The 72,089-nt window shown below is 26.1% G+C and overlaps 1 protein-coding gene and 1 pseudogene across 3 annotated transcripts; one reads left to right on the top strand and one right to left on the bottom strand.

Annotated features, from left to right (window-relative positions):
• Nucleotides 1–875: 875 nt before the first annotated feature.
• Nucleotides 876–3,858, top strand: LOC113559648 (annotated as a pseudogene).
• A 20,108-nt stretch (nt 3,859–23,966) lies between these two features.
• Nucleotides 23,967–56,864, bottom strand: LOC113559602 (histone deacetylase Rpd3-like). 3 transcript variants are annotated; one of them, XM_026965341.1, is made up of 11 exons: nt 56,647–56,864; nt 53,787–53,941; nt 30,520–30,789; nt 26,810–26,922; nt 26,619–26,736; nt 26,191–26,546; nt 25,627–25,828; nt 25,250–25,558; nt 24,973–25,147; nt 24,800–24,891; nt 23,967–24,095 (listed from the first exon to the last, which is right to left on the bottom strand). In XM_026965341.1, the coding sequence occupies exons 3-11, from the start codon at nt 30,611–30,613 to the stop codon at nt 24,040–24,042; spliced, it is 1,515 nt and encodes a 504-aa protein (XP_026821142.1). In that variant the 5' UTR covers nt 30,614–30,789; nt 53,787–53,941; nt 56,647–56,864; the 3' UTR covers nt 23,967–24,039. The 3 variants fall into 3 exon arrangements, with proteins under 3 accessions (XP_026821142.1, XP_026821143.1, XP_026821144.1); XM_026965342.1 differs by lacking the exons at nt 53,787–53,941; nt 56,647–56,864 and adding an exon at nt 38,619–39,166; XM_026965343.1 differs by lacking the exons at nt 30,520–30,789; nt 53,787–53,941; nt 56,647–56,864 and adding an exon at nt 27,874–28,873 and having other exon boundaries at nt 24,040–24,095.
• Nucleotides 56,865–72,089: the final 15,225 nt, after the last annotated feature.

The following is a 72,089-nucleotide window of genomic DNA, read 5'->3' as shown; positions in this document are numbered from 1 at the left end:
ACGCCTGCAGTCCTGGGTTTTTATTTTTTTTTTTCTATTCGTCCTTGTACTGCCTGTACTATCCAGATATTTTAGACTAAATTAAATTCAATAATAATATTATCAGACTGCAGTATAGTATATTCTTAGAAATTTGATGGTTTCATACTATGTCAGACATAAAGTTATTGATATCAGTTGTCACTAAACCAATTTAATTATTCCCCGTTTTGATGTGTTAACCTTGATCATTACATCTGTGAATTCCAATAATTACACATATTTATCCAGAGGTTGAGACATTTATTGAACATAGACTAAATTTTAGAAAAAGTCGATTTATATCACTGAACCATATACAGTGCCCTACTAATGATTATATTTTTAATACAATTAAAAATGGTGGTCAATATTTTGTATAGGTAATTTTGAAAAAAGTACAATAAGTGATTCCAAATAATACAATATTGTCAACAATTTTAATTCTTAACATGCAGAATTAAATTATACGATCATTGTAGTATATAAATTAAGTACATAGTTGTGTAGTTTATTTCTCGTATAACCTATTAACTTGATACTTAAATATAATACACAATACACCTCTATGAGATACCATGTCCGATAAAGATATCATTTTTTTATAAATGTACCTATATTTTAATTAAAAAAAAAAATATGTGAATTTTTACTATGAGTTGTTGATGTATAAAAATTCAACCTAATATTAATGTGTATCTCCCCTAAATATCACATTTTTAATTACTTACTGTTTGAAGGTAGTTGAGTAATTAAATTATTATAGAAGTCTATGTGTTGTCTTTTAATAGATAGGAAACTTTTTCTATCAATTTTCAAACGGCTATTTAATGTAATTAATTTACCGTTGTACATTTTTTACAGGTGACATAGGAAACTATTATTATGGACAAGGTCATCCTATGAAGCCACATAGGATTCAATGACTCATAATTTGATTTTTAAATTATGGTTTTATACCAAAAAATGGAAATATCTGTAAGTCAAAATAATATTTAGTCTTGATGATATTTTTAAATTACTTATAAAATCAATGTTTATAATACTTTAGAGACCTTATAAATTAATGCAAAAGAAATGACCAATTTCATAGTGATGAGTACATACAGTTTTTAAAAAGTATTTGTCCTGATAATATTAACGATTATAACATGCAAATGCAAGATGTAAGTATATTGTCACTTTTACTAAAATCAAATGTAATTGTTAAAATGGTTATTATTATTTTTTTTCCACAGTCAATGTTGATGAAGATTGTCCAGTTTTTGATGGTTTGTACAAATTTTGTCAGCTATCTGCGGGCGGTTCAGTAGCAGCAGCTGTAAAATTAAATAAACAATCTGCAGATATTTGTATCAATTGGGGAGGTGGTCTTCATCACGCAAAAAAATCTGAAGCCAGTGGCTTTTGCTATGTTAATGATATAGTACTTGGTATATTAGAATTGCTTAAATACCATCAACGAGTGTTGTACATTGATATTGATGTCCATCACGGTGATGGTGTCGAAGAAGCATTTTATACAACTGATAGAGTTATGACAGTTTCATTCCACAAACATGGCAAATATTTTCCTGGTACTGGAGATCTCGGAGTAAGTCAATGAATAGTGAAATTTAATTTTTAATATCTTAATTTGTTTAATCTCTGTTAATGGTTGCAATATTAGCGTTCAAATAAATTTGTTTTTATAAGGTCCCGTCAATACTTTTCTAATGATAATTATCATAGTTTTATAATTTGATAGATCATGTATCAAACTAATATATTGCTTAATTTTTTTTTTTCTATCATGCATTAAAAAATGTTAAGTTTATTTTACTTTTAAAGTCTCTTATCAGCTATCGCTTATTTCATTACACAGAGTACCTATAATATACTTGATTTTAAATTTTCTTATATTGTCTGTTAAATAAATTATTTGATAACAATATTAAATTTGTATTATTATTTTAGGATATTGGTGCTGGAGAAGGAAAGTACTATGCAGTTAACATTCCCTTAGAGATGGAATGGATGATGATAGTTATGAATCAATATTCGTACCAATAATTACTAAAGTAATGGAGACGTTCCAACCTAGTGCAGTTGTATTACAATGTGGAGCGGATTCACTTACAGGAGACAAGCTTGGATGCTTTAATCTAACTGTTAAAGGTATGAGAGTTGTGTACATTATTAATTTATAAACTTCAAACTTAAAAACTGTAAACGAACATTTTTAGGTCATGGCAAATGTGTTGAATTTGTAAAACGTTATGGGTTACCCTTTCTTATGGTCGGCGGAGGTGGTTACACTATTCGAAATGTATCTCGATGTTGGACATATGAAACAGCTGTGGCCTTAGGAGCTGAAATTGCTAATGAATTGCCGAATAATGACTATTATGAATATTTTGGGCCCGATTTTAAACTTCATATCAGCCCTTCGAATATGAAAAATAGAAATACTACAAAGTATTTGGAAAAAATTAAAAACCGTCTCTTTGAAAACTTACAAATGCTACCTCACGCCCCAGGAGTTCAAGTCCAAGGTAAATAGTATTATACTTATAATTGTAATTATATAGTTAATGTTTTGTGATATAAACTTTTAAATGAACTACTTACTATTTTATATTTATTTTTGTTATTAGCTATCCCCGAAGACGGAGTACACAATGAGTCAGACGATGAAGATAATGTTAACCCAGATGAAAGGAATCCTCAATCTATTACAGATAAAAAAATTTCACCTGATAATGAATTTAGCGACAGTGAAGATGAAAGCATGGCTCCTGGTGTAGGGGGTGGTGGCCGAAAAGATAATAGGTATTGCAACTGGTTTATATAATGTATAATATAAATAATATAGTATTTAATATGTATATAATATTATTACTTTTGTTTTAGATCTTATAAAACTGTCATACCTGCTAGAAAACAAGCATGTTTGGACTCGAATAGGATAGAAGTCAATGAACCAAAATTTAATATTATAACAGGTAATTATTTTTAATATGAATCTCTCAACATAAACAAAAACGTGCTATCATAATGCAGTGGCTAATTGCCAATTTTTAAATTCTCATTGCATACATCAGTTTTTGTCAACTAAAAAAAAAATTCATACTCTAGTTTTTAGCCAAAAATACATTTTCAAAGGTGTTTTTTACTATCTGGCGTTACAATTCGAGATCTCGTTTGGACGTTGAAAATGTAGGCGCTTCATAAGCGATTGCTAAATTTTTTCTTTTAAAAAATGATTTTATATAATATGTTTATTAATTATTTACAGTTCAGTATAATATACATGATGTATTGAATTTACAAAATGTTTTTTATATTACCAATGTATTGACATTTTATTTTATTATTCATGCAGATAATGATTAATTTATAATATAATGTCACTTACAGCGGTATGACAAATTATATTCTTCTAATTCTATCTTTTTTATATATATACATATATTTTAAGTAGATTCTGTGAGTTTCTAATAAAGTTATGTTCTCTTATAGTTTTATGAAACGGTCTTGCGTTTGTTTATATAACATGATGTATAGACAGTGTTGTATTCACATTTAAAACAAATTTTCCTAAAGTCATATAATTTATTCATAACATTATCGATAAAATTGTATTTTAAGTTTTTAATATCACTTAATATTGTCTTAATAAATGTTTTAATGTTTTTTTTTTTTTTAGATGATAAAGAAGACAAATCTGATGATTCTAATAAAATGGATGCTGTCATGTCGTGAATTTATGACTGAAATGTATAATACAATTGTAAATAATAAAAAAAAAAAAAGTAAAACAATGGTTTACTGTCATTCATTTATATACATAAGCTTCTATAATTAGGGCGGTTTAATGTAATTTAGTAATTACCTTATCGTATAAATCGAAAGTATAATATGACAAATGTCTTTTCTTAATCATTATCAGTGTGATTATATTGAATCCAAACTATTTAATTTGAAATATTTGTGTGATTCAAAACAAAAGATTCAATTTGTTTAAAAAAAAAAAACATGTAATAATTATGATAAGTTTAAAATATGAAATTTGGCCCCCCTAGAACCGGTTCTGGTTTTTAAACATCAAATTATACTAAAAAATATCTTGTATTTTAGGATGCCCTTGAATACATCATTATAAAGATACTTGGTATAGACAATCCTGTAGTTGAATATAAAATTCAGAAGCATTTTTCTATAAAAAAGCTCATGGATAATTATTGTAAAATGTATGTAAGTTTAAACTATTAAGAAGTAATTTATTGCAACTGTTAACATTAGTAAAAGTAACTAAATTTTAGACTTAATAAGCTTACATTTTTTTTTTAAATAGAATATATTCAAACAAGTATGTATTTAGCCATTGATTTTAATACAACCTAACTATGGTTGTACAGAAACTATATTTGCTAGCTTGAATTTTAGTAGCATATCAATTACATTAACTATAAGAGTAAAATTAGTGACAAGTTGTAGACAATTAAGGCGATTATCAACTTTATTTGTCTATGAGTATGTAAATATAAGTTAGGTGAATTTTTACCAATTAAATGTTTGATACTTCCACATAATTTTAAATCAATACCGGAGGTGCAAGTCAACACTAGCATTTATTTACTATCACATCGATAAGGCAAATTATAACCATATGATACCATTTAACCATACATAACTGGCCTAACTATTAATTTTATTCAAGATTATGTATATTAAATAATTCATAATCCTTGTTATGTGACTCATATAATTTAGATATTTAGCCGACCACTACTTTTTTGACTTTCTCTTATACCGTGGAGGTGAATAAATATTGTTTTTTTTTATTATAATTGTATTTTTTTGATTACATTCCATATTTCCATTCATTAGTCTTATTCTATAGATTGTTTTTGTATTTTAAACAAATAACCAAATTTATTTGCTGTATAACAATTAAATTCATCTTAGTGTCATGTTTTTTTTTTTTTTTATATCATACATCTATGTTTTATTAACTCAAAAATAATAAATTCTAATTACCATATTGTCTAAATTCTAGAAATATAAACCAAACTATTTTCATCACAACTGAAATAAGACACTATACTTTCATTTGAGATAGTATAGATTACTTATAATTTCAGAAAAATAAAAGTAATATTATTACAAAATTGTATGCCAAAAAAAAAACATTTGACTGTATAACATTATTTTAAATTCTTTAATAATACTAACTCAAACAGCAAAAATAATATTGCAACAATATTTAATTTTCTATTAAAATGTTACTGTAATATTATTATAATACTAATATATTTTAAAAATTAAGATTTGCATTATTAATTGCAAAAAAATTATTTTAAGTGGTTGAATAATTTTAATTAGAATATTGTAATAAAGTTTTTTTGAGTAATGTCCTTAAATGCAAATTAAAGTATTATACTTAAATCATTGTAATTGCAGTCTGCAATAAAAAGCCATGTAATGGCATAGCATGTGTTAAACCAAGTGCCTAATTCACAGTCAATTTCTTTTTCCAGGGTCATTCCATACTTAATATGAGTATTTCGTGTGTATCTGAAACAAAATATTAAAATATATACTTTTATTATTATTTATACTAATAAAAAATCAAATCCTTATATTATTAACCTATAACTTGTAGGTGTATTCTTAAGCACATTGAATATTTTAGTATTCTAAAGTATAAACCAAACTATTAAAATCTGATATAGGTAAATCACTTATTTTAATTAAAAAAAAACTTTACGTTACAATTGGGTATAATTATCGAGAAACCCAATTGTAGCTCAAATTGGAATAACCCTGTAGATATTTAAAGGGCCAATATATTATACTCTCATTATAGTTTTAATGAATGGTTTTTAATATTAAAACGATAGTCATACATTCATTAACATTTATTTTTAAGTATTTCCATAACTTATTTAAATTTTGATTAAAATTAATAATACTATTATAATTATTATTTTAATTAGTAATACTCCAATAAGTAAATCGAAACCGCATTTTCTTTTTTTCATTTTATAATATAGTAATTTATTATTAATTTTAATAGATGCGTAGATACATGTATTTTCAAATATTATGTAACATACAGTCACAGGATATTTTAGGAACAACAATATCAAAATGTATTTTTAATTAAATACATTTCAATAAACAATGAATTTTATTTTATTTTATGTATAAACACGTCAACTAAACTAAAACTAAAAACAAAAAAGAAGATATCGCTCTGCTGTATAGTAAAGACGGAGATGAGTATGCCACTATAATGGATACTGTGTTAAATTTGAATGTAATGTATGTATTCATTGTATACAAAAAACGATTCTGAACGGAGATGATTTGTCAGTCTCGGATACTTAGTAGCATATATTATAATATTATATTATTACCTATATTTAAATAATAAATTGTAATATATCGTTATTTTACTTGATTTCGTAAATAATAAATTTCATACGCTCATAATTTTTTTTTTCTATATTGAAGCTGGAATTTTTTTACAGTTACTCGAAGGAAAACTTATGGATAATCTTGTATTGCGTTTTTTAATCTCAGGTATAAATCACGAAAGTTTTATGAATTTTCAACTTCAAAATTCATTGCAAATTATCCCGATTTTGATATATTTTGTAAACATTTGAACTTTAAATGCTTATAAACAAAAATTGTGACCAATGGTTTTTAATTTTTTTTTTACTACGATAAGTACAACTTATAATAAACCTTGTATTACATTTTAAACATTTTTTAGATAGTCAATTTTGTTTATAGTCATTTAAAAAATAAAACTTAGAAAAATCGAATATTTCAATTGTCTATAAAAAGCTTAAAAATGCCAACATATTAAGAAAATTTAATCTTAAATAGATAACTCTAATATAAACATTTGATGAAAATTTCAAGTATTTACAATGATGTTTTTGAATTACAGCAAAATCAAAAAATCGATTTTGTCAAATAGCGGTTATGTGTAAAATTTCCTGTTTATCCGTAACTTTTTTAGGGTTTTTTTTCCGGCGCTTTTGAATACTTTGACCCCACGAAGTACCAACTAGATTCAATTTCCTTGCCAAAGAGGGGCTGAAGTCAAAAATCAAAGTATTATTTATACTCCTAACCGTGATTACAAACACAAAAAAAAAAACACACATCATTGTAAAATCAATACATCACTCCGTTCAGAATCTAAAATAATATAAATTTTCATTACTATAGGTACTATAGGTATAAGTATAGTGGATTTCCGTTATATTTTTGTTAGTTTGTTATCCAACTTTTATAAACGGATTTTTTGTCTATGCATTTTTTGTTCGCGATTCAGCACATATAGGTTTATATTACAATAATTATGGTGTACCGGTCTTTAAAATTAAAGTGTTAAGAGTTTCGACAGAATCACCCCCATTACCAAAAAATGACGACACTACAGGATAGTTTATGATAAAAAATTTAATTTAGTTAATTCCTAGCAATAAAGGTACATCACTGCAGTGACTTATACATAAGAAAGGGGTTCACTCGATATCTACTCTACAGCAGAGCGGTTATAATATACTTTGCTCCTTTAATTTTTTTCTAATTTAACGGCCGATCGTAAAAGAAAAATTTTTTTAACGATCAATTTCGTCTGTTCTTATTGAAATACTACACATAGTAATAATCATTTATTTTATTAGGCACCACGCTGGTCCAATGTGCGACCTACACATATATTTTCGGTCCAGTGTGCGACCTATACATATAGATATATGTAGGTATCGTCGTATTGATGTATATTGCATTTTTAATAGTTATTATAGTTCTTAATTCATTTATGTTTTATCAATTTTATAAATAGCCACTTCGCGACATAAATTAAACCAATCGACAACTGTATTCTTACTTTGGTCAGTAAATTGTACAACTTGATGAACTGGTACCAAATATGTCCAATGCCATACTAATTCCATTATCTCGGTTAATAATAAATTACTGTGACATGTATTATTCAAATCTAAGTAAGAAAAATTGATTTTGTTTTCGAATTGAACAATAAGTTTGGCAACCTCTTTTTGAACACTTAAAAGAAATGTATTTTTTAAAGGTACTATCTGAGTTTCGTTTTTTACTCGTTCTCTCACATTCCTTTAATATAATTCCACCACACTCTTCGTTATTTCTAACTTTGGTACAACGATTATTATTTTCATTTAGTGATGGTAATAATTCTCGGTCTTGCAAGAATTATACAGACATTTTTTTATCGTGTATAATATGTTATTATAGGTATCCTATTACAGCACTCATAATAAAATTCACAAATTTACTAAAACTCACAATAGCGGCGTATTTAAACTTACTAAACCTCGTAACTGAATGCAGAACGGGTTACAATCAGGTTTGTATATCTCTACACACAAATAAACATATTTCCCCATGTCATGTATCAAGATCTATATTTTTTCTATAGATCTTGGTCGTATAGCTATATAGGGAAATACAGACATTGGTAGTATGTCGCATATTGGCCCGGCAAAGATAAGGACAAGTCAATTATCAGTTTTAGGTCGCACATTGACCTTATCCCTGTGGTAGACAATTTAATTTTAGTCAATACCTTGTGGTGTAAAAATCAAAAATCCTTATAACTTCTAAAAACATTCAGGTTAAACATTTATTATTTATTTTTGAATTTAACTATATTTTTTTATGAAATAATTTTGTATTTAGGTATAAATTATGAGCTTATGTATTATGCTAGATAATATTCTGAAACACGTCTTATAAAGTTATACATCTACATCATTCGTTTCATAACATATTGTTTTCATTGATTAAAATAACGAAAAATGAATTTTGTATGTAATAAATATAATTATCTTGAACCCCAAGTGTAATTCTAATCGAAATGTTAGTCACACTTACTACTTACTGCATATATATTTTACATTCAAATAGCCATTATGATATATTTATTAGTGACTCATAATTTTATTGCTATGATTAATTTTATTATATTTATTTTATTAAATGAGTACATATTTGTAATGATATTATCACAGTACAGTTATAAATGTATTGGACACTGATTATTATCAAAATGCCAAAAAAAAAAAAAACATTTGACTGTATAACATTATTTTAAATTCTTTAATAATACTAACTCACACAGCAAAAATAATATTAACCTATAACTTGTAGGTGTATTCTTAAGCACCATGAATATTTTAGTACACGAAAATTCTTTTAGAATTATATGAATATTGTTATGAAACATTCTTGAAATGATACGCATAACTGAATCTCCTAAACTTTTAGTTGTAAGCAGTAAACATAATTTACTTATCTACAAATAAATAATATATTATACCAAAATTACAATTTACAATTTTTGATTCAAATTCTTCAAGAGTAACTTCTCTTTCAATAGGCAATGTCGTTTATATAAAAATTATTTAAGTCACTATAAAATGATGAACTGAATATTATATTAGCATTTCCTATCAATACTTCAATATATTTTGAAATTTTTTTTTGATATGCCAAATTGTTAATATCAAATATGATGTGAGTTAATGTAGATAATATGAGTTTTTGAAAAAATTTGTAGTTTAGATATTCAATGACTAATGATAGATTTTAAAATCAATTGTTACTTGATATTGAGAGGGACTTATCTAGTATTATTAATTTTTAATATATTTGCTTAAAACGTAGACTTTAAATTTGATACTATTGGTAATAAATTCCTATTTAAAATGTTTTTTTTTTTTATATTTAATTCAAAAATGATACATGGTATATTAGTTATTTATGTTAATCTTTAACATATGCTTCTTTAATCCTTTTTATATTTTGTTCCTTAAAATTGTTTCCAAAAAGAAAATTAATCATGCTACACCTATGCTCTTGTGCATAACCAAACAAATTTAGTACCAAGTACCAATATTGAACGTCGGAAACAACCAAAGAATTGGAATTTAAGGAAAATAAGTTCAAGATTTTCTTTGAAACTATAGATATTTATATTTTTTTTCCTAGATAACTATTGCATAACTAATAAAAAAAATATTGTTTTAGGTACTTATCTAGAAGCTAAAAAATTCCAAATCATCATCTCTTATCAATGTATATGGATACTCGAAAAAAATTTAAAAATTAAGGAATGATCAAATTTCTATCAGGTATGGAATAAATAATTAAGATTTACATGATAACATGACACCTGATGATATTGATGTAATAATTATCTAATTATTTTTTTTATATAATTTTTAATAGGAATTTAAAATTATTTTATTATTTTACTATTATTTTAAACTACTGTTCAGGCTAATTTATTGAGTTTTATTTTTATGCAATACATTATTTTAAAAGCATTTTATACATTTTTTTATATACTGTAAAAATGGCTATATATATATATATATATATATATATATGTATTTGTTGTTATTAAGTAGTTACTTTTGAGGCTATTTGCATAATATCTTGTATTTGTGTTCTTGTTATTAAAATTTTTATGAATTGTGATCACAGATGACAAGTAAAAATTATTATTATTTTATTACCATTATAAACTATTAACTAATTGAACAAAATAAATAAATAAAAATAATATTATTATATAGTAGTAAATAACAAAAGAATTCTTGTTGTATTTAATCTGAGATCTAAACAGTTAATTAATAGGTAAGTAGATATTTAATAATTCACAATTACTTAATAATTGTTATAAAAAAATTACCTTAATTGCAAAATCTATAAAACCAAAGTAACAAACTATAATTAATAATTATGTTATATAAATTTATAAAACCACCTTATATTTAGATAATATATAATTTTCTCGGCATTCACTACTTATTTGTGACACTTTATAGTTACAACAATTAATAAAATCAGTTACTGTTTTAGAAATAGTTAAATGGCAAAACAGTGGGCAGATGAAAATATAATTTTAATAATTATAAAAATTAAATTGCTCAAACTAATTGTTTTACTTTAAAATTAATTTTTATGATTTTATTTTTAAATCATATATTCATCACCTTATTATATAAAATTAACAAATTTATTAAGACCTATAGTGACATGGTTATTAGTTATTAATGTTTAACACATAAACATAATATATGGTTGTTATAAATGACTTACCAAAAACCTAACATTTGTTTTATTGATTAATATTAATATAGTGTGAAATTGGTTCTGTATTTTAGATTTGGTCAATAATTGTGTTATACTAATCTGTGTATTTAACATTTTACATAGGTAGTATATATAAGAAGGCATGTAAATCCACAGTATTTAGAATGTTACGCATTAGTTTTCATTGAAATATGCATGTATAATTACAAAAATAAATATAATACCTATCTATAAATATAATATTATTATATATGTTCGATGAAAATAAAACAAAATATTCTAAAAAACTTATTTAAGTTCATAAGTGTCATTAATATATTTATAAATATTTATAAGTATAATTAATAACAATAAATACCTTTATAAATTAGTTCATTGGTATCATAGATTCTAATATTCTATCCCAAAATCCTTGAATTACATGTATTTCCACGGTAAAACAATATATCTACTTTAACGTTACAGTTAAGAAAAATAATATTAGTATTGAGTAAAAATATTAAAAAAATATGTATAATAAAAATAGTGGTTTGCGTATGATTTAATAGCGTAATATTTATTACGATGATATTGAAAATATAATTTTAACTCATCTTAATTCTAATATAGACAATGTCGATTATTGAAATATGAAATATTAAGTACAACAAAAGCGCAACATATGTTGATCACACTATTTTCACCATTAACATAAGAAAATGTTCAGAATGCAAAAATTCAAAAACTTTGTTATAATGTTGCAAATAATGTAGCCAATGAAGGTATCAATGAATATTTATAAAAAAAAGTGTAATAAATTATAAATGATTTAATGCAATATAATTTTTTTTTTAAATTAACAATAAAGATTGATAATATTATTTTTAATTTTAAATCGATAACCGTTTGTTAAAACTTATTATTATACATTTTATAAATTCAATTACATACGTATTTTGGATTAACCTGTTTAGGTGAAATCATATTTTCTCACAAGAAATTGATATTATCTGAATGCCTAGATACAATAGAATTCTTATTAATTAAATAATTAGATTTTTTATTTACATTATTGAAAATACTTTGTTTAAGATACAAAGGCATTGCATTAAAATTTGATGGACCTAAATAATCCAAAATATGTTTACTAATATTTTTTTTTGTATAATCAACTTGTAGATCATACGCTCTACATTCAGGTTTATTGATATATTTAAGACTGATAATTTTAGAGATAATTAATATGGAAAATTGTTTATACAGAAACCTGATTAGCGAAACTTTTAATTCTTTATAGCTGGAAACTGAAGATCCTTTTAAATCATACTTATTTTGACAGATTCTCACTGCTTGATTCTGTTATGTTATTAAAGGCCTCATTGCATTGTCAGCACAATCTCTCATTACTATTAAACCATTTTGCAAAATTGAATAAGTATTCATTTGTAATATATATTACAATTATATTAATATGAATATATTTTCTACATTATACCTTTAGCCATTAAAAAGGAATATTCTCTTTGTCATGCCTATAGCCGCATATGTAGTGGTACCAAGCCATAAAAATTGACTTTGTGCTTGGTGTAGTACAAAATTTAAAAGTGTGTTATTTAAATCAGTGGCGTAATTTGGAATTGGTTCTAGAGTGGGATTGGGATATAAGTCTATACTATCGTTCTAGTGGGGCTGTGCCCCCCCCCCAAAAAAAAAAAAAAACACTATCAATGACCATTAAATCTCATAAATCACAATATTATATTAATTTAATGTTATAAATTAAATGAGGTACATGGTATAATAATGGTTTTCAAAGACAATAAAGTAAACAATAAAATAAAATATATTTTTTATAAATTAGGTATAATATAAAGTCAATTTTCCTTTTGTTTTTATCGCCAAAATATCCTTGTACGCCATTGGGGTTCATCTTAATATCCTGATGCACTGATCGTAAGTCTATTCAACCGTTTCTATTAAGTATTTACTATTTAGTTAGAAAAAGTTCATAATTATTATTTAATTTAATAAAAAAAATAATGATTATTACTCGTTTTATTATACTAGACATTGGTGTTACACTGTTTCTCAAGGTTTACAGCACGGACTAAGATATCTTACAATAATATAATATTCGAAAAATAGTTAATACCTTATATCACAGAATAAATAATATTGTGTTTTCATTTACTACGTTTATATGTAAGAGTTAATGCGCATTAACTCATTGCGCATTGAGTTAGTCCCAGAATTTGGTGTATATAAACGTATTAAACTGATGTGAATTTATTATTTAATTCGATTCGTCAAATCGTCAAATTTATTATAACTCATAACAAACCATAACAAATTATTTTTATATTCGATTTAATATGGTTACGGACAATAATTTCAATTCACAAACAGCTGTATTAATAATTTTAAATAAAAAAGATGGACGTATCAAAAAACATACTAAGGCCATACCACACAATAAGAATAATATGAAAGTATTTTTCCCGAAACTAAACGTCAAAGAAACCAAAATGTATCAGAAATTAATATTCGTATAAATGCACAGTATATTCACATTGCATATGGTATTTCTTAAATCTACTAAGTATTTTATGGATAACATTTATGAATGACTTGTACAATAGGTACAATAATAAATTATAACCAGGGTCAGACTGCTTTAAAAGGTCTACCGTGCATTTTAGTATAATTAATAATTTTTATCCTTGTACTAGTTATTGGCTTGCAACGAATGACTGTCACGATGGATTATTATTGCAACGAAATATGTTAGATATTGCGTGTGAATAAATTATTTACAATAGGTATTTTGGTTGTTTATTTATGGTGTTGTAAGTTCGAGTATTCGGTGTGTATGACAATATATATTTGGAAGTTTAATTAATTTAAATTAATTTAAATTTAATTAAAAAAGTTTTTTCGAAACTATTATTTTTTTTTTACTCTAGTTAATGCAATTATATACAAAAGAGTATTCGATCTCTGTTTGCTGAAACAAAATCACTGTATTATACTATTTTTTTTTAAATTTATTCTTAGTACTTACATCTAAATTGTGATACAAAGAGAAAACAAAAATGTTTAAGATTTTAGATATTATAATTTTTGCTGAACGTTAATAGACAATTTTTATATATTATAATATTTATAATATACGATAAATATAAGATATAAATATGATAACGACTGTTGTACATTAATATACATCCGTTTTTAAATTAATTATCACATTGAAAATTAACGTCATTCATAACTAATCAACATAAACTTTGTACGCATATGACGTGTACTGTAATTAGTAAACCAAATGACATGCAAATAACAATACAAAGATACGACCAAAATTATAAAAATTATTTATTTATTTATTATTTCTATATAAAACATAAAAAGGTACTACCAAACAAAACACACGTTAAAGTTTAGCTATCAGGAGTAACCTATTCATTCACTACTGAAATATCCATAATGCGTTATATAGCAACTATATAGTTCTAATATATTTTATATTTATTTATAAAATAAATGTTTTTTCTTGGTTTTATGAGGTTTTGAAATACCAGGTATTTATTATTTTATATTAAAATAAATCAATTAAATTAAAATGATACCTAATATATTTATATTTATTTTTTCTATATTATATTAGCCACACATTATACATGTTGTCATATGTAATGAAAATATGGAGAACTTATCTTAGTGTAATAAAATAAAAATTATTTACAACAATGTGATGTAAGTCTTAAATGCTAGTCTTGATGACAACCAGACGGTATGGGAAACATAGGTTTTATATCATTCAGCTTTTGAGGTGACACGAGCGCAGTCGGTTTAGCATATTGCACTTTATGCTTTGTAACTATAACCCATTCTATCTGATGTTGGTTCGTATTTTTTTGATGATCTTGATTTCGTGAAGAAGATGATTGATCGTTATTGGGGGTCTTAATGACATGCTAGTTTGACGTTTGCTCATATTATTTTGATGATCTTGATTTCGTGAAGAAGATGATTGATCCTTATTCGGCCTAGATGACATGCTGGTTATCTAATAAAAACTGATAAAATCGTAACAATATTTATTTTCAACTTGAGCATATTGTTTACAAGTAAATTATAGTTAATCAGAAATAACAGATCGTAACCGATTCTGTTGTACAAATGGACATTATGTTTAGTTTATTTTTCACTAATTAAATAGTTATTTTCTCATGATGGTTAGTATAGTTCCGCCTAAGATATTATAATATTTGGATATGTTTGGTTGTGACTTGTGATTCTCGAGGAGTTTGTAATAACATTAGGCACCAACCAAAATGTAAATATTTTCGGATGATTTTTGGGTAGCATAAAATTATGAATTATGATAAATACCAATTTATTTTCAAATTGCAATAATGAATAATTAAGATATTATATACAATAAATAAATAAATAAATAAATAAATATTATTTACGATTTGAAAGGGACCGTAAAACGTTTACGGGCAATATAAACTACAGTTTTAAAAATTTTTTTATTTACTGGTGTATTTTTTATGTATTATATTTTATATCTATATAAGATAAAGACAGTATTTACGAAAAAATATGATTATTTTATCTTTATCGCAATTTACCGTCGTTACAACGACATATGTATGATATATATATACATATATTTACTATTACTATCTTTGCCACACGAACATTTAATTGATTTGTATTTTATACCTATATCATTGCGCACTAGTGATACTATTATTATGATTATTATCGCTTGTATACCTCGAAAAGTACTATGAAGCTTAGATACATAGTATATATCTATTGGGCAATTATATCAATACAAACAAATTTTGTCAATATCAGCGACGACTCATCGAATTAGGTGTTCAATATGCTCACGCACAATGTACTCAACATAGTTACGTAACATAACTTATCGAATATTTATCCACAGTGTCCATTGTAACCTATGGATAATTTATGCGAGAAGTTGCATCCCGCATGCGCACATCGATCGTCGCTAATATAAAAACATCAACCTTACCTTTGCTCTCGGTGAGTTCCATAAAGAACATTGTTCAACTTGTCAAGCTGATGTAGATCTCAGAGCTGAGTCAAGGGCGAAAAGTGAGAGCACAGCCAAAAAGAAAATGGCGAGACTTTCAGATGCGAATTATGACCATTACTGCTGACTTTAATATATACCAAGAATTAGATTTTCTGAAGGCAATCGCGCATAAGGCATAATATTGTTTTGTGAAATTATTTTGTTTGTTTTTTTTTATTATTGGTCAATTTATATGTATCACTACAATATTATTTCAATTAATTAATTTTTATTTTTATGTGTATTATAATTTATATTCGAGTTTTCGGATTTTCGAGAAAAATACCATTCGGGCCAAATACCGGTAACAATTTGAACGTTAAATGCTTATAAACAAAAATTGTGACTAACGATTTTTAATTTTTTTTTACTCTGATATAGGTACAACTTATAATAATCCTTGTATTAAATTTTAATGATTTTTTGGATAGCCAATTTTGCTTATAGTCATTTCAAAAAAAAAAAAAGTCTTAGAAAAATCGAATATTTCAATTGTCTAGAAATAGGTTAAAAAATATTTAATCGTAAATAGATTACTCTAATATAAACATTTGGTGAAGATTTCAATGATTCGTTTTTGAGTTACAACAAAATCAAAAAATCGATTTTTTCAGAAACATACATAATTAAAACGACATAATTTTTTACGAACAATTATAGTTGCATATAATTTTGTTTTTGTGTTTATTTTTAATATTTTTAAAATAATTATCCAAAATCAGAACATTTAAAATTTTTGTTTGACAAAAAAAACCAAGTTTTATACTTTAATCAGCAGGGCGAGAATTAAACATGTAAAATTAAAATTACATTATAAATATTAATTACGAAATATACTATAAAACATGCATTTTTTGCAAAAATATTCATTTTATTCAATAAATGCAATAAAATGCATTTTATCCAAAATATGCAAAAACATGCAGAATAAAAAGTTGTGACTTGTGATTCTCGAGGAGTTTGTAATAACATTAGGCACCAACCAAAATGTAAATATTTTTGGATGCTTTTGGGTAGCATAAAATTATGAGTTATAATGAATACCAATTTATTTTCAAATTATAATAATGAATAATTAATATTATATACAATAAATAAATAAATTGATATTATTTACGATTTGAAAGGGACCGAGGAACGTACATGGGCAATATAAAAAAATTCGAAAATATAAATTAATTAACCGTTGTCTATAAATATATATCTCGTAATAGAAATATTTTCGTCGGACATTGTATTTTAATAACTTATTATAATATATTAACAGAGTGTAAACTTACAGATTGAATCGAGTGTTGACTGCAAAACTGACACGAACGTTGGTGATCGACACTCCAAAAATTAAATTTTGCTAAAACACCAAACAATAATAATAATAATAAATATAATCATATAGTGAGTAGAATATTTCATCTAAATATTTAGATGATATACCTAGAAAATGACGCGTCGCTGCTTTCGTCCAAAAAAACTGAATAATACTTAACACACTATTATTGTTTCAAACAAATGTTTTAAGCTGTCGGCTAACACACTATAAGATCAATCGTACGGTCATAATATCGAGGTTTATATATAACTTATTTAAATGTCAATAATAACCACGTGGTTGGGTATTGTCTAGTATTTGTAGATAACAATAACACATTTACGCATGTATTAGTCAATCATCATCGATATAATTTTTCTGATCACATAAAAATTAGATTTAGAAAATAATCAGTGTCCAATACATTTATAACTGTACTGTGATAATATCATTACAAATATGTACTCATTTAATAAAATAAATATAATAAAATTAATCATAGCAATAAAATTATGAGTCACTAATAAATATATCATAATGGCTATTTGAATGTAAAATATATATGCAGTAAGTAGTAAGTGTGACTAACATTTCGATTAGAATTACACTTGGGGTTCAAGATAATTATATTTATTACATACAAAATTCATTTTTCGTTATTTTAATCAATGAAAACAATATGTTATGAAACGAATGATGTAGATGTATAACTTTATAAGACGTGTTTCAGAATATTATCTAGCATAATACATAAGCTCATAATTTATACCTAAATACAAAATTATTTCATAAAAAAATATAGTTAAATTCAAAAATAAATAATAAATGTTTAACCTGAATGTTTTTAGAAGTTATAAGGATTTTTGATTTTTACACCACAAGGTATTGACTAAAATTAAATTGTCTACCACAGGGATAAAGTCAATGTGCGACCTAAAACTGATAATTGACTTGTCCTTATCTTTGCCGGGCCAATATGCGACATACTACCAATGTCTGTATTTCCCTATATAGCTACACGACCAAGATCTATAGAAAAAATATAGATCTTGATACATGACATGGGGAAATATGTTTATTTGTGTGTAGAGATATACAAACCTGATTGTAACCCGTTCTGCATTCAGTTACGAGGTTTAGTAAGTTTAAATACGCCGTTATTGTGAGTTTTAGTAAATTTGTGAATTTTATTATGAGTGCTGTAATAGGATACCTATAATAACATATTATACACGATAAAAAAATGTCTGTATAATTCTTGCAAGACCGAGAATTATTACCATCACTAAATGAAAATAATAATCGTTGTACCAAAGTTAGAAATAACGAAGAGTGTGGTGGAATTATATTAAAGGAATGTGAGAGAACGAGTAAAAAACGAAACTCAGATAGTACCTTTAAAAAATACATTTCTTTTAAGTGTTCAAAAAGAGGTTGCCAAACTTATTGTTCAATTCGAAAACAAAATCAATTTTTCTTACTTAGATTTGAATAATACATGTCACAGTAATTTATTATTAACCGAGATAATGGAATTAGTATGGCATTGGACATATTTGGTACCAGTTCATCAAGTTGTACAATTTACTGACCAAAGTAAGAATACAGTTGTCGATTGGTTTAATTTATGTCGCGAAGTGGCTATTTATAAAATTGATAAAACATAAATGAATTAAGAACTATAATAACTATTAAAAATGCAATATACATCAATACGACGATACCTACATATATCTATATGTATAGGTCGCACACTGGACCGAAAATATATGTGTAGGTCGCACATTGGACCAGCGTGGTGCCTAATAAAATAAATGATTATTACTATGTGTAGTATTTCAATAAGAACTGACGAAATTGATCGTTAAAAAAATTTTTCTTTTACGATCGGCCGTTAAATTAGAAAAAAATTAAAGGAGCAAAGTATATTATAACCGCTCTGCTGTAGAGTAGATATCGAGTGAACCCCTTTCTTATGTATAAGTCACTGCAGTGATGTACCTTTATTGCTAGGAATTAACTAAATTAAATTTTTTATCATAAACTATCCTGTAGTGTCGTCATTTTTTGGTAATGGGGGTGATTCTGTCGAAACTCTTAACACTTTAATTTTAAAGACCGGTACACCATAATTATTGTAATATAAACCTATATGTGCTGAATCGCGAACAAAAAATGCATAGACAAAAAATCCGTTTATAAAAGTTGGATAACAAACTAACAAAAATATAACGGAAATCCACTATACTTATACCTATAGTACCTATAGTAATGAAAATTTATATTATTTTAGATTCTGAACGGAGTGATGTATTGATTTTACAATGATGTGTGTTTTTAATCACGGTTAGGAGTATAAATAATACTTTGATTTTTGACTTCAGCCCCTCTTTGGCAAGGAAATTGAATCTAGTTGGTACTTCGTGGGGTCAAAGTATTCAAAAGCGCCGGAAAAAAAACCCTAAAAAAGTTACGGATAAACAGGAAATTTTACACATAACCGCTTTTTGACAAAATCGATTTTTTGATTTTGCTGTAATTCAAAAACATCATTGTAAATACTTGAAATTTTCATCAAATGTTTATATTAGCGTTATCTATTTAAGATTAAATTTTCTTAATATGTTGGCATTTTTAAGCTTTTTATAGACAATTGAAATATTCGATTTTTCAAAGTTTTATTTTTTAAATGACTATAAACAAAATTGACTATCTAAAAAATGTTTAAAATGTAATACAAGGTTTATTATAAGTTGTACTTATCGTAGTAAAAAAAAAATTAAAAACCATTGGTCACAATTTTTGTTTATAAGCATTTAAAGTTCAAATGTTTACAAAATATATCAAAATCGGGATAATTTGCAATGAATTTTGAAGTTGAAAATTCATAAAACTTTCGTGATTTATACCTGAGATTAAAAAACGCAATACAAGATTATCCATAAGTTTTCCTTCGAGTAACTGTAAAAAAAATTCCAGCTTCAATATAGAAAAAAAAAATTATGAGCGTATGAAATTTATTATTTACGAAATCAAGTAAAATAACGATATATTACAATTTATTATTTAAATATAGGTAATAATATAATATTATAATATATGCTACTAAGTATCCGAGACTGACAAATCATCTCCGTTCAGAATCGTTTTTTGTATACAATGAATACATACATTACATTCAAATTTAACACAGTATCCATTATAGTGGCATACTCATCTCCGTCTTTACTATACAGCAGAGCGATATCTTCTTTTTTTGTTTTTAGTTTTAGTTTAGTTGACGTGTTTATACATAAAATAAAATAAAATTCATTGTTTATTGAAATGTATTTAATTAAAAATACATTTTGATATTGTTGTTCCTAAAATATCCTGTGACTGTATGTTACATAATATTTGAAAATACATGTATCTACGCATCTATTAAAATTAATAATAAATTACTATATTATAAAATGAAAAAAAGAAAATGCGGTTTCGATTTACTTATTGGAGTATTACTAATTAAAATAATAATTATAATAGTATTATTAATTTTAATCAAAATTTAAATAAGTTATGGAAATACTTAAAAATAAATGTTAATGAATGTATGACTATCGTTTTAATATTAAAAACCATTCATTAAAACTATAATGAGAGTATAATATATTGGCCCTTTAAATATCTACAGGGTTATTCCAATTTGAGCTACAATTGGGTTTCTCGATAATTATACCCAATTGTAACGTAAAGTTTTTTTTTAATTAAAATAAGTGATTTACCTATATCAGATTTTAATAGTTTGGTTTATACTTTAGAATACTAAAATATTCAATGTGCTTAAGAATACACCTACAAGTTATAGGTTAATAATATAAGGATTTGATTTTTTATTAGTATAAATAATAATAAAAGTATATATTTTAATATTTTGTTTCAGATACACACGAAATACTCATATTAAGTATGGAATGACCCTGGAAAAAGAAATTGACTGTGAATTAGGCACTTGGTTTAACACATGCTATGCCATTACATGGCTTTTTATTGCAGACTGCAATTACAATGATTTAAGTATAATACTTTAATTTGCATTTAAGGACATTACTCAAAAAAACTTTATTACAATATTCTAATTAAAATTATTCAACCACTTAAAATAATTTTTTTGCAATTAATAATGCAAATCTTAATTTTTAAAATATATTAGTATTATAATAATATTACAGTAACATTTTAATAGAAAATTAAATATTGTTGCAATATTATTTTTGCTGTTTGAGTTAGTATTATTAAAGAATTTAAAATAATGTTATACAGTCAAATGTTTTTTTTTTGGCATACAATTTTGTAATAATATTACTTTTATTTTTCTGAAATTATAAGTAATCTATACTATCTCAAATGAAAGTATAGTGTCTTATTTCAGTTGTGATGAAAATAGTTTGGTTTATATTTCTAGAATTTAGACAATATGGTAATTAGAATTTATTATTTTTGAGTTAATAAAACATAGATGTATGATATAAAAAAAAAAAAAAAACATGACACTAAGATGAATTTAATTGTTATACAGCAAATAAATTTGGTTATTTGTTTAAAATACAAAAACAATCTATAGAATAAGACTAATGAATGGAAATATGGAATGTAATCAAAAAAATACAGTTATAATAAAAAAAAACAATATTTATTCACCTCCACGGTATAAGAGAAAGTCAAAAAAGTAGTGGTCGGCTAAATATCTAAATTATATGAGTCACATAACAAGGATTATGAATTATTTAATATACATAATCTTGAATAAAATTAATAGTTAGGCCAGTTATGTATGGTTAAATGGTATCATATGGTTATAATTTGCCTTATCGATGTGATAGTAAATAAATGCTAGTGTTGACTTGCACCTCCGGTATTGATTTAAAATTATGTGGAAGTATCAAACATTTAATTGGTAAAAATTCACCTAACTTATATTTGCATACTCATAGACAAATAAAGTTGATAATCGCCTTAATTGTCTACAACTTGTCACTAATTTTACTCTTATAGTTAATGTAATTGATATGCTACTAAAATTCAAGCTAGCAAATATAGTTTCTGTACAACCATAGTTAGGTTGTATTAAAATCAATGGCTAAATACATACTTGTTTGAATATATTCTATTTAAAAAAAAAAATGTAAGCTTATTAAGTCTAAAATTTAGTTACTTTTACTAATGTTAACAGTTGCAATAAATTACTTCTTAATAGTTTAAACTTACATACATTTTACAATAATTATCCATGAGCTTTTTTAAAGAAAAATGCTTCTGAATTTTATATTCAACTACAGGATTGTCTATACCAAGTATCTTTATAATGATGTATTCAAGGGCATCCTAAAATACAAGATATTTTTTAGTATAATTTGATGTTTAAAAACCAGAACCGGTTCTAGGGGGGCCAAATTTCATATTTTAAACTTATCATAATTATTACATGTTTTTTTTTTTTAAACAAATTGAATCTTTTGTTTTGAATCACACAAATATTTCAAATTAAATAGTTTGGATTCAATATAATCACACTGATAATGATTAAGAAAAGACATTTGTCATATTATACTTTCGATTTATACGATAAGGTAATTACTAAATTACATTAAACCGCCCTAATTATAGAAGCTTATGTATATAAATGAATGACAGTAAACCATTGTTTTACTTTGTCTTATACAAAAAAAATATATATATTTACAGTTATTAAATAGTACAAAAAAAAAAATACATAATTAGGATTGAAAATTATCATCTTATATTGGATTTTAATAATTAATAATACTAATAAGATGTAAGCCTATTATAATTTTGATAAAAAAAAAAAAAATGGATTACAACTATATTATAAATCGCTGACTTGGTATAATTTGTTGATGACCTCATGTAAAAAAGTTTTCATAATTGAAAACATGTACAATTTGTTTGATTGAATATTTAGATATGTTAGTCTGTACTATACACATTTTATACTTACTGGGAGTTACTAAATATTGTAATGATGAAAATAGTTTGAAAATGAAAAAAAAATAATAATTGTTAACTTTAATAACCACAAATCAAAAAAATGTTTGTTGTAGTTGAATATTCATATAACACCGTCATCACTTCCATTTATTTAAAATGTTTGAGCTGCTGAATAAACTAATATTATTACAAAAATTAAAACAAATCCATACACCTAAAAATAAAAAAGTATAAACAATTATTGTGAAAAAATATCTTTTAATGTATACTCAGCTTACTTCATTTTTTTAAAACTTACGAAACGCGTTATTATTAGAGTTAACAATCATAAACCATAAATTAATAACTATAAATAAGATAATTTACTAAATTACATTATACCGCCCTAATTATAGAAGCTTATGTATATAAATGAATGACAGTAAACCATTGTTTTACTTTTTTTTTTTTATTATTTACAATTGTATTATACATTTCAGTCATAAATTCACGACATGACAGCATCCATTTTATTAGAATCATCAGATTTGTCTTCTTTATCATCTAAAAAAAAAAAAAACATTAAAACATTTATTAAGACAATATTAAGTGATATTAAAAACTTAAAATACAATTTTATCGATAATGTTATGAATAAATTATATGACTTTAGGAAAATTTGTTTTAAATGTGAATACAACACTGTCTATACATCATGTTATATAAACAAACGCAAGACCGTTTCATAAAACTATAAGAGAACATAACTTTATTAGAAACTCACAGAATCTACTTAAAATATATGTATATATATAAAAAAGATAGAATTAGAAGAATATAATTTGTCATACCGCTGTAAGTGACATTATATTATAAATTAATCATTATCTGCATGAATAATAAAATAAAATGTCAATACATTGGTAATATAAAAAACATTTTGTAAATTCAATACATCATGTATATTATACTGAACTGTAAATAATTAATAAACATATTATATAAAATCATTTTTTAAAAGAAAAAATTTAGCAATCGCTTATGAAGCGCCTACATTTTCAACGTCCAAACGAGATCTCGAATTGTAACGCCAGATAGTAAAAAACACCTTTGAAAATGTATTTTTGGCTAAAAACTAGAGTATGAATTTTTTTTTTAGTTGACAAAAACTGATGTATACAATGAGAATTTAAAAATTGGCAATTAGCCACTGCATTATGATAGCACGTTTTTGTTTATGTTGAGAGATTCATATTAAAAATAATTACCTGTTATAATATTAAATTTTGGTTCATTGACTTCTATCCTATTCGAGTCCAAACATGCTTGTTTTCTAGCAGGTATGACAGTTTTATAAGATCTAAAACAAAAGTAATAATATTATATACATATTAAATACTATATTATTTATATTATACATTATATAAACCAGTTGCAATACCTATTATCTTTTCGGCCACCACCCCCTACACCAGGAGCCATGCTTTCATCTTCACTGTCGCTAAATTCATTATCAGGTGAAATTTTTTTATCTGTAATAGATTGAGGATTCCTTTCATCTGGGTTAACATTATCTTCATCGTCTGACTCATTGTGTACTCCGTCTTCGGGGATAGCTAATAACAAAAATAAATATAAAATAGTAAGTAGTTCATTTAAAAGTTTATATCACAAAACATTAACTATATAATTACAATTATAAGTATAATACTATTTACCTTGGACTTGAACTCCTGGGGCGTGAGGTAGCATTTGTAAGTTTTCAAAGAGACGGTTTTTAATTTTTTCCAAATACTTTGTAGTATTTCTATTTTTCATATTCGAAGGGCTGATATGAAGTTTAAAATCGGGCCCAAAATATTCATAATAGTCATTATTCGGCAATTCATTAGCAATTTCAGCTCCTAAGGCCACAGCTGTTTCATATGTCCAACATCGAGATACATTTCGAATAGTGTAACCACCTCCGCCGACCATAAGAAAGGGTAACCCATAACGTTTTACAAATTCAACACATTTGCCATGACCTAAAAATGTTCGTTTACAGTTTTTAAGTTTGAAGTTTATAAATTAATAATGTACACAACTCTCATACCTTTAACAGTTAGATTAAAGCATCCAAGCTTGTCTCCTGTAAGTGAATCCGCTCCACATTGTAATACAACTGCACTAGGTTGGAACGTCTCCATTACTTTAGTAATTATTGGTACGAATATTGATTCATAACTATCATCATCCATTCCATCTCTTAAGGGAATGTTAACTGCATAGTACTTTCCTTCTCCAGCACCAATATCCTAAAATAATAATACAAATTTAATATTGTTATCAAATAATTTATTTAACAGACAATATAAGAAAATTTAAAATCAAGTATATTATAGGTACTCTGTGTAATGAAATAAGCGATAGCTGATAAGAGACTTTAAAAGTAAAATAAACTTAACATTTTTTAATGCATGATAGAAAAAAAAAAATTAAGCAATATATTAGTTTGATACATGATCTATCAAATTATAAAACTATGATAATTATCATTAGAAAAGTATTGACGGGACCTTATAAAAACAAATTTATTTGAACGCTAATATTGCAACCATTAACAGAGATTAAACAAATTAAGATATTAAAAATTAAATTTCACTATTCATTGACTTACTCCGAGATCTCCAGTACCAGGAAAATATTTGCCATGTTTGTGGAATGAAACTGTCATAACTCTATCAGTTGTATAAAATGCTTCTTCGACACCATCGCCGTGATGGACATCAATATCAATGTACAACACTCGTTGATGGTATTTAAGCAATTCTAATATACCAAGTACTATATCATTAACATAGCAAAAGCCACTGGCTTCAGATTTTTTTGCGTGATGAAGACCACCTCCCCAATTGATACAAATATCTGCAGATTGTTTATTTAATTTTACAGCTGCTGCTACTGAACCGCCCGCAGATAGCTGACAAAATTTGTACAAACCATCAAAAACTGGACAATCTTCATCAACATTGACTGTGGAAAAAAAATAATAATAACCATTTTAACAATTACATTTGATTTTAGTAAAAGTGACAATATACTTACATCTTTGCATTTGCATGTTATAATCGTTAATATTATCAGGACAAATACTTTTTAAAAACTGTATGTACTCATCACTATGAAATTTGGTCATTTCTTTTGCATTAATTTTATAAGGTCTCTAAAGTATTATAAACATTGATTTTATAAGTAATTTAAAAATATCATCAAGACTAAATATTATTTTGACTTACAGATATTTCCATTTTTTGGTATAAACCATAATTTAAAATCAAATTATGAGTCATTGAAATCCTATGTGGCTTCATAGGATGACCTTGTCCATAATAATAGTTTCCTATGTCACCTGTAAAAAATGTACAACGGTAAATTAATTACATTAAATAGCCGTTTGAAATTGATAGAAAAAGTTTCCTATCTATTAAAAGACAACACATAGACTTCTATAATAATTTAATTACTCAACTACCTTCAAACAGTAAGTAATTAAAAATGTGATATTTAGGGGAGATACACATTAATATTAGGTTGAATTTTTATACATCAACAACTCATAGTAAAAATTCACATATTTTTTTTTTTAATTAAAAATATAGGTACATTTATAAAAAAAATGATATCTTTTATCGGACATGGTATCTCATAGAGGTGTATTGTGTATTATATTTAAGTATCAAGTTAATAGGTTATACGAGAAATAAACTACACAACTATGTACTTAATTTATAATACTACAATGATCGTTATAATTTAATTCTGCATGTTAAGAATTAAAATTGTTGACAATATTGTATTATTTGGAATCACTTATTGTACTTTTTTCAAAATTACCTATACAAAATATTGACACCATTTTTTAATTGTATTAAAAATATAATCATTAGTAGGGCACTTTATATGGTTCAGTGATATAAATCGACTTTTCTAAAATTTAGTCTATGTTCAATAAATGTCTCAACCTCTGGGATAAATATGTGTAATTATTGGAATTCACAGATGTAATGATCAAGGTTAACACATCAAAAACGGGGAATAATTAAATTTGTTTAGTGACAACTGATATCAATAACTTTATGTCTGACATAGTATGAAACCATCAAATTTCTAAGAATATACTATATGCAGTTGATAATATTATTATTGAATTTAATTTAGTCTAAACTATCTGGAAGTACAGGCAGTACAAGGACGAATAGAAAAAAAAAAATAAAAACCCAGACTGCAGGCGTAACTGAGTTTTTCTTGACAATCAGAGCACACACACAACACATTTAACATCTATAAAAACGATACTCACTGTCGTAATAGTAACAGACGCGTTTCTTGAATGGTGTGATAGACATTGCGGCGTCCTAAGTCTGACTTGTACTTCTTAGAGTAATCGATATGTGTCCTTGTGTCGTACTGTAAACTAGACCCCCTCAAAAAAGCACGACTAACCGTTGAAGAAAATACCGTGGGAAACGAACGAAAATAAAAATCACGGTATAAAATATGAGAAAAAACCCAAAACGTCAGCGCCGTTGACGAAAAACGAGCGAGAACTGCAGACCGGTGAATAGTGATAAAATAAATTTAAAAAAACTTTCGGCGTCGACAGCAACCGGAAAAATATGTTCAGAGTCAATCGCGAACGGACAGTAAACAAACATACGCTATTGAGATAAACAATGCGGCGGCTGGCCCGATGAACAGGACCGGAGCCGTGCACAGACTAATATATTATAGATAAGGTACTCTCGTTATCGGGTGCAGCATTATCAACGATTGGTCGCCATCTTGTTGGTTGGCAAAATATTATAAATTTCGTATTATGCAGTTATGCACGAAGGCACATGTAAAGTGAAATGTGAATTATTTTGTAAAGTGAAACATTTTAGTTGGTTTTTATATACTAGTATATTATAGAAAATAGTTATTTAATAATAATTCTTTCTTCTATTAATTATGCCAGTGTATTGTGCGGCATACGGATGTGATTGGTACGCTTGGTCGCCATCATGTTGGTTGGCCAAATATTATAATTTATTATTATATTCATTTTTATTTTTTTTAAAACAAATAACTGTAATTCTGTTCTAAAAGTACTATATTATTGAAAATACATTTTAAAAAATGTTTAATGACAAAAAAATATTTTGTACTTAACTTTTAAGCCGGGGACTAATTGTCCGGGTATAAAATTATGACGGGGACCAATTGTCCGGGTATAAAACTATGACGGGGACCAATTGTCTGCATACGATATTTTTTCGCGGGGACCAATTGTCCTAGATGCATGCACGAAGGCACATGTAAAGTGAAATGTGAATTATTTTGTAAAGTGAAACATTTCAGTTGATTTTATATATTAGTATATTATAGGAAATAGTTATTTAATATTTATTCTTTTGTTTATTAATTATGTCAGTGTCTTGTGCGGCATATGGATGTGACAATAGGTCAAAATATTCATTATTTTCGGAAAGTTCAATTTTATGTATTTAAAATTAAATAAACGGTTTGGTACCCATACTCATGATTTGTAATACATAATAAAATAATAAAAAATAACAACAGATACGGGTCGGAAAAGAAATTCCGCCGTACGAGTACGATGTATGCAGAGCCGTGCCGTGGGGGGGAGGGGCTAGGGGCATGGTTTAAAAGGTGCGCCGAAAAATTGAAATGCATAAATAATGATAAATAAAATAGGTGCCGGATATTTTTAATTTTGCCCTGGCCGCTAAATATTAACGGCAAGGCTCTGGACGTATGTATAAGATAAATTGAAAAATCTGAACGAAAAAGGCCATTAAAAAATAAAATGCATATAATAAAATCACTTGGGATGAAGTATATAGAAGTAATCATGATTTTGGGCTTCCTTCGTGAATGCCAAGAACATGATGTTTTCCACATACCAAAATAAAAATAAGCTGTATTAACTCCATCAATTTTTATTCCATAATCCTCATTCACGTAGTAATAACTGTACCAAGTTTATAAATTTATTTTTTGAATAAAAAACAATGTAGGGTTTCATTAAATAGGGATAAAATGTCATCCTAGAAAAACTATTTTCAATATTATAGTCAAAAAAATGAAAACGTGCATTTTAGTTTTTTTTTTTTTTTTTGTTTGTTGAATAACTGTAACTAGAAATTTTGGACTAAGAAAGTTGGTTAACCTAATTAACGTTCAATTAAAATATAGACAAAAAATGATAAGAGTTTAAAATAGGTGGTTGCTGTGCACCTGTCTAATTAAGTTAAAAGAAAAATCTAATACCATAAAACGTATATTTTAATGTCATGATTGAAGTCTTATTCTACATTATTTCAACTAACAAGAGTAATCAGATTTATAATTTTAATTGTAAAAAAAATGTATGAAACAATACCTTCTACCTAAAACTATTTGTTAATCTACTCAAACCATAAGCGGATAGGCCTACCGGGAAACCGGGCATTTCCCGGTGGACCCCTCATTCGTATTTCGGTAATTGGGCATTTTTTAGACTTCTATTTTCATATGGGGGCCCCTTTTTAAAATTTCCCGGTACGCCAAAACTGGCCTATCCGCCTATGACTCAAACATACATTGTTATATTAACTCCCAGTGAAAATCAATGGATACAAAAATTTTTTTTTTTTATCATGAGTTCATAACACTCATGATGTTCTTTTTTTAATAATTCATTTTTGCATTTTTCTTTATTATATTTGTCATCAATTGAACTGTTGTGTAAAATAACAAAAACAATTAAAATTACACGATAATAAGAATGAAAGTTAAATAAACGCATTATTTTAAGTACTAGCAGAAACACTTACACTATTTTAGGTGTGTTTATTTTATTTCTAATAAAACTGTCTAATTTCTCTTTAGTATATTTTATAAACGTTTTGCAATTGATGACAAGCATAGCTTATTTAATAATGCACACGGGCTGCAAACATACGAGAAGTGTCGTCTTCTGGATGGCAACCAATATCTTTTCCATTAAACCAGTCTTCATAGTTTTCGGGTTGTAAACGTCTCACAACGGTTTCCATGTCAATTTTTACATTGTCCTTGCAGCAATGACAAAGTGTAGCTCTTTTCCGTATTCTACCCAACGGAGCGAGGCAGACTTAGACTTAGTCGTTTCAGCCATATTGAAACCATGGTTAAAGCCAGCATGGTATCCATACGGAAAAGTTATTATAACTTCTCTTTTCTCTTGTGTTATCTAAAACAGTTGAATAGAAACAATTAGAATAATATAACGAAATTTCGTATTCAAAATCTTCTACCTTGTCAAATGGAACATTACGTGTAACATTTGTGGATATTAAATAGACATTAATTTATGTATAGGATGTGCGGACATATTGAAAAATCTGAACGAAAAAGGCCATTAACTACTCCTATAAAATACATATAATAAAATCACTTCGGATGAAGTATACAGAAGTTACCATGACGACTTTGGGCTTCCTTTGTGAATGCCAAGAAAATGATGTTTTTCACATTCCAAATATAAAATAAGCTATAATAACCCAATCAATTTTTATCCCATATTCTCATTCACATAGTTCAAAACTGTACCAAGTTTTTTAATATATTTTTTGAAAAAAAAAATCATACAGTGTAGGGTTTTTAATAAATAGTACCAATTTGAAATGTCATGTTTTTAGTCTAAAAACTTTTAGCATGATAAAAAAACATTATTTCAATGATGTTTAATTCTAATATTACAATATTATAGTGTATAATCAAGATAGTTTATTCCTAATCAGTATTTAAATAGATACCCGATAGATGTGTTAACTGTTATGTAAATAAATGATACATTACTGATGCATGTTTTAAAATTGTCCAGCTCTACTACAGTTACTAAGTCATGTATAAACAATTTTCATATCTCACAAGTCTTATGTAAACTTTATTTGACATGATAAGAAAACAAGCTCTCCAAAATAATGTTTGCACTAGTATTCGCAGTTAATACCATTTTAAAATTGTTTATGGTTGAAATGTTCCCATCTAAACTTTACAAACTTTAGGTATATATTGTTTTTCTCATTTAAGATTGCAGTAGTAAAACACAACTGTGGAAAAAAATACGAAAATTTGATAGAAGTATAAAAGCGTTAGGGACCGATTGAACTGGACAAATAGAAGGATAACATAACTAATATCTGATTAAACTTTGTTATTATATATCCAGTAAATTTAAATTTGACGCATTACATTAGAAAAATAATACCAACTAATAAATTGAAATCCATTCAATAACACAGAATAGTTAAAAATAAAATAATAAATATTATTTATTTTGTCTTATACAAAAAAAATATATATATTTACAGTTATTAAATAGTACAAAAAAAAAAATACATAATTAGGATTGAAAATTATCATCTTATATTGGATTTTAATAATTAATAATACTAATAAGATGTAAGCCTATTATAATTTTGATAAAAAAAAAAAAAATGGATTACAACTATATTATAAATCGCTGACTTGGTATAATTTGTTGATGACCTCATGTAAAAAAGTTTTCATAATTGAAAACATGTACAATTTGTTTGATTGAATATTTAGATATGTTAGTCTGTACTATACACATTTTATACTTACTGGGAGTTACTAAATATTGTAATGATGAAAATAGTTTGAAAATGAAAAAAAAAATAATAATTGTTAACTTTAATAACCACAAATCAAAAAAATGTTTGTTGTAGTTGAATATTCATATAACACCGTCATCACTTCCATTTATTTAAAATGTTTGAGCTGCTGAATAAACTAATATTATTACAAAAATTAAAACAAATCCATACACCTAAATATAAAAAAGTAGCCTTTGCATATTTTTAAAAATTTTGTTTTTTTATATTATCACTTTATTTATAATAATATATTATTTTTATATTAAAAATATAATGTTCTATTTTAAACCAATAAATATTTAAAGATTAAACATGTACAATGCTTTTAAGATTAAGCTAGCAGCTTCTTTTTTAAAAATCTTTTTAATATTAATTTTTTTCAATAATATTTTTATTAACAGTAATAAACCTCTATTTTGGTTACAATTAAAAAATTCTATTATTAAGTCGAAATTAAAATGTAAATTAATACTTCTTATTCAAGATAAATTATAAAATAAATTTTAAAAGCAAATTAAATGTAATAAATTTTAATTATTATCCCTTAAATTTTTCGATTTAGTATATCAAACTAAAATTAATAGAATAGCTAGATATTCTATGAAATAACTCGTTAAAGCATAATTTTTATGTATGATTTCATATTTTCTAACATTCGAAGGTATTTCATGAACTACCTAGTTATTTTATGAAATAACGGAATTCAATACTTTATATAGAGATATAAAGTGCAATTCGACTTTCCCAGTCTTTGACGTGAGCGTAACTTAGATATTATTACCTATAATTACAGAAATCGCAACTATTGTATTACCTATAAGTGACGTGACCGCAACTAGTGTACAGCCGAACGCTTTGTTATACTACCGTCTGCCAATATAATTCGTTAAAAGTCGATCACCTGTGAGTGGTGACGTTTATATAAATTAAATTATATAAAGAGAATAGATTTTGTCAAATACGAGTTTTGCATAAACATTTCAGTTATTCGTGATTTTTTTTTAAAAGGCGTTCGCAATTTTTAGAATTATTACATTGAAAAGTAATGAATATAACCATCATGTCCACCCAACACGGTACAAACGAATTGCATACCAAAATAGGTAGACAAACCTTTTTGATTCGCGTTACTATTTCATCTACAGTTAATTATTGTAAGTAGCTCCTAAAGTGATGTTGCCATAATAATTAATAAAGATATGCCAGGTTATATAAAAAATTGAAATTTAATTAGATAGACGTTGATAGAAGAGCATACACCAACAATAATAGTTGGACTTCCAATATAAATTATAATTTTTAGATGATTAGCTACAATGTATAGATTTAAAATTAATTTTTTACCATCAACAGTTTGATCTTTAGGTTAAATTTTTTTTGTTTATAATTGAATGTTTACTAGATGTGATTCTTGCTAACTCATTTATTGATATTATTTTTCATGATGCTTACTATCTGGTAGATAGTACATTTTCACTATGTTTTATCTATATGAATTGTATTTGCTATCATTGTTAGTTAAATTCAATGAACCTATTTTTACTGGATTTTCAATAAATATTTTTATCATTTCAATATTTTTTAGAGTAAACATCACTATTATCCCTTAGTTTTAATTTTTTACTATGAACAAAAATATCATCAGATTAATAATTTACACGTTTAAAATTATAATTTTAATTTACAATAGGTTCTTGAAATAAAATTTTATTTTTAATAACTATTTTTAAATTAAATTTAAGTAACTTTATTGAATCAATTCATAATATACCACCTTTAAAACATTCATACTAACAATTACCATTAATTATTGATTTCTAATAAGACAGAATTAATATGCAATAAACTTAATATTCATTTCTAAAGAATAATTTTTTTTTATAAATTATAAATTGATTAAAACTAAGATTCCAAAATAGAAATTCACCATGACACCACTAATAGAACAATTATTTTTTTCGTGATCATACAATTTTTATTATTATTATAATTTCATAATTTATTATAATTATAAAAATTACTTATACAATACAAATATCTGAAAATCAAATAATTGAATTTATTTGAACTACCTCCCATTATTCTTATTAATACCTTCACTTAATTTTCTTTGTTTAATAGATGAAATTAAATGTCCAATTTTAACAATTACAATTTTTGATTAATATTGAAATTAAATATTACAATTTCCGACTAATTGAAGAAGATAATCAAACTCATATCCCATTTAAAATTAAAATTTGTCTTTTAATTTCATAAGATTCAATTTTACGAGCAATTCCTAATAAATTAAGAGCGGTAATTGTATAAATATTATTAATTTTATCTACATTATATAATAAAAACGTTTAAAGTAAAAAATGTTATCCCTTAAATAAATTTATATTTTGAATTTTTATCATTTAATTGTCTAATCCGTCAATATACTTAAACTAATGAAATATGTTAAATGATTTCGTAGAAAAATTAAACATAAATAAAAATAATGATGAAGGTAAAATTAATCATTAAAACAAATAATAACTAGGGCTATGATTTCTTTACATTTGCATTATATTTCCTTTATAATTTTTTCATAATAATTGCATATCTGTGAATTCCATTTATATTCAAGAGGACGTTATACCCGCATGTGTTGTCTCTGTCTTACTAATGTAGATCATAGTAAATTTTTGTTCAGCAGAACACTTTTTGTGATGTTAGCTTTAATATTTGAGTAAATTTATCTATTATCAAACTTAAAGGTAATAATGTTATCTAGGGCATCTCATAGTCTTTTATTGGTATTTAAATAATTTAAATAAACAACTTAGGTACATATTAGGTCAGATTGAAAAGTTTAATTTTTTCTCCCAGCATTTAAGTAAAAATATATAAAAAACAAAAATGAATTAATCATAACTTTGATTTACAAAATAAAATCTATGGAAATTATTTTCAATTAGTATTAATACAATTTTTTTTTTACAGTAAAATTACTGTAGATGTAAATGAAGTGGTTAATACTGGAATAACTATATATTTGTGTGATGGTGAATCATATGAAATTAATTTGAAAAGAACGAGATACAGTTTGAATCGCGGACTTAAACCCGATCAAATTGTCGGAATAACAAAAATTGACGTTTATAATAAAAAGGACAAATGCAAACGATGAAAGAGTAGATTTGATTGACGCCAAGGATATTTATGAAAAATGGCCCAGCCTAGCGTTAGATTATTATCAAGCCCGGCTATTTTATACATCACCTAAGGGCGAAAAAAGAAAATGGGATAAACTTAAAGTAAATCTGAATATAATTACTTAAGTATTTAAATTTGTATACATAATTGTTTTGTATGAACTTATTTATTAATTTCAAGTATCTATCAAAGTAACACTTCCATTTTTATGCATGATTATTAACTTTACTTTTAACATTGTTATATAATCGCGATACTAGTGTAGCTATATCGATAGTGTTCTACAAATACTATGAGGCATTCAACATATTAAAAACAAACAATTAAGTTAAGTTTATATAACTAGGTATATAATACTAATTTTTACTTTTCAAATAAAGATTTAAAACTGTGAATACTAGAAATTGTTAAAAAAAAAGTTTGTGCTTTCCAGAAGATTTCAAAAAATACTATTAATATTCATTTATGCATTTAAAACCTTAAAATATACATCTCATGTCCTCTTAGAATAATAAAAAATATGTTCTAATTCAAAATACTGTACACTGATTCTTTAATAAATTTAAAACCATTTTATTTTGGTTAAAATTTAAAATTTGGTCACAGACATCAGCTTTAGACAACTTAAGTATAATGTAAAAAAATTGGTTAATGATATTTTTTATTATTAAACATCATTAAGTTAAAAAAAAATACCTTTTCAGTTATGAACCATTTACACGTGAAAAACTGCATGACCAAGTAAACAAATAAATCGTTAAAGGCAATCTTTATTTTAGAATTATATTAAAAAAGTTAGTTTCTCGCCAATAATCAAAAAAAATTTAAATATCAAGATTTAAACAATAATAAATTACTTTTGTGTTATATTTTTGATAAATCTTTCCTAAATATGTGAATCATATCTTCTAATATGATGTAACTATAAAATGCACCATAAACTTTTTTCCGTACATTCTTTGCTAAACAAATCTTTACTTAACCTTGTCACTACATATGCTTATAAAAAATAAAAATGTATGCAGGATGGACAAATATTGAATTATAATACTTAACATGTTTGCTTACTTTACTTACTTTAAATATTTCATAGAATTTTGTAAAAGATTATTAATATCTGTTTATGTATTATTATAATTATATATTTTATTATTTTTTTATGTTTCAGATCCTGAAAATTTTGTATTTTTTAGAAAATTAATATAAACTGTATATAGTTAATTTAATAATGTAAATAATTTTTAATTTTATGAAATTTATTCTAATTTTAATATTAATTAATAAGCCAAAATAAATTTTAATAATTGTCTTAAATAATTTTTATTTACTGTTTAATATATTTAGTATTTTTACAATATAACTAGTTTACAAGTTTGATAAGCAATGTTATACAATATAAAAGTATCGTTTTTTACAAGAATTATAAGGATTTTTAATAATTAGTTGTGATAGGCACTGTAAATTTAAATGTTTTTGATTATTTAATTGGTTCTCTTGAGCTTTATAGAAAGACATCTTGAAATAATTGTTATTTTAGTCTAGGGCTGATGGTTATATTTCTGATTTTATAGTGGAGAGTAATTGTTTCTAAGAATGCTAAATTGACCAGAATGCATTGGAATAGAGTTTTGGTTCATAATATTGGTTTTGCATCAGTTCCGATTAGTTAAATTAGAATTTAAGTGTTTTGTACTAGAAATGTATTAAGTAAATATTGAAAAAATAAAGAAAATTACTACTGAGTAAGATGTTTTCAACAGTATCACAATTAAAGTGATTAAAATTATTTATGATTATTTTTATAAAAAAAAAACTGCCCTACAGGTAGTTCATACCATTATGGTAATAATTTCCGTGTCACACTAAGTTATAGTTGTAGCTATTAGGTACATAATATTATTGTGATAAATCTACAGGTGGTTAATGAATTAAACTGATAACCACAGTCACAATAGCATACTCTGAAAATTCTGTCCATCAACTATATATATATATATATATATATATATATTATCGAATAATTTTGATTGTAAGAGGTGACAATGTCCAAATAAAAATTATACTATATTTAATGTCATACCTACTAAATGTTATTATCCAAATTATTTTTAGAGATAATCATTGAATCCATTGTCTATTAAAAATAAAATAATATCTTCTCTTAATAAAAAATAACTATCTTTATATTGAGGTCAGCATTCATTCAGCAACATTAATCCACTCATGGTTCCTCATTTCTAGATATTAGATATAGCTGTCCTTACTCTGTTCTAATCAAATCTCAATTACCTATTACTTATTTTTTAGATTATTACCTTAAATATATAATACTCAATATTAATTAATTAATTAGCACTAATACCATAAATTATTTCATGCTAGTTGCAACGCCCCAGCTCATCATATCACAATCACATAATACAATTATCGCATGTAGTCAAGAACCATCTACTAAATCTACTTAATTGTACCCAACACCAAACAAAGATTTTTATACTGAATATACTTATAATTGTAATTTAAATAAATAAAATAAGTATTTATTAGAAATACAGGGACGGACTGCGACCCAATCAACCAACTGTTCTGCAAAAAAAATTGTCCCTAGTCTAAAGCATTATCACACCTATTAACTAAATAAAATATATTTATATTTTTGGATATACTGTTATTTAATTTTGATTCTCCTTAAAATGTAATGTATAATATATATATGTATATATTGTAAAGTTAAATTTTTTTTTTACTGATGTACCCAACAATAATTTATAATAAGTTTTTTATTTTAATTATTAAATATAATGAAATTGGTATATATATAGTTTTTACTTTAAATCATTGTTTAATAATATGAATATAAACATTGTTTATATAAATTAAAAAAAATACTGGCAAACAAACTAACAAATGCTATTTTAGCTCATACATAAAATATATCTGTAGTCTAATAATTACATACCTAGTAAACAGATTCAAAAACTAATCATTTAATAAACGAATTAATGTTAACATATAATAATCATAAAATATGTTCCTCTACCGTATGTATCTAACGAATTGTTGACAATTAATTATTTTATAAATCATAAATCAACTATGAAATAAATTATTTTATATAGGTACTTACTAATAGAATAATAATTAAGTTGATTAATGTACGCACAATATAATAAGAAAACATATGATATGTAATATATAAACTAAAAAATTAACTTACCAAAGGATTTTCTCATACAAATACAATTAAGCAACTTTGGTGTTTTTGTTCATTTGTTGCGTTATACAATAATCTAACTATTGGAAATTGAATAGGTAGTAAAAAGTAATTAGATACATATTAATAATATTAAAAGAAAAATGAATTTATCAGTTTTTTTTAAACAAAGCTTTTCAGGTCGGCCTTTTGGTTTTCTTCTATAATGTATTATTGTATTATGTATTTATTTAAGAGGACATCTCACCAGTCACCCGCATGTATTGTCACCGTCTTACACACGTACGACATGGTATTTAAATTTTAATATTAGAATGAATTGATCTATTATCAAACTTTTAAGCAAGAACATTGTCTGTGTTCTCTCGTTGGTTTTTTACGATATTTTAATTATTAAGTGAATTATGAGCATTTTAAAATACTTAATAATTTCATACTCATCTCACCTAAAAGTTTGATAATAGATCAATTCACTCTCATGTTGAAACTAAAAGCACACTATTGAAACTGGTGAACGAAAATTTACCATGTCGTACGTGTGTAAGACGGACTAGACGGAGACAACACATGCGGGTGAGACGTCCTCTTAAGTATTAAATCATAACTGTATTTAATTCTACACTAAGTATTAAGTAAACAAATTATTTCATATGCAAGGTGCACGACACTACGACAAACACAGAAATCAGAATCAGTAATATAATAGATATAATCATACTGTCATAGTATCATATCGACATACCTCAATATTAATATTGTAATAACTATTTTAGGAATATGTTTCCCGGTATTCGCCGACGGTGGTCGACTGCTGATAGCACAGCGATATATATATATGAATATTTTAATAATAATACACCGTTTCGCGAGTGGAGGTAAACTAGTCGCACATCCATCTTATCTGCCGCCGTCAATAGCACGTAAGCCAAAATTCTCACACTCTTTACCATCCGACGATTACGTATACGAGCAGATTTTTGCCGACCAAAAGCTTTACGATCGTGACCGAACAGGCGAAAATGGCGTGAGACTGTAAGAAGCGCATCGACCAACGATGAAAAACGTGTAAATAGTTAGTAAAGGTCTCATTAAAAACGGACTATAGCATATTGCGTGATATCATTAAATTAATTATATATTATTATTATAGATTGCTCAGTGGCAATACTCACTGTTATAGAAAATAATAATATGTTGCACGAGAGTTGAGTTCAATTGACTGCCAATAGGTGGCTACACGGGTAACGATATAATAATTGAAATAATAATTTATACTCTATAGTACATATTTATTATATTGTTTTATTTTTGGTTACGACCTAACGATCACGACGATCATAATACAAATTACAATGTTGTAACTTTTTTATTTACCTCACCACGCACCAAGTGCAATTGTGTAATGGCTAATGGCTAATTCGGATACTATAATAATATTTATTGTTTATTAATAATTGATTTTATTGATATAAAGTACCCATACAAGTATATTATAGTATGATGGTCAGAAATTGAAAACAAATAACAGTTATTTAGTTATGTAAATTGTAATTTATTTAAAACAACCTACAACATGTAATTTTGAAATACCAGATGATATTTAAAAAAATTCAAAATAAATAAAAACTGATGGTTTTCAAAATTTTTCAACTCAAAATAAATTTTTCTGTTTTTAAACATTATAAAATACATATTGACATTTCATTTTCAATAAAATTTGCTGTCTCTAGTGCGATATTAGTTTTTAATTTACCAGTAGCAACAGGTATTAACTTTACGAAGCTGCAACAGATCTACATTTATTAAGAATTTGTATTGCCTACTATCACGACATTTTTTGAAAAACGTTTGGAGCAATGTGAGCGAGCAGGTGCAGTTTTACACATTGCCCATGCAGTATTACTTTTTATGTGAATTTCATAAGGTTTTTTTTGTATCTCTAAATTAAATTCATTTATTTTCAATTTGTATTTTATCACCTAATAAATTATTCCGTAAGCTTTTTATCAAATTAAGTATATCATAAATTAAAAATAATTTTTAACCATTTATGTATATTGTCTACTAATGGGTTATTATATATTGTACCGAGTAATGAAAACATTCTTATATTTTATGATCCCTTACAACTATTCGAGTTTAGCCAACGACGTAACGTACTTTCACTAGGTAAAATAATTTTATGTTTAGCATAAATATTTTATATTATATCGATGACGATTTGTTATAAAGAGATAAAGATAATTATTTTTCTTCACTTGCTTACTATCCGCTGCTTACGCAATTTATGGTTAATTTGCATGGTAACTAAAATTTTTGAAATTATTGATGGACATTTGACTGATTGTAAAAATTGTTTTATACTAATTTTTTGTTTTGTTTATTTTTTTAATACGGTTTAAATTTATGTTTCAAAAACTTATTGTTGCCCTTTTATGTTTAGTAGCTTTCGCAATCGTATGCATCAGTTTTTTAACTGTAGATTTGGGGGAATTATTGATTCCGCCGGCTACTGTTTATAATATTTGCACATCCATTACACCGGACACTGTTTATGCCCCCCCCCTTGTATATTTATTTTAAAATATATAGACCTACATAATATACAATATATACTAATAAAATGTATAAAATGATAATAATAATTGTATATTTCAAAAATTGAATGTATAATCTAATTAATATAAATGTAATTACTTTTGGTAATATTTGAACACATGTTTTAAATACGAGTGAAAAGAAGAAAAGTGAATATATATAATATTTATTTAGAAATTGTATTATCATTCAAATCATTAAATACATTTTTAATATGTACTAATATTGTTTTTTTTTTTTATTTTTGTTAAAAGCACTATGCTAAATGCTAATTAAAAATAAAAATATTTATTCAGCGAAGTTAAAATTTTTTTTATAAAATTTAGACTATATTTTATAAAATATTCATAATATATATGTTCGTGCCGGGAACGTACAATAATAGGCTGTGCGCCCGGTCACCAAAAGCTTCGTTTGCACTATACATCGACCGACCTTTGTAAATTATGTGTATATATGTTTAGCACTCAGCAGGAAGTGGACAGGTTCGCCGAGCAAATCCTGTGAGTGCTAGTGTGTAGGTGGTATGTATAAACTTTAACTAGTGGACGAATAGGTAACTCTAATAAATTATGATAACTCAAATGTAAATAATAAAAAATATGCTGTATAATATTAATAATAAATACGGCCTTTTTGGCCCAACAGGTAAAAATGTATATAATAATATTTAATAAATAATTGGCGCAAATGTATAAATGTACAAAAATATAAATTATAAATATAATAACTGCGCCGAACAGAATAAAATATAGGTATAAAAGAAATAATAAATATAAGTTATGGCCCTTCTGGCTCAATAAGATAATTATAATATATTAACAGCTATCCCCCACTCATTTACCCACCGACAGCGACGCTATACGCGATTGCATATTATATGCAGCTATTTGAGCTGTAAACTCGTATACAATTGCTTAAATGGATGATTAATTTCAAACGTAATAGTTATTGTATCTTATGTACCTAGAAAAAAATTAATTAAAAAGACGTTAAAATATGCTAGAAAAAAATGTTTTTCCTTGTTTAACATACCGCGTAAATTTATAATTTTATTTTATATTACTATGTGCCTATAGTAATAACTAATTGTTCATTTGTACTTGTATATTTATGCAGCTTAAAGCTTAAATCACAATTATTGAATTACGAGATAGTTATATATAATATAAATATTAAATATACATATAATATATTTTGATTAATTAGCAATTAAATCTTGCCTACATTCAGAAATTATACGTCAGTTTAATTGACAAAAAACTATAACAGTTAAAAAAAAAATATGAAATGTAATAATTAATAATACTATAAAAATCTTGGGAAAAGGAAAATATTTTTTTATTTATTATATATATTATTTTTTAAATATTGATAAAGTTAGGCATTAACTAATTAGTTTTAATACATGATAACTTTCTCATTTAACAGTTATACAATAATTATTATATTACTTACATAATAATATTGTGTACAATATTATTAATAATACATTATTATATATATAATAATGCATGGACGGTAACAACGACGGCTTTACCGTGTAGATATAATTGGTATTCGGAAAAAAAATCACCGTACCAACTAAATACATTATTCGTTAATTTATTATGATTTACATAATTAAATATAATCATTACATTTAAAATCTAAAAATTGCTCTCCTGTAAAATTTAGAGTTTGTGACATACAACTTTTGGCCTTTTAGCCATTGATATAGTTTAATGGTTTAATCAAAGTTACGACGTTACGATATCTCATTTATATATATATATATATATATATATATTAAATAAAAATTATAAAAGAAAACGCGATGACCAAAACGTTTTTTACTGGACGTGTTCAACTAAATGTGGAACAAAAATTTGTACTGTTGAAACATTAAACGGAAAACACGAAATCGACGAGTTTTCTACATTTTCGGAAAATCAACACTCGCACGCAGCGGACCCAATTGCTATTGAAGCAAAAAAAAATTAAAGAAAATATTAAACAGCAAGCATTAACATCAAATATTGAAAAACCATTTAAATATACCATGCCGCTATTTAAGGCACTACAAAAACTATTTCATCTCACATTACTAAAGAATCAGCAAAATAAATTGTCAAACGTCAACGTCGTATTAACCTAAATCAAAATGAGCCCAAAACAATTCAATCAATAGATCCTCCACAGACATTATGTACAACATTATCTAATGAATATTTTTTAGTAAAAAAAACCGGATCTGCTTTATTATTTACAACAAAAGAAAATTGTAAATATCTCCAGGAATCTAAATGTTGATTAGCCAACGGAACATTTAAATCTTGCCCAAATATTTTTCAACAGCTTTATTGTATACATGTATCTATTAAACGTGGTAATGAAGAAATATATGTTCCATTAATGTATTGTCTTCTAGTTGGAAAAAGTCAATCAATATACAGTGAAATGTTTAACTTAAATAATCAGTATTACAACAAAAATAACATTGATGTAACGAGGAACACGGATTTTGAAATAGTTACAGATTTTGAAGTAGCCGCAATAAACGCAATCAATGAAGTTTATCCGTTTGCTATGCATTCAACATGTTTCTTTCATTTCTGCCAAAATATCTATAGAAAAATACAAAATGTTGGTTTATCTACAAAGTATTCAAATGATGCAGATTTTAATCTTTTAGCTAGACACATCCCCGCAATAGCATTTTTGCCGATTGACATGGTACGGTATTAGTCATTAGATAATTAAAACATTATTTTTAGTTATTTTAATAATTATTTTGATTATAGATTCAAGAAGCATGGTTTCTTTTAAAACCTCTGTTCAATAATAATTATGAAGAAAAAAGTCTAATAATCTATGTTGAAGAAACTTACATACTTGAAAAATCGGTATGAGAACAAGGGGTAGGCCTAATAATGTGCCTTCACGTAATCCTCCATTATTTTCACCAGACATTTAGTCAGTTTCCAATCGTGTTAGGTTAGAACTTCCGAGAACAAGCTGAATACAGCTAAATCGTGGCACAGAAAGTTAAATCGACTTACATCTCCTCATCCAGGTAAAAATTATATTTTTATATTTTTGTTTCATTAATATTTCATTTTATATATTTTATATATTTTTATTCAGGGCTTCACAAATTTATTACATTCGTGCAAAAAATTCAAACTGAAACTGAATCACAGATTGAAATGTTAATATCCGGTCATCAAATAAAGAAGAAGATATATGGTGTGGAACGCAATCTCAGATTGCAATCAAATTCAACAACGAATAAACGACAATCCTAATTATTGTAAATTGGAGTTTTTTAAAGCGATTGCATATAATTTAAGTTTTTAATTAATGATTTATAACTGCATAGGTATATTAATTTTACAAATATTTTTTTCTATTTTATTTATAATATTAAATATCTTTTTAATTTAAATATATAATACGACTTTTCGAACATATATCTATTCGAACAAATAACATTTCTAACACTCGTCATTCGAATACATGACCCGCTCCCGTATAATGTGTGTATATTTGTGCGTGTGTACTTAAACTACTAAAACGGATAAGTAACTAAATAAAATGGTAACTCAGTAGTTATAGTAAAATGTATATAATATAATAAAATTAATAATAATTACGATCCTTTTTGCCCAACACGTAAAATATAATAATTATAATTGCCAGTTCGGCATAACCAACAATAAATATGATTAAAATAATAATATAAAATTCAGTTTGTCGGTGCACGGCTGGCCAGCTGCAACCTATACCTATATAATAATTGCACACACGTGATACGTGAAACACTAAAATAAATAATATAACAAGTTGGCAATTCGCGCCTAAAGAATAAAATAATGATGAAATATAATTTCATCATATCAAAATATGAAGATCAGCACCAATAAAATAAAATATAATTGAATGGCGATTCGCGCACGTATAATATAAAAAGATAGAACTGTGGCGATTAGCGCACACAATATACATATAACACTAACAGTGGCGCCTTGTAATAAAATATAATAAAAAGGGGCGATTCGCGCTTTGCACAAATATGACAAAAACAAAACACTGGTGATTGACAATATAATATAGTAAAAAACGAACGCCGATTTAAGGGGATTGGAAGTGATGATTTTCTGTCTTTGTCTAACACACACGCAACATAGGATTATAGACGTGTTCTATTTCCAACGTATCGATTGATATTATAATGAAGCGATTTGAATTCGTCATCAAGTCTTCTTGAGATCGACTTTCCCACATTTTTGATTTTTTGATTTTTACTACTCCAAAAATTGAAATATGTCAATTTTTTAATATAATGTTTTTCGGATTTTGGGAGGATAAAATCAAAAATGTGGGAAAGTCGATCTCAAGTAGACTTATGCCATACGGGTATAGAATAAATAAAATTAATCTGTATTTATTCTGTGTTATGGGACAAGAAGTGCGGGCGACCGTGCTATTTCGCACACCAACGAGTCGGTGGCGGCAGACGTTAAGCCGTCGTTGCAGAACATTATATTTAATATTTCACATCACAAATTTAAATAAACAAAGATAAAACAATAATAATAATAAATACAATGTATGTGCGTGTGTGTGTAATCGGCCGGTGAGTATAAATAAATAATAATAATATAATATAATAAATAGTACAACATAATATAACATAATAACAACATTTATTCTGCGACAGAAACATGAAGTATATTTTTAAAATATCCTATAATATTGTTCCTCTTACCTAGGTTTTTAGTTTCATACATTCAATTACCCATGTATTTAATAATACATGAATAATACCATTATCTATATTCTTAATGGTTTCAGATTTGCCTTTTAAGGCGTTATCATAATTAATAAATAAATAACACTACATTGGTGATGGTTATTTTACACATTATATTCACAAGACTTATTTATATGATATTTGTTTTTTTTTTTATAGTCTGCAAAGGAAAAATTTCAGATAAACTATAATAACAGTGACTAACATGGACTACTCAATAGTCAATAGAGATGTGTCGTTCGCGTACTAACTATAGTTTAATATTGAACGATTCACTATAAAGTAAAATATATTCAGAACTGAATTAGTATAAAATTAAATGTTATACAGCACTGATTTCTCAACGACGATTATAAACAATGTATACTTCAATTATTTTATTATATTTTTAAACAATTAATAATAAAAATTAATTAAAATACAAATTACATAAAAGTCCCATAAATAAATAATAATACATTTATAAAACTCAAAAATGTTTAGTATTTTTTGAATTGGATGTTTTTTTTATGGGTGTAATAAAATGAAATAACAAATGCTTAAAATTGAATTTAAGAAAAAAATGATTTACATTTTCAATATGCTAAAATATTAAAAAAAAATAAAATACAATTTCCTTGGCTATTTAAATTTATGTTTAAATTCAAGGTGGATATATCCACTTTGTTTAATATTTACACAACTTTAAGGTTAAAATATAACACATCATTATCTAGCAAGTTGTCCATATTACACTATTGATAAATATCTGATCTTTGATTATCAAACATAGTTTGTCGTTTTAAAATAAATACAAAATAAAACAAAAGAATTACTTGATATAAAAATTATTGTGACTAATATAATTTCTTTTTACTTAACTCCATATAAGGTTTAGATGGTTTTTATTTATTGTCTTTTTAATGTATCAAGAAACTAATTACTTTTATACTATTTAAATTCAAATTTCATGTATAAAAAGAAAATAATGACTTCTTGGATAGTACCTTGGTTTCAAACTTACTATTTTTATTAATAAATTTAACTGTCTACACATGATTGTCGCATACAATGTAAAATCAAACAAACTTGAATCAACAACCACTCTGTCACTGTAATGCTAAATTGTATGTGCATTTTTAAAAAAACTTAATAGCAAATTTTACATTTTTAGACATATTTTTCTTTTTTTTGGTACACAAGGCATTTTAGTGTTATAACTAAATAAGTATCTAACAAAATTTAAATATATTATTCATTTATGAATAAACACCAAAACTTGATGTAGTCAAAGCCCAGTACTAAAAAGTATTGAAATATTTTTAATTGTAACAATGCTAGTTTTGTGAAAATCTGAACAAAATTAAATAGATAATTTTTCCTCATAATTTTATAATAGAATTCAATATCAATATATTTTATAAGTTTTCCATTAAACTATTCATAGAAAACTAACAATATTACAATAACACAATTTAAAAATAAACGTTAACAGATTTGAAATGTAATATATATTTGTTTAAATATAAACAGGTATTATAAATGTTCTAAATAGTTATTTTTGTTTGTTTACTCTGAAACATCCTATCTTTTTATGTCTATTATAGAATATATAGAGGAGTACCTCATAATAACTTATAGTACAATAAACTAAGTTTAATTGCCCATTTTGATATTATAATCAGTAAGAATTACAATTATATAATTTAATTAATTTAATTTTACTGATAACTTTAAAATTTAAAATATATATATTTTTTACCTGTCTTATTTTTAATATTTTTATTTATTTATTTTCATTTATTCTTCTCATATAAAATTCCAAATGGTATATTTACACTTCAATTAAAAGGAAACTCTTTGAAAGTATTGATGCTGATAAATGATAATGTTTCTAGTGAAGGTAAATAATACTCTAATACTTTTAAAAAATAATTTTAAAATATTTAAAAGTTCAATTTTCTAAAATTTATTTTAAAAAAAAATGTACCTACTGTTCTGTTGTTATGATAATTAATACTTATAATATAATTAATAAAAAGATTTTATTTTTATATTTTATAAGATACAATTCGTACTTCAGCATTCCCTTTTAAAGTCATTCGTTATATTTCATCTACCTATTCTCTAAAAAAAAGTCTTTGTAAATAATAATTCATAATATACCATTCAGCATTCATTCATAAATTGTGTCTTTTCCGGGCGGAAATGTTGTTCCATTTTGTAAAATTAATCTCAATAACTCTAAATTATTCTCTGATAATAAAGCTAATGGGGAATTAATATATATTAATACTTAAACATGATATAATCTTATATTTATATATCTCTAATATTAATCTTTTTTTTTCAAATGTATAATACCCTATCCCTATGTACTATGTAAATTGGACTAACGTCCGTTAAATAAATAAATAATAATAATAATAATATATTAATTATTAGGTAATTAATATTTCATTCAAATATTATAATATAAAATTCTAGGATCGAACTGTTAAACATACTTTTAGAAATTGTCAGAGCGATTATTCCTTAAATAATCACTAATAAAAACCTAATACAAAATTTAAACTGACTAATAAAGCAGTTGATTTAAATAAATTTTCACATACCTTAAATGATTCTATACATGAAATTGTATGAAATTATCATTTACCATTTATATTAGTTTAATAATATCATTATTAACAATATATTTTATTTCATTTTTATTTAATCTTCAATAATGGGCTCCACTGATAAGTTCCCCGTAGCCTTTTTTATGGTAATTTAAAGTTTTCTGTAGTTAACTAAGTACTAAGTTTTCTTAGTAATAATATGTACCTCCCCTCCCCTCAATAAAAAATCCTGGTCTAAATATAAATACCACAAATGTTATTATAACCATTTAATTGTAGTCTAGAAATGACAAACACTATAATAGCAATAATATATACAAGGTGAATTTTTTAAGCATACTCACCCCATTTTATGCTTAAATTTAGGGCGAGTAGTTTATGATTTATAAGTATTTAAAGTTTTGATGCGCGGAGTGGAGTGGTACGGAGTTACCCCACAAAATGTTTGTCCACTACTCCGCTTGTCAATACTTTAAAATATACGTGTAACCAGTGCCGGGTTAACTGATATGTTCCCCTTTACAAACCTTGTACTGTTTATAAAAACAGTGTTAAAATTGTTTAATCCTTAATTCATTAAAATATAATACATTGAATAAAATAAAAGTTATTGCATATGTCAAATAATGTTCAAAAAAATGTTCCGCCATTTATATTTAATAAACGATAAGTAAAAAAAATATAATGTAATAAATAGTAAAGAATCATAGTCTGAATAATATTATAAATTAGATTATTTACTAGTTTTAAAAATCCTTATATAAATATTAATTGCGACCTTATAATGAGTATTTTTCATTATTGTTTATTAAATAGTATAAAATACAATACAGTATATTTAATTCATTTTTATTATTAAAGAGTACGGAGTAGGTACTAATGTACTATTTTGTATACATTTGTGATTTGTTATTTTGTTTAAATTATAAATGTATTATTATGTACGTTAGTTTTTACCTTTTAAAAGAAACTTTGAATTTTATGTGCTTGAGAATAGTTTGTTTTATTTTTTTCTCAGATTTTTCTAGAAATTTAGCGTCACTATTAACTTAATTCGCTTTTCGCTCATATTTATTAAAAAAAAAAAAAATGCTGTTAACAAAAATGTTGTACGTTTGTTTTTCAGTCTATAATCTTTTTATTATAATATGACTTGACAAGACTGACTATGACTACGGTCTACGAGAATCGAGAGACGAATAATAAAATAATAGATAGTATAATAAAAATTAAAAACAATTGCTTGGTAGTATAAAAACAAACCATTTGAAACTATTAATATCAAATTTAATAATCTGTTGGTTATAATACAGTTATACAGACACAAACACGATTATGTTTCAATGTGTTCTGCTGTAAGCCTGTAAACATATTGTATACAAATTAAAATCAAAAATAATACGATAATAAGAACGAAAATAAAAATGCGTTGATTATTCGAGTTCTCTAATAACACAGGTTGCTAATAGACAATAGTATGGTCTTGACGTGAGAATTCAGTGATTGACTATGTAATAATATATTACTATTATTTTGTTACCACATTTTTTAATGATTATTCATAATTCATCTTAAAAATTAGAATACATTAGGAGACTTTAAAACTTTCATTTTAGTCGTTGAAAAATGTCCGCCCCTAAAAAATTGAGTGTCTGGACACCCCCTCCCCCCCGAACTGTAACTTTTGTCCATAGTATACTAATAAATTTGGAAATGTTTTTGGGGAACTACTGCATACGCTACTGGCGGAAACCCCGCTTGAAAAAATCCCGTTTGCGCTACTGCATGTGTATCTTGTGAATAATATAGGCCGCCGTTTGTACCAAGCATCCATCAACTTGACCACCATATAGTCATGTTTAGAATAAATTCGCAAATCTATCTACAGTATTTTTATGTGAAGCTACAATAAAAAACAGTTTATAGAAATCAAACAAATACAATAAAAAAAATATTCATAAAAAAAGGTAACATTGGATTTTAAATGTGCTCTATTAGATATTTCAAACGATTAGACCACGGTTAGAATTAACAAATTAGTGTAGTATTATTTGTATACGAATTGGCACCAAAATTTTTTTAAAAAAATAATTTAATTATAATTTCATTAGAATTATATGGCTTTTTGTCGTTAAAATATTATTAATTACCGTACACGCATTTGTGTTGATATCAATCATGATGGTTTTATGTAGAATTTAGATTTAGAAAACAACATAGAACTATACGACAAATAACCATCGTGGCTTTTTGTTGTGCTTCCCAATGATCGTGTCAACTAGGGCGTGTTTGATAACTATCCGGAAGATGGCGTATTTTGGTGAACACAATCTTATACGGACCGCCCACCCCTAAACCATATACCACGAAACCGATGCCTAACCTAATGGAACGCGCGTCGCACACTATTACACGAATGTGCAGTTGTTCAGTTTCCATTTTGCCAAGCATTCGCATGGTTGTGCATGTACCTGGGCAATTATCTTTGAAATTTTGTGGCATTTTAATTTTCAAAATAAAACGCTTTCGGTCACACCTGAGATTTTAATCAGAAAAGTAAGTCGTTTAATTAAATTGTTTATATAAAATAATAGGTATTAATGCTTATAATATCTACATATTATTAATTAATTTTAAATATTTTAATACTTACTTTCAATGCATTATACTTCTTTATTTTTTTAACATGTTAACAACCAAGTACAATAGTATAAGACTTTCGTTTAAATACCAAGTGTTTGTAAATGTATTATATCAGTTATTACTTATTAAATATTAATGGTCAGTAGTAATAATATTTTTAAGATAATTATTTTAATTACATTATAATATATACTACCTACCTAGTTATAATATATTTTTAAAATAATTTAGGATTTAAAAATCATTAAATTATCATTCTTTTAATATAATTATTTAAATTAGAAGAATCATACTATATGTATTGTTTTCGCCAAACAACCACATGGCCGTGGTACCTACTCGGCAGGTCGTGTAAGCGTCCTAAAATTCTACTAGGTAGCTGCAACGCAGTTGGTTATTCTGAAATATTTTTTTCTTGCTTTTTGTTCGATTTACTGACCTAAACATAAGAAATCGGTGAACGGATAACATCGGGCGCAATGTCCGTACATGTTTCCAGATTTATATTGTATTGTATTATGTTGTACCTATAGCATAGCATCAAAACAAAAAATCGATTTTCGCACACTAGTTTGTGGTGACAGACATATTATTGAGATGGGCACGAATTGTTAAATTACGAAATCCTACTAACATAAGTTACTACGCAGTACGCAGCAGGTAGTAGGTATACCTTTCTAAAATATCAATAGCACATTATATTTACCCCTCACCACCGCACAGAAACGACCTTTTCGTGGGACATATAATACATATAACGTATAACATAAAGCATTACCATAGCTATATAATATTATTTTATAATTTATAAAGTGAACAATATTAAGAGGGTGTCGACGCAATATTTGTTTTCTCTCTCTGATCCACATGCAACATTGAAAAAAGACTTTCACCTAAAATCGTTTTTTTTTTTTTTTATTATTTTTATGCAATTTTAGAGTAACATTATCTATTACAAAAATTATAAAGGATAATATTTTCGAGAGAATGACCTTATCGGTTTTATATTTTATTGTTATTTAATTTTATATTCGACTTTCAAAAAAAAAAAAAAAATAATTTAAATTATGTTTAAATTGTTTTGAGAGAATATTAAGACAAATCGATGTGTCATAATCTCAAAAATATAATTATCTATTGTTTTTGTAATAGGTGATTTTACTCTTAAGATTATTCAAAAATATAAAAAAATGATTCTGCATAAATGCGTTTTGTCTATGTTGCGCAGAACAAAGAAAGAAAATAAACAGTACGCTGATGACCTGACATCCTCTTAAGCCTTAGGTCCTTAGATATGCAATAGCATATATTTTGTTTTGACCTATTACTAAATAGAGTAGCAATCACTAGGTTGCTGCTAGTGATGGGTACTGCTACGTATCATTTGATTAAGAAACATCAACACACAATTATTTTATAAAAAAAAAATTATTATTATCCATTTTATGATGCATTTTTAATTTTTTTAATTTTATCTCAGCTTACTTTTTGTTATTTTAATTGTATGATAGGTGTTTTTATATAAATCCCTTTAGTAACTGTATAATTATTGAGATTGAAAGATAAATTTTTACGCCTTATTTTTTACATTGTCTTCAATTTCATATTGTTGTACAAGTAAAAGTTTCTTAATCAATCATTTAATAAATTAAATTATAGTTTTTAACGTGTACAATTTTATCAGGATAGTTAATTAATTTCATATATTTGACTATATGGGTAAATTATTGAATATTAAGTTTTTTCATCTATTTATATTTCAATTATCATAGTTTTATTTTTGTGATGAAGTCTATGAGAAATTAAAGACATTTTTATTAATATCTTAGAATTTTGTTGATTCAAAAACTGACAACTTAAATAAAAATTTACAAATAGGTATTGTTGATATTTTATTTTCAAGTAGGAAAGACATGTTTTAATAAACGTATTAGGTATAAATATTTCATTCAAAATGTATATTAGATATATAAATAGTGAATTGGTGACTTAATTTTGTAAAATTTTAATTTGAATGCATTTTTTTTTAGGGTTAATACACGTTTGCTTCAATAACCGCAGAAACCGTACATAATATAAATACAATGATGTAAGTATCTAATTAAAATTTATTAATACATAATATATTTACTAAATCTAATTTTTCTCATTGGTTCATGATTTAAAAAAAATGGAAAAGTTCGACTCCATGTAGATTTGTATAGGTAATCTATCTTATACATAAAACAACAGTGTAGATATTTTTGTAAACTTATTTAAATTACTTAAATTTTACCAATACTAGTAATTTCTAATTATTTAGGAAATTAAAAATAAATTATATGGTATCATTTCTATTAATTCATCTTATATTCAAAGAATATAATAAAAATTATCTTTAATATTTGTACTTATAATATCATTTATAAAATAAGATGAAATCTGATAGCACATTTTTATAAAAAAAAAATCTATCCCATTCACTAGCTACGCACAAATTATTATAATTCTTGCACCAATTAATATAACACCTATTTATAATATTAATGCACATACCATGTGTGTTTCAGGAACTTTTTAAAATTATTTCTTGTGTTATGGGCCAGCAGCACAGCTTTTGTAGCAACGACACCTGCTCCCGAGCGATCAGACCCATGGGAGGTGACACAACAATATTGTGGAGAATTACTTAAATCTGCTGTACAAATTGTCTGCAAAGGAAAGACACTAAAAAGTAATTTATTATTGTATGGTTTATATAATGATACAGTATGTGTAATTAGTCTAATGTGAAAAAAAAACAAAATTGTGTAGAGATTTATCATCAATAATTTTCAGTCCACATTGACATAAATATGATCTGTTGAGATTATTAGTATGAAAGTTATTATAAAAACAACACTTTTTATAGAAAAAAAATATATCAAATTTTGTTTTTAAAAAAATTTCTGAATTGAACTCCACAACTCAAAAATAAATAATAAATAGTAAAATTAGTATACAAAGTACAAAGTTAAAAAAAAAAATTAGACTAAATTTTCTTATCAATTATTAAATGTTTAATACTTTGTATCAAATCTAGTCTTATTTCATATTTATGTTGAACAACATAACTTTGGATTAATTAAATTAAATGTAAGTAAAATTCAATTGGATAGTTAGTATCAACAATTACACATGCCTTTCCCTACTGTGACTATTCATAGCATAATACCGTCCTACAGAATTTCATATTTATTATTATTAAAAAAAACATATTATAGTTAGTTATAAATATTACAAATAATTGAGTTAAAGGCACATACAATATTATACCTGTAGCTAAAAATAATTTCACAGTTGTGTTGTACTATTTTATTGGTAATAAAATTACTACTAATTTTAGTTTTCTAAAATATTTCACATCTCTATGGTCATCAGTTTCTTCATACATTTTAACTTTGATTATATAAATTATATTCTTCTTGAAGTTTTCCAAATATTCAAACCACATATAAAATTCCATAATCTAGAAACGATAAGTAAGTATTTGGAAAAGGGAATCTATGTATTAAAAATATGAGATAAAAAAACAACAAAAATGTAAATATCTAAAACTATTAAATTTAATAATAAAGAAGAATTAATATGTATTTTTAAAATTAAAATAAATATGGTTTTCAATTTTAATTGATACAAAATTGATATTTTATCTCTTTCTACTTTGTTTGAATCGAAAATTAATTTTGAATAACATAGAAACTAATGAACTCCTTCATAGAAATTACTTTTTAAAAATATGGGCGAGTGGGTACAATAAGTGTTGAATGAGTCACTGTATTGTCATGGTGGTTGTATTATACTTGTATACAGTGATATAATAATGAATACAACAATCGATACTGAATGAAGATGGTCCGTCAGCCTATAACTAAATATATTTCATGTTATGTTTTTTGATATTGCTATTAGATAAGTAATTTATATTATCTACCTACCATTAGTAATACACTAATACAATAAGTTGAATTAATTTTTGTCGAAAACATTGCATTTTAAAAAGTAATTATGTTTATAAAATGTAAAAATACAAATGAAAGTTCATGTTCCTTCAAATAATATTTTTGATTTATAAAAAAATAATGAAAAACGTTATTCATATTGAAAATATGTAATTTTGTCCAAGTTTTAAATTCAAATATTTATAAAAAAAATTGTGCATTGGTATTTTTAAATTTTGTTTCCAATATGAATTTATAAAGAAGTTTGAGTTTTAAATTTAAGCATTTCAAGTCTTAAAACCTATAAAAAATTTAAAATTGTATTATTATTTTACTGCAAAATATATTTTTTAATTAATGTATTGTTATGACTTTGACAAATTTGAACCACCTCAAATGCATAAAAAAAAAAAAACAAATGTGACGATGTTATTTTAGTTATGAGGTATTTTGTATTAATTTTTTAAAGATTTTAAGCGAATAATATGACATTTATTGGAAACTCTATAAACAATTGATAAATGGAAATATCTATAAAAAATTCAATAACATTTAAAATATTTAGTTTATTATATTATTTGTAGGAAATGCTTACATAAATATTTAATGAAACTTTCAAATAACTAGTTATTTATTTTTGAATCCCCCCTCTCAAATCATTTTACCTGATGTTTTTGAAAAATCCTAGGAATTTGACCTCCAAAGTATAAACTAGATTCTATTTTCTATCTGAATACTCAAACCATCCCCAAAATTAAAAATTATGGTATTTTTTTTTCTACTTATATCATGTATGAAGTGTATTTACGATACATACACAAACACACATCATTGTAAAATCAATACATTTATCGCACTTTGCTCAAAATCAAAATAATTTCATTACAAATGTATTGGTTTAAATAAAACGTAATAGAATTATTACATCATGCTGCTTACCTAACTAAATAATTGATTTTGTTATAGTATTTTGAGTTAGTTACTATTCAAAATTCTATTTAAAGACGAAAAGATAGCATAGCTATAATGTTACTTTTATCACCTATAAGTTATATAACGGCATAATATTATTATGATATATCAATGATTCTAATTTAATTATGGTTTCAGATACTGTGGAACAATTTGAAAGACAAGAAAGAAATAAATTTATTATAAATGCATGCTGTACAAAAGAATGCAATTTAAAATTTATTAAAGCACATTGTCCTGAACAACACACTAAGTAACTATACAATCTAATTTGTATTAATAATATTATAAAATGTGAAAGTTTAATCGTTAAGAATTAATTGTTGGTTATTGTAGTAACCACTTCAAAAATATTTGTTCGGAATAAATTTATGTATAGAAAGTTGTATTAATCTATTGAAGATCTACAATTATTATTTTAATTTTAAATTCTATCCCTAGTTATAATTATTTATTATTGTTACCTGTAAAAATACATTGGTACAGTGCCTAAAACTTCTTGAGCACTAAGTTCAATATGTTTTTTAAATTTGCAATGCTTTCCTTGCTTCAATTTCTGAATTATCAGGTGTATAGTTTTAATATAGTCTTTTTCGGTGTCATTAACTATTTGGCTAACTATTAAATAAATACGATCACATTATTACGTTTTACACTCGATACATCGCCAACTAATATTTTTGTTGAACTAATATAAATATAATTTGTAACACAAGAGTCTAAACATTTTTATTTTTAATACATTCGATATTAATGGCTGCTAGAAAACACACACACACATATATATATATATATATATATTTATTTAAACGTTACAGCATTCACGAAAATAAAACAGTGTTTAGTTTACATATTTGTAAAATTGTAAAAATGTAAAATGAATAAATTACATAAGCTACGACATCGCGTAGCGACACTAACTCGTTATGGTTTATGGTACGGTACTGTACGCGAGGTGGAGGAATGAAGACCGAGTATCGAAAGCTGCCACTGACGATGAGCGGCAGCACATGTCCGAGCGTAATTATACTTTTTTTTTACCGTAAAACATGGTTTCGTACTTTCAATAATACGGCTTACTGAAGGGTCATACAGCAAAAACACTTATAGGCTATAATAAAAATTTTAGAGGAGAATTTTATCTAGAATCGTATAGAGCTCAATTTTTGATATCTTTTTTTCAATCGTCCAATATTTCATAATGAATGTTATGGTTTTTTTTTTACTATTTATTGTTTTAATTATTTGAATAATTAATAAAAATATCGAAAATCGGGCTCTATACGATTCTAGATAAAATTTTCCTCTACAATTTTTATTATAGTCTACAGGTGTTTTTGCTGTATAACCCTTCAGTAAGCCGTATTATTGAAAGTACGAAACCATGTTTTACGGTAAAAAAAAGTATAATTACGCTCGGACATGTGCTGCGCTCATCGTCAGTGGCAGCCTTCGATACTAGGTCTTCATTCCTTCACCTCGCGAACAGTAGTTCACGTCCTCTTAATGAGAAAAAACAATGATAATATAGCTATGGTGTTTCGAAAATTAATCCAGGAAAAGTATAGATATCATTAACATTATATTTATATAAATGATAGGTATATAGACATTTTAATTTTTTTCGCTTAGTTCTCGTCATTCTCAATTTTCTCAGTGTTCAATTTACTACTAGACACTTTATAATTTTAAAATTATGCAGGTACAAAACCAAACAGTTTATTCTGTGTTACTACCTACTCTTATCTACACTATAATGAACTTAGTATTGTTTTTAAATAAAAGTGTTTCAATATGTCTGGTAACAAGGGCGCCCGCAGGTCAAATTTCAGGGGGGATAACCAAAGCCGTATTTGAGGGGGATCAAAGGAGTCCGCCCCCCCTAAATTTTTAAAAGTGAAAATATTTTAGCGGTAAATATAGTTTATTCAGTTTATTGACTAAAAATTGTCAGCATTTATATTTTAAAAAAATGTTGGACCCCCGAAATTTTTTTTCAGTTACGGCCTTGGGGATAGCTTTAATTTTTATTCATAATCAAACACTTCTATTAATGTATAATGTATTAGGCTTATTTATAAAAAATATTTAAAGGTAATATAATAATTAATATTATATTTTACACTTATAGACGTATAGTAACTATATTAACTAATTGAACACAAATTGTAATTTTATTTTATTTTTCCAAATTCATTAATAATTTTTTCAGATAAAGTAAGTTCTTCGATTTTTTTTCCATATAAACCTAACATACATAATCCGGATAAACGGTTCTCACACATTGTTGAACGTAACCAGTTACCAGGTTTTAATACGACGTAATTTGCTGAATGTCCTTTCTATACTACAAGTTGTTGATGGAATAGTCATATTAATAATAATACTTCTCTTTAAAGTTGGATAAAATTCACAATCTTTTAAAAAAAAAGAAATATTTTCCTACAGACTATATATTACCTATATCAAATATCAATACACCTTGGTACCAATAATGATTTTTGAGATTTTAGAATATTTAATTTCGATATAATTATTTTAACTAGCAGGAAAGCTAGGGGGGAATTGCCCCTCGCGAGCGCCCTTGTCTAGCAATTTAAAAACCGGAATGTTGTTAAAAATCCAAAAACTAATATTATAATGTTTACAGATTAAATAAGGCCACTAAAATTAACATTCCTGCTGGTACTACTGTTCCAGTATTGGAATCAATAATTAAATCAACAACAACTACTACTACAACTACAACAACTACTCCTCTGCCGCCGACGAAGCCACCAACATCAAAACAGGAAAGTCACGGATTATGGTACTATATGTTACTACCATTACACGATCCATTTTATTCCAATTTTTACTTACCATAATTAATTTGTATTATAATAATGTAAATATAATTATACTTTTTTTTTCGTACAAATATTTTATTGTTAATAACTTATTTCTTTTGTTTTATTTTTCGTAACATATTCATACAGATGATAATTTATTTGGAAATCTACTTATTGATAACAAATTATCATTATGCTACGACATTAAAGATTAAATCTGATAAATTGGCTCTATATAATCGCCACGTTAACGGTCGCTGAAGATTAGGTAGGACAACTTATTACATTCTAAAATTTTATAATATTTTCATTTAATAAAGCATACCTAAATATTTTCAACGTAGCAGTTGAAACGCTTTCGCCTGTTGGTTAGCAGTGTTGGAAAATATCTAGATAAGTAACTCATTTATATTTATTTTGATCCAAATAAAATTCTAGTTATATATGAGTAGGTACCTATATATACTTACTAACTAGGTAGTTTATTTTAACCTGATTATCACCACATGAGACTGAAATATCTATCTAATTTGAAAAATAGTAACAGATATATGATGTTAAATATATGTATTATATTATATACCTTCTACTAAATTTGATAGTTGTGAGAAAAATATTTTTTTTTTACAATTTTTGTTTAATGCAAACACTGGGATATGGCTACTCGGCTTTGACATAAATATTGTTGACTTGTTTTGTTTTGGAAATGGATTATTCATTGAATGACTAATAAGACTAGGATAACTAAAAATGTTTCATCTCGAGTTATTGTTATAATATAAATTTATGTTATAAAACAATATTAAATGTTTGAATTTATGTATGTATAGGTTTGTTATCTAAGTTATCTTGTTATCTACCTATTAACAATTATTTAAATTTTACTATATTTTCGTCCTAATATCCTCGCTGGTAACCAATTATATTCCAACTTATTTGGATATGATTTGTTTTCAGTTAGTCTATTTGCATTAAGCCATACACACGTTTTAGTTTTTCTATTATGTCATGTTTCACGCACAAATTCGATAGAATCTTCGTTCAAGTAATTAATAACAATAAACATTTTTAACTATGCGATGATTGCGATACCTATTAAATTAAAGTTTAAACAATATAATGTATAATAAATATGTTTGTTGAGATGTAACCAAACTAATATTATGTAGTTGTATAAAAATCATTTTTTAACAGAATAAAAAAAATAACTTATAACAGTGAATTAATACTAATATCTTTAAATCTAAATGTATTGGCTTCTAATACTATAATATTATAGAAATATGCCATACAAGTAACCATGTAAAATATTAGAAACTCATTAGTCATTACTATAACTAAGCTACCTATTTTTTATTTTGTTGAAAATGAAATATTAAATTTACAAGCAACGCAATTTGTTTAAATTATTAATTATTAAGAGGACGTCACACACTGTTTTCTCTCTCTAGCCCTCGCGCAACATAGACAAAACGCATTTACGCAGTCTGAGTAGAACTTGCTCAATTTTGGTTCTAGAGTAAATATACCTATTATAAAATTAAATTTTGATAATATTTCTGAGTACAAGATGATGAGTTTTTTCCATTATTTTCAATACAACGTTAATTATATTGTTTAGAAATAGCTATAAATTACAACATATTTAAATAACCTTTAAATTTTCAAAATGTTAATTTTTTTAAAAAAAACTCATCGTCTTGTACTCAAAAATATTATCAAAATTTAATTTTATAATAGGTATATTTACTCTAGAACAGCGGTTCTCCACCTATTTATATTCGCGTACCACCTGCACAGTTTGAAAATTTTTACGTATCATCTGATCATTTTTTTTCACTTAATAATGTATACGTTTATGTTACATGTATAGAATTTTATTTTATTATGAATTACAAAATGATAGGAATTAAGTATTTAATATACAAAAAGAAATTAAATTAAATTAAATATGTACAATTATTATTATTATTAATAAAATTAACTAAATAATATTTAATGTTAATAATGATTCATTCCAATTTTTTTATAATGGGAGATTTTTTTCGCGTACCATAGGTTGAGAAGCGCTGCTCTAGAACCAAAATTGAGTGAGTTCTACTCAGATTGCGTAAATGCGTTTTGTCTATGTTGCTCGTGGGCTAGAGAGAGAAAACAAATAGTGTGTGACATCCTCTTAATTTAAAAACTACATATGAAAAAAAAATATATTTTGATTATTAGAATAAGATAAAATTTAAGTACCTAGATAAGAACTATTGGCATACAAATTGAATTTCCATTGTGAACCAAGAATAACATTTTTTTTATGGATTTCACATTTTCACAATCTTCAAAGTATTTTAAATTTTCATCTAAATTGTGCACAACAATTAATGTAATAAATATTTTTGAATCTACTGGTTTTTCAAAGTGTTTTTTTTTTTCAAATAATTGTCTAATGATCATGATTTTGTTATTTAATGTTTAATGTTTAAACATTTGATAATTTCTCCAGATTTAGTCAAAATATAACTTCCGCGATCAACTTAAGTTTAATTAGAATGTATTTTTTATTAATTTATAATACTACAATTCATTAAATTTTTTACTCTAAAATTACTTTAAAACATTAGTTTTTATAAAAAAAATAAAAACGATATTTCATAGATAATGTTTGTTTTGCGTAAATGCGTATTGTCCATGTTGCGCGTAGGCCAGAGAAAGAAAACAAATTGTACGCTTACGCTGGTCGCTGTGCTCTTAAAAGAGGACATTATACACGCACGTGACATGTGTTATTACTTTTCTCCGTCTTACAAATACAAAACATGGCAAAAATAGTTTTCCACGGCAAAGAACGGAAAAGGTTACAATCAGTGGCGTCACGAACATTTTATTCACAGGGACAAGAAACTATATCCACCCACCCAAACATAAAACTAAAACCTGTTGATGCATAATATATTTTTGTTAATTATAAAATAAATATTGATATTTTTTTACTATATCAATTAACATTAATGTAAAAATCTTTTGATAAATCATTAAGTTGATCTATACTGCGTTTTTTTATAAAAAAAATTTGAAACGTCACTTATTGTTTTTGTGTTTTTAAACTTAACTACATCAAATGCAAGCAAGTATATGTCTTTTTCAATTTGTATCATTTAATTTCATTCGTTTTTTTCCACATAAACAAACATAATTATTCGCGTTTGACATTTTACAAATACGAACTTAACAAGCAAATTTGAAAGGTCACAAACTAAGTGTAATAGGTAACATAACGGTTAGGTCGGTGATGAAGTAATAATTTTTATAATTTTATAAAGCAGTTTATCACGGCTAGTGACAGAGTCACAGAATACAGGTGACACCTAATGTTCTATGTTGATAGATTTTTACATATTATGACAGGGAGTTTATACAGACAAGTTTATAGTGTGTCCCGCAGTGGCGTATTGCTAAAATTATTAGTGGATATACGCCTTGACGCGGTTAGATCTTAGGTGTCAATAATAAAACCTTAACATTAAACCAAAAAAACTTTATTCTCGTTTCGCTCGAGTACAGTTACAATCCTTATTAATTATTAACTATCGCTCTAAAACTACCTAGTCAAATATTTTTCAACAACTAACTCAGTGAAACCACACAATGATCAAATATTTTAAACATGGTCTTAAAATAAAATATATTATGGCATTTAACACCAAAATAGTCAAAATATGCTTGAGTAGGTATTTAATCCCAAATGTTGTGAATTGTATTTTGTTACTCACACAAAATGAAATATTTATCATACAAGATATGCCAATTTTTACCAATAATAATTAGGAATGAAAATATGAAATACTTAAATACTCAAATAGCTACTTACATAATTTAAGTATTTCCTACTGCAACTGCCATATAAATTATATAAATTACAAATTAAAACATACTGTAATAAGCCACTTCAAAATTATAATGAAAATTTTTTCAATTATTAATAAATAATAATTATCTAGGGTTATAGATATTCAACTATAATTAAATTAAATACAAATATATACAATTATAGGTATTTTTTAACTCTCAAAAGTTGAAAATTATTTAGTTTTTAACATAAAAAAATACCATGTCATAATATTTTATATTATTGACTACTGATTAGTGCATTACAATTGCATTAAAAATACTTACTTTTGTGTTTGATTCTCTAATAACAAATGTATTCATATTATTAATTTAAAATCTAAAATTCACAAGATTCGTGAAGAGTGTTAGTCTTAGCTCTCGAGCTCTGCTGATTGTTAGTGCCTAGTAATAAACTCGAATTGCTTATACATTATTATTTATAAATTATAATAAAGATGAAAAACAATATTAATTATAGATTATCACAGGTTTAGGACGTTTAGGTTAGATTACTTTCACCAACGAAGAACTTAGTCTAACCTAGTCTAACAAATAAGAATAGTTACTAGTACAGGCAGGGGCGTATACATGGGAGGGACGTGGGGGTCAGATCCCCCCTATTGGATTTTTATTATTTTTTTGTTTTTGCTTACATTATGCAGTATGCTCTAAAATGTAATATTTTGTGATATTATAATCTATCGAGCTATTAAACTATGAAAATTTTCTCAATACTAAATACCATTATAATTGTATTTTATTTTATTTGTAGCAAAGTAATGTTTATTTAGTCGAAATGTTCAATAACGACTGTGTTTATACTTTATTATAGCATATTATTTATAAAGACAATACTTTATATATAATAATATGTATGTATGCTCGACTAAAAGGGCTATGCTTCCACTGTGAGCCTATGTTTAAAATGTTATCAGATATTATCGTTGTTATTACATTATGAGAAATAACTAATGAGATCATTATCGCTATTGGTTTAGTTCACCGCGTATACGCAGTACACTAGTACATAGTACGTACTACGTACCTACCATTTATTTATCTGAAATCTAAAAAAAAGACATTCATGGGAATGTTGAAAATGTGTGAAAATGTATTTGTTACAGGAACGGCTAAATGCCTAACACTTATGCCAGTTTATAGAAATATTTAATTACAGCAGAAGTTTTAGACTAACTAGCAAAAAAAAAAAAAAAAAATAGAAAACTAGATTTGTTAATTTAATTGTTATTTATTTTATTTATACATTTAATGATGTAGCATTTTATAATACAGAAATGTTGACTCTATAGAGTATTGGAGTGAATAATCTACCATATTGTGTTTAATATGAATTTTGAATCAATTCAAATTATATTTATTCAAATTTCATTGTTCATAATTTGTTCTTATATTTTACTACCATGTAAAAAGTTTTAGGAAAACGAGGGATTTTTCAATTTCCCCCTCCCATTTAGCTTTTTTTTTTTCGATCCCCTCTTTCAGAAATCATGTCTACGCCACTGAATACAGGAACTTCGAATTATTCGAATGATTTCTTTTTAAAAACAATATTATTCGAATAATTATGTAGATAATATTTTGCATTTTTGCCCAATTCTGGTCATACACATACCATACGCGATACGTAATACGCATTACATACAACATTACAACAATACAGTAATACAGCATAGTATGATTTGTTACCCATGTACTAATGTACTGACAGCTGACTCCTAGAATAAAATATTTATACATAGTAAAATATGTTTACGACCTAACAATTTTACCCACCCAACAACCTAAAATTGTTTGGGGATTCGCCCTAAAAAAATAAGATCGTGACTCCACTGGCTACAACAATAACTAAGAAACGAAATTTTCACCACATAAAAATGAGAACTTTGGCTGTGAAATATCGTTTTTATTTTTAGATATTGTAATTAAAAAAAAGTTATTCAAGTTCAAAAAAAAAAAAAGGATTTTGAAACAATAAGACATTTTTTTGTATAATTGATATAAAAAAGGTGAGCAAGTGGATATCGCTCTACTGTAAGCCTGTATGGTAGAGATAGAGATGAGTAGGTCACTATAATGCAAGGGTGGCCAGCGAGAAGAGACTCATATAAATAAATTCATATGAAAAAATTTTTTTTGTAAAAATGTTACGATAAAATGGGAGCCGCAAAGGTCTATGACACGAGCCGCGGTTTGGTCACCCCTACTATAATGGACGTGTTAAATTTGAATGCAATAACAGGTATCATTGTCTACGAAAAATGATTCTGAACGGAGATGATTCTAGGATGATATATTAGTAAGATGATAATTAGTAAGATATATTATATTATTAATTATTACCTATATTTAAATTGTAATATATCATTATTTTACTCGATTTCGTAAAAAAAAATTCATACGCTCATAACATTTTTTCTTTATTGACGCTGGAGTTTTTTTTTTGTAGTTATTTGAAGATAAAATTATGGAGAACCTTGTGTTTGGTTTTTTAACCTTAGATATAAATTTTCAACTTTAAAATTTCTTGCAAATATTCGCGATTTCAACTTATTTCGTAATTATTTGGACTTTTAATGCTTATAAACAAAATTGTGACCAACGATTTTTGTTTTTTTTTTTACTACAATAAAAAAATCTTATAATAAACCTTGTGTTAAATTTTAAAGACTTTTTGGACAGCCAAATTTTTTTTATCGGTATTTTAAGAAAAAAAATTTAAAAAAATCAAAAATTTCAATGGTCTATAAATAGTTTAAAAAAATTCTAAATATTTTGAAAATTTAATCGTAAATATATAACGCTAATATAAACATTTGGTGAAAATTTTAAGTATTTACAATGATTCGTTTTTGAGTTACAGCAAAATCAAAAAATGGTTATGCGTAAAAATTCCCGTTTTTCCGATACTTTTTCAGGATTTTTCCTGACACTTTGAAAACTATTGGATAATTTTTACTTTTGACCCCCCAAAGTACCAACTAGATTCAATTTCCTTTTCAAAGTGGTGCTGAAATCAAAAATCAAAGACTATTACTACTCCAAAACGTGATGAAAGACAAAAAAAAATTTAAAAATAAAACACACATAATTGTAAAATCAATACATTCATCACTCATTCATTTAGAATCTAAAAAATAAAAACGATATTTCACAGATAATGTTTGTTCGAATTGCTGCTTCAAATTCCCATTGTCGCACGTCGGTGACCGGTTACGGTACGCATGGAAAATACAATCTCCGTGAACTTTTATGTCCCCCTACTCTATCCCAGTGCCTTTGACGTCCGCGATCGTCGACGTCGCAGTGAGAGCCGGTCGGTTCAAAAAAATAAAATAATTAATCCTCATCAGCGTAAAATGTAAATAAAAATAATAAGTACAAAAAATCTGTAGCCTGTAGAGATAAAAAAATGTATAACATTATAATTATGTTTGTGAAAATGTATAAGTAAATACAAAATTGTAATAAATTATTATTTTGTTTTATACAACTCATTTGTGTAGGGGGTTATTGCTATTGTTGACAATAAGGGGCCACATTTTTTATTTTGCCTAAGGCCACAAAATTCCTAAGTCAGGCCCTGCCGGCTGCCGGGCTTGTAGAATACAGTCTGACACTCCGGTCGTGGTATTGCGTTTCCGCCGCGAATGCTTCTCGTTAGTCGTTATACTACTTATACTGTCAAGTGTTGTCGTGGTAGGCCTTTGGCAAATTGTCGTAGGCGTTACTCCATTCGGCGTTCGAATCGCTGGAATCAATGCCCGACGTTAAATTGGTGTGTATCGAATAAGTCACCACGTTACGGGTCCAACTGATGTTCATGCGATTAAGTCGTCCATCGTCACGCGGTTGTATTGTCGGCCTTTTGCGAAGCCAGTTGGACATCCGCAGTTATTTATTTGCGAATTATATTCATTATTATACAACACCCGCGAGTGCTGCATAACCTTCACCGCGTCGTCGAAACAGCCGACACGCGAAGTGCGTATACATATAATATATGTATTGTCCAGTTCGCACTCGTCGCCGTCGCGAGGTCGTTGACCTCGGAAGAAATCAGCTGTTACGCGCCTATATTGGCTATACATCGCATTGGGGCCGTCATCGTCGTTCCAGCAAAGACTTTTACGTTGTCAGGTTTAGGTTTCAATTTAATATTTATATATTTTTTCATTTTCGTTATTATTACCTAATATTATATATTCGTGTATCTATTATTTATATGCTAAATTCTGGGCGCCCATAGGTATTATAATATTGATATTGTTTTTTAATTATTATATTATCTTATTCTTGCGGCTCAATATATTTGCTGTATTTCATATATTTTATATTAAATCGGTTACCCTCACGTCGACACCACACTTGTCAAATTCAGTCATCCCGGCAAATGGTAACCAATAGCCAGAGACGCAACAATGTTCTTAACTATACCTATACTAAGTATCAATTTGGAATCTTAACTACCTATCACTACAACCTGAATGGTTCTATCCCGTGCAAACAGCTTTTGCTATACTTTACATGTGGAAGACGGACACAATACATGCGGGTATAGCATCCTCTTAATAATAATTATTGCTATTTAAATAGTCCTATTTGTGACATTTTACGGTCAGTCGTGAAATTTTAGATTTCCACAAACTTTTATTTTCAGGTAGGTACTAAACATTTACAATATACTTGTAAATAATAATTATAGTAATAGGTAACAAATTATAATACAATTAAGTTATTGAATTATGCAGTGCTTATGTACTGTCGTCTGCAGTGGCGTGCCCAGGAATTTTCGATGGGGGATATATGTTATAAGAAAAGACCGGATTTAATTCCATTAAAAACACATAAAAATTGTATAATAAATTGCACTTTAAAAATACAAGTCATATAAAAAAACTTTAAATTCTTAATTATAATTAAATTAATTTAAAAAAAAATTGATGAATGTATTACTTTTTTGAATTAAAGTTAATAATTAAATATATTTCCAAATTAAAATTAAATCTTTTATTACTTAAAATATGTTTGTACAAAGAAAAAATACGTTCTACTTCTACTACACCAATTATTTATTAGTGAAGATTAAAAAAACTCAATAATTTAGGCGTATATCTAAATAAACATCTGCTTTATCCGATATGACTTTATAATAAGATTTAATAGTTTTATATGCTATATCTTTTATTTTTTTTTCAATTATATATATATACATACATTTATCTATGGTTTTTTTTTCCGTTTGGACCAGGGATTTTTGTTAAAATATCTTCAGCTTTTCTAAACCTATTCATATTTTAAGTAGCTCACTATTCGATTCTTCCAAGCTTGTAAGATTAATGGATAACTCAAATAAGTGTAATTGTATGAATATACTATAAACCACATTTGACTGCATTATATTGTACAAGTTGTTTCAGCTTTTTCACACTGATGGTGATTAACATCGTTTTATAAACATTTAATCACAATTAAAAAAATTTCAAAATTATTTGCATAGAAAATTGTAGCAATGACCATGTTTTCGACCTTGTAATAATATAGGTTCGTGAATCGGGAGGTAAAGATACACCCGGCATTTCTTTTCTGTATTTATTTATTCTCGATGGTATTACTTTTAAGAAAGCTTTGTTTTCCTAAAATAAACGAAATAAGTTACATATGTATTTAGATTTTTTATATTAAAATAATTACCATTGTTAAATAATCTATTTATGTTATAATGAATTTGGTTTAGTTAAGTATTTTCATTAAAACACTATAATTAAAATTATCCAAAAACGTGAGAAATTGCAAAAAATTGCATAATAAAATTAAGTAGGCAGATAATGAGAGAAAATAAAGTATATATAATATATATAATAAAATGTATATATTATAATAAATATGATTTATATAAGCAATAACTTATTACTAATAATCAAAATCAATGACTTTATAATAAATAACAACTCTAATATTTAATAATTTGTTTTCCGAAAGTCAACAAAAAAAAAGTCAGGGAGGGATATAACCCCTAACCACTCCCCTGGACACACCACTGGTCGTCTGTAATGACCGATCTGTTGTCTGGTTCAAGTTTGAAAGAAGAGTTTACTAGCTAGCAATGTCAATGAACTATGTTGATATTTGGAAAAAATTAATTTAATGTTGGATTAGATCGTTAAGATGAAAATCGTATTATACGCGAGTACATTACAATACATCTATGTTATATACATACAAATTATAATTTTTACTTCGTAGAGTGAATTATTACATATAAAAATATTTAAATTAAATTAAAATATTACATATATTATTTTATATTACCTATTTCAAAAAAATCATCCATGTTTCTTTGTTTCACATTTTTGATGTTTTTTGACTACAGGAAGTGCTCAATTTTATTAAGATGAATTTATACAATATATTTTTATATTAAGATAATTGACAAGACGAACGTCTTATCCGGGAACATAGAGCGTATTATCCAGTGTTACTTACATGTTAAATGTTGTCAAAATCAAAGGAATTGTAAAAATGAGCTTATTAGCCGGGAAATCGTCTAAGCGAGAGCGTCTTAAACGGGTTCTACTGTATATCTTATATTATAATCTCAATAGTCAATACGTGTATGATATGAAGTGAGCTTTCTCGAAACTTATTAGTAGGTGTACACGGAATTTCTATCTCTGCTTTGCACGCAGCTACGCATCATAGAATTTTAATAATCTTATAATATGTAAAAATATACAATTAATATTAGTATGCATACATTGTAAATTTGTAAGCACACGGATCAATATATTATGTATCATTGTTTAACTTTCTATTGTAATGTGAAGCAATACTTATCAATACCACACATATACATTGACTATATGACGTCAATAACGCGTATAATATATAGGACTAAGGTCATCTACAAGACTCACTCTCGGACACGGTACGTCGTACAATGTGTGTCTAGATCAAGTTGTATGGGTTGCATGTCATTTGGCCTGGTAAATTATATCTGGCGACAATTAATCCGGTTCAAAAAGAACCTGTACAAAAAATATCCTGCTAAAAAACGTCCGGTAACAAATAAATTGTTATGGACGTCTCCACAACCGAGTTTGTTCGTTAGTAATAATACGCGGTGTTTAAGTTATCACTAATACTTTATTAATATAATCAATTTTAAAAGAAATTAGTTACACAGAATAATTGTTAGACTTAAGAAAATAACAGAGGCTCTGCTCGATGGTCTGCCAGGACTACACTAAATATTACACAGACGGCGAGACACGGTAGTGGCTCGCTCGGGCTCAAAACTGTCCACACAGCGAATTCCCTAAACCGTGTCACTCTATCGGTTCACGTGTTAATATGCTTACACACTATACTATATTATATTATATTATAACTATATCCTATTCTGGGTATAGCATACAGACAGGGGTTCACTACACCCCCCGGACTACATGAGACATGGGGGTCTAATGATCACCATGTTCACTTCATCCGTGAGTTCTGATGCTCTGAAGTTTTAGAATTTTGTAAGGAAGTGTGTGGATTGCACATACTCTGCTACATTCTGGGGTTCTGCTATTTCCGGTCTGTAGAGTCGAGGTAGATTACACTTATATGTGATCAACATGTACAGAATTATTACTATTATTAAAATGATAATACAATAAACTATAATAAAATGATGATCTGGATTTACAAATATGTTGGTATCGTTGTACATTTTAGATAATTCTTTCAGTTTTTAGCATCTTCAGCTAACTGATAAAAATTTTTAAAATATTTATTTGTATCTATTTGCTCGGGAACACGGCTGTTAATTATTTCTGGCATTTTTAATATTGCGTGCAGATTCAGATTTTCTGGGACGAAATCTCTATGAATTACTGATGATAGGGTTCTTGATGGTGTTAAAATCAGATTTTCTGTATATATAACACAATTATCGGAAATTTGAATTTTTCCTGTACCGTTGAGTAGGATTCTGCTAGAGTTTTGTGCGCATGTTACTGTAACTGCCTGCGAAATGCAATAATATAACCACGCGTTTTGTAGATAAAGCTTATGCCAGATTGTAGTATTTAGGTTCAGATATTTGAAATTACAAGCTCCTATCGTTTGATACGGGGAATTGTACAATGATACCTCACAATTATCCTGGTGTTTAGATTTACTAATAGCCTCAGGATTTACACATAACTTAAAAGAGAACAATGTTTCACATTTTTCTTACTGATCGTCGGTTAGACTGAAATGATATTCGTTAGTATCGCTTATTGCCAAGTAGCTGAGCTTGTGGTTCAATGATTAATATATTACCTTTATTTGTAAGTATCGGAAGTGGAATATTATGAAACAGGTTAAACCGAAGGTTTGACAATAAGGTATATGGGTTACAAATACGAGATTCTGTTGGATGTACACTACGCTTAACTTGGATGTACGGAATAATTCCGGGATAGATAAATGAGATTCAGTTATAGGTAGCTCTAGTGTAAAAGGTAATGTCAGTTGTATTTGTTTAAGTTCGTGAATCAATTGAGAAGGGGGTAGACATTTGTATGCAATCAATCCATTTAATGCTGAGTTGACAATGGATTGGAGGTTTTGAGTTTCCCAAGCGAATTGGTTTAGGGAAAACTGTCAATATTGGCAGTGTGCTCCAGGAAGGTGTATTGTATTTCCAATACATTGATTGTTGCCTCAGAACGCCTTGATTGTTCTTCTATTCTGTTTATATTCTGCTGCAATTTCTGATCATCTGTTAGCAGTTCATGCATGGTGGAATTTACGTTATTTATGACTGAAGAGACTATGCGTATCTGTTCCTGTGATAGATGAACATGTTTATCCTCGGAACGAGCAAGATGTTCAATGTTTTTGTAAAAGAATTCTGCATCCTGATCGGAGCAAACTCCAAAAAGAATGTTTGCTAGCCTTCCTACTGCATTTATCAACCTACGAGGTTGTCGGTTCGGATGTTCAAAGGTTCTGTGGTCTGACCCAAGGATTCGTATGACAGAATTGAGATTTGATTCAATTTCTTGCATGAACGGAACCGTGGATTGTATGAAATCCGTACACGCACTAGTTAAGATCGAATCCTCTCTTTTTTTTCAATTGAATACAAATGTCACCCGTTTGATCATGGAATTTCTGGAGTATTTGGTACTTCATGTAAT

Source organism: Rhopalosiphum maidis, chromosome 4 (assembly GCF_003676215.2).
Source record: "Rhopalosiphum maidis isolate BTI-1 chromosome 4, ASM367621v3, whole genome shotgun sequence".
In the NCBI taxonomy this organism is placed as follows: domain Eukaryota; kingdom Metazoa; phylum Arthropoda; class Insecta; order Hemiptera; family Aphididae; genus Rhopalosiphum; species Rhopalosiphum maidis.
The sequence above is the reverse complement of the archived record's forward strand: the minus strand, read 5'-3'. Positions and strand labels throughout refer to the sequence as shown.

Bases quoted from the DNA above. Each gene is read 5' to 3' on its own strand.
- LOC113559602 (XM_026965341.1), bottom strand. From the start codon at position 30,613: ATGGAAACCGTTGTGAGACGTTTACAACCCGAAAACTATGAAGACTGG. The intron at 26,737-26,809 runs GTAAGTCAAAAT...ATAATACTTTAG, and splicing joins ACCAAAAAATGGAAATATCT to AGACCTTATAAAATTAATGC. The intron at 24,096-24,799 runs GTAATTATTTTT...TTTTTTTTTTAG, and splicing joins AAAATTTAATATTATAACAG to ATGATAAAGAAGACAAATCT.